The 66,273-nt window shown below is 35.3% G+C and overlaps 4 protein-coding genes across 4 annotated transcripts; 1 reads left to right on the top strand and 3 right to left on the bottom strand.

The window, feature by feature from the left end:
- Window positions 1-5,669: 5,669 nt before the first annotated feature.
- LOC130799359 (uncharacterized) lies at window positions 5,670-9,344 on the bottom strand. Its single transcript, XM_057662460.1, has 3 exons — window positions 8,945-9,344; window positions 7,889-8,121; window positions 5,670-5,676 (listed from the first exon to the last, which is right to left on the bottom strand). The coding sequence occupies exons 1-3, from the start codon at window positions 9,329-9,331 to the stop codon at window positions 5,670-5,672; spliced, it is 627 nt and encodes a 208-aa protein (XP_057518443.1). The 5' UTR covers window positions 9,332-9,344.
- A 24,130-nt stretch (window positions 9,345-33,474) lies between these two features.
- LOC130799358 (uncharacterized mitochondrial protein AtMg00810-like) lies at window positions 33,475-35,671 on the bottom strand. The gene is made up of 2 exons (XM_057662458.1): window positions 35,162-35,671; window positions 33,475-34,278 (listed from the first exon to the last, which is right to left on the bottom strand). Exons 1-2 carry the CDS (start codon window positions 35,669-35,671, stop codon window positions 34,252-34,254), a joined length of 537 nt encoding a protein of 178 aa, XP_057518441.1. The 3' UTR covers window positions 33,475-34,251.
- A 1,501-nt stretch (window positions 35,672-37,172) lies between these two features.
- Window positions 37,173-39,964, top strand: LOC130799357 (endoglucanase 6-like). The gene is made up of 6 exons (XM_057662457.1): window positions 37,173-37,282; window positions 38,070-38,240; window positions 38,493-38,842; window positions 38,961-39,047; window positions 39,200-39,515; window positions 39,955-39,964. The coding sequence occupies exons 1-6, from the start codon at window positions 37,173-37,175 to the stop codon at window positions 39,962-39,964; spliced, it is 1,044 nt and encodes a 347-aa protein (XP_057518440.1).
- A 6,546-nt stretch (window positions 39,965-46,510) lies between these two features.
- LOC130799457 (probable protein phosphatase 2C 8) lies at window positions 46,511-49,863 on the bottom strand. The gene is made up of 3 exons (XM_057662549.1): window positions 49,253-49,863; window positions 48,367-48,418; window positions 46,511-47,410 (listed from the first exon to the last, which is right to left on the bottom strand). Exons 1-3 carry the CDS (start codon window positions 49,832-49,834, stop codon window positions 47,085-47,087), a joined length of 960 nt encoding a protein of 319 aa, XP_057518532.1. The 5' UTR covers window positions 49,835-49,863; the 3' UTR covers window positions 46,511-47,084.
- Between the last annotated feature and the right edge of the window lie 16,410 nt (window positions 49,864-66,273).

Below are 66,273 nucleotides of genomic sequence, written 5' to 3'. Positions count from 1 at the left end.
TTTTGCTTGTTTCTTAAAGATCGTCTCTTTAAGTGACGGCCGGCCTAGCCCATTAGTGTTTAATTAAAAAGATATGTTTGTAAATGAAAGCTAATCTCGACGTTTAAGAAAATCGTTTTTCTTCCTCCCTCATGCAAATTATGTAAAAAAAACAACATTCTTGAGTTATTCAACAAGAAAAATTAACCAAATCGTTAAAATTCCTTCGCTTAACATTCCTTTCCCTTCTCTCTAAACCTTTCCCCTTCCTCTCCATTCGTTAGCCCTATCAAGCCTTCAGCACCGTCCCCCTCCCTCTCCACCATCCCCTTTTGTAGCAGCCCATCAGCTACACTATCAACTCTTTCGTCTGAGTTTATAGTGTGAGACTCTCCTTGGATTTTGATTTTCTTCACCCTTGAAGGGCCTCACGGTGGCGTCTCAAAAGCTTCTGGCAGATTTGGCATTTTGCTACTCTTGGTCTCTCCTCTCTCCTAGGGTTTTCTAGATAGTCTGGTTTTTATCTAGGTTCTTGGTGTTTCTATTGGTCGATCTAGTCAGGCGAGGAAAGCTTTTTTGTATTTTTCAAATGGGTGTTTAGGTGAGCAGCCACAAAAGGGGGTCAAGGCTGCGGGTGTGGCTGCGGGGGTTAAGCCATAAATATATACACATAGTCAATCCAAATATACAAAAACGAAACGCTAACGCTCATGACCCTCATCTACCCTATCCAATTGAGGTTGTCTCCTAGCCTCTTACGGTATTAAGAGACGTTCGTATGTCGCTATGGCAGAGGAGGGGACTGGTACTGTGATGGCTGGGATGACCCAGCCTGCGAGGTCCCCGCAACGTCAACGGGGTATGAAAGGTCCATCTCCTCCAAATGATAGTCATAAGCAGGAGATGAGACATGTGCATCGACTTCCGGTATGAAGTGCTGGAACTGCGTGCCGACGAGCATGCCTTGTGCAATCTCCCTCACTGGCTCCTCATGGCTGTACCGCATCACTGCTGCCGAACCTTGTGCCTGCAATTAATATTTAGTTAATATAATATTATATTATGTAATATGCAACTTAATCATTTAAATTCAAATGAAAACTTACAAATTGGGTCATCTTAGGAGAATATGCTCCCACACCCACAGTTGAAGATTGCAAATGTAATTAGTATTTAATTCACCAAATGTGGATTAGAATTAAAAGTTATTGTTATTACCTGTAATATGACCAGTTGTCCTTCAATCTCCTTGACGTTCTTATGGGTAGGTGAATTCAACAAAATAATCGTTTACCCGATAGAAGCTGAATTCAACAAGTGTTGTCAAAGGTAAGAAACGTACTCAGCTAAGTTCGTGTTAGTAACGCCATACCTATGACCTCCATCATGACACAATGACCACTTAGACATCTCACCCACGTCATCAATCCAGATAATTGCCTCTCGTTTTGCAGTCCCGATTGCCTTTAAGCCATTCATTACCTTAATTTGTTGTCTTTGCTCAGTAGTTTTACCAAACAACTTCTTCAGCTTAACATTACCCATAGCACGATTAAAGTTGCCAAAAAAATGACGTAATCAAAACCTATGATCACTAGTGGAAAAAACCTTGTTTGCTGCGGTTTTTTTGCCATTATTTGCTGCGGTTTTGGCCCCCAGCAATAGTGATAGCAGCAAATGTCCTAATTTAAATGCTGCGGTTAAAAACCGCAGCAATAAGTGGTGTTATTTGCTGCGGTTATGGGCAAAAACTGCAACAAAAAGTGAAGCATTATTTGCTGCGGTCAGGGGGTAAAACCGCAGCAATAAGGGAAGGATTATTTGCTGCGGTCAGGTCTAAAACCGCAGCAATAAGTCTCTTTTTTTTTTTTTTCTTTTTCCGTTTAATCCTTATAATAATGCAATAATATTACAATGTAATAACAGTGATTAATCCAATGATAATCACAGATAATCAACATTAATCTCTTTGTAATAATAAACTCTCGCTCGTATATATATATAATATAATATGTACGTACATATATATATATATACATTAAATAAACTATAAAAAATAATCAATATATATACTAATTACAATTTATCAAGGACAAATATTAGCAAGATACACGGCAATCTTGTCTTTTAATTCGCGCATCTCTTCACTTCTCAAAGCACGTGTTTCCCTCGGAATGTCGTTTAAAACCTATATTATAATATTAAAATAAAAGCTATTAATATAGAAACATTTAGATTTTACCAATAATATATTTAATTAAGAACGTAACAAATACTTACGGCATCTATATTTTCGACTCCAAATTCCTTCACGGAATTTATAATATCGTCCATAAACTTCAGCGCGTAGTAGCCGCAGTCAACGGAAGAAGGAGGTTGTTGAAAGCACTAAGAGAAAATAGAAGTTAGTGTCAAAACGGTTAAAAACGCATAAAATCGCAACTTAACACATAAATTCTAGAATATGACTATGATTTTCAATTCTAACAACTTCTACACAATAATATATACCAAATAGTGTTGTGTGCCAAGTTTCGTGCAAAACAAACAAAGTTTGAGCTACTTTACGTGCGGAATTGACAAAAACGCTTAAAAACGGATAAAATCGCAACTTAACTTCTAATTTCTAGCATATGACTATTATTATCAATTCTAACCATTTCAACACAATAATATATGCCAAATAGTGTTGTGTGCCAAGTTTCGTTCATAAGAAACCATGTTTGACTTACTTTACGCGTGAAATTCATAAAAACGCATAAAATCGCAACTTAACTTCTAATTTCTAGCATATGACTATTATTATCAAGTATAACCATTTCAACACAATAATATATGCCAAATAGTGTTGTGTACCAAGTTTCGTGCATAACAAACCATGTTTGACCTACTTTACGCGCGAAATGGACAAAAACGCTTAAAAACGCATAAAATCGCAACTTAACTTCTAATTTCTGGCATATGACTATTATTATCAAGTCTAACCATTTCAACACAATAATATATGCCAAATAGTGTTGTGTGCCAAGTTTCGTGCATAACAAACCATGTTTGACCTACTTTACGCGCGAAATTGACAAGTAAAAACGCGAAATTGACAGCATCAAACTAGTGACCAGACCACCTTGCACGACACGTGGAGACCAAACCTATGCATCCAGGACCTAGGCTAAAGTGGAAATGGAATCTTGGTACTTGGATCTAGCTATCAAGGTCCTAAAACCATTCTAACAATCCCCGTGGACTCCTAGAAGCTGAGCCGAAGGAGGGCTGGTCGACAGTTTGCTAGATCAGAATTATGTTTAAGTGTTTGTGGTTGTTTCGTGTTCTTTTCATGATCATTTGTAGTTTTTGACTGTGTCATTAATCAAAGCTTACGCACAACATTAATCCTTGCATAACCAAGGCCTTAATCAGCCCCGGTTTCGCATCAAAACCAAGTTTGAGTACTTTACGCGCGAAATTCACAAAAACGCTTAAAAACGCATAAAATCGCAACTTAACTTCTAATTTCTAGTATATGACTATTATTATCAAGTATAACCATTTCAACACAATAATATATGCCAAATAGTGTTGTGTACCAAGTTTCGTGCATAACAAACCATGTTTGACCTACTTTACGCGTGAAATGGACAAAAACGCTTAAAAACGCATAAAATCGCAACTTAACTTCTAATTTCTAGCATATGACTATTATTATCAATTCTAACCATTTCAACACAATAATATATGCCAAATAGTGTTGTGTGCCAAGTTTCGTGCATAACAAACCATGTTTGACCTACTTTACGCGCGAAATTGACAAATAAAAACGCGAAATTGACAGCATCAAACTAGTGACCAGACCACCTTGCACGACACGTGGAGACCAAACCTATGCATCCAGGACCTAGGCTAAAGTGGAAATGGAATCTTGGTACTTGGATCTAGCTATCAAGGTCCTAAAACCATTCTAACAATCCCCGTGGACTCCTAGAAGCTGAGCCGAAGGAGGGCTGGTCGACAGTTTGCTAGATCAGAATTATGTTTAAGTGTTTGTGGTTGTTTCGTGTTCTTTTCATGATCATTTGTAGTTTTTGACTGTGTCATTAATCAAAGTTTACGCACAACATTAATCCTTGCATAACCAAGGCCTTAATCAGCCCCGGTTTCGCATCAAAACCATGTTTGAGTACTTTACGCGCGAAATTCACAAAAACGCTTAAAAACGCATAAAATCGCAACTTAACTTCTAATTTCTAGCATATGACTATTATTATCAAGTATAACCATTTCAACACAATAATATATGCCAAATAGTGTTGTGTACCAAGTTTCGTGCATAACAAACCATGTTTGACCTACTTTACGCGCGAAATGGACAAAAACGCTTAAAAACGCATAAAATCGCAACTTAACTTCTAATTTCTAGCATATGACTATTATTATCAATTCTAACCATTTCAACACAATAATATATGCCAAATAGTGTTGTGTGCCAAGTTTCGTGCATAACAAACCATGTTTGACCTACTTTACGCGCGAAATTGACAAATAAAAACGCGAAATTGACAGCATCAAACTAGTGACCAGACCACCTTGCACGACACGTGGAGACCAAACCTATGCATCCAGGACCTAGGCTAAAGTGGAAATGGAATCTTGGTACTTGGATCTAGCTATCAAGGTCCTAAAACCATTCTAACAATCCCCGTGGACTCCTAGAAGCTGAGCCGAAGGAGGGCTGGTCGACAGTTTGCTAGATCAGAATTATGTTTAAGTGTTTGTGGTTGTTTCGTGTTCTTTTCATGATCATTTGTAGTTTTTGACTGTGTCATTAATCAAAGTTTACGCACAACATTAATCCTTGCATAACCAAGGCCTTAATCAGCCCCGGTTTCGCATCAAAACCATGTTTGAGTACTTTACGCGCGAAATTCACAAAAACGCTTAAAAACGCATAAAATCGCAACTTAACTTCTAATTTCTAGCATATGACTATTATTATCAAGTATAACCATTTCAACACAATAATATATGCCAAATAGTATTGTGTACCAAGTTTCGTGCATAACAAACCATGTTTGACCTACTTTACGCGCGAAATGGACAAAAACGCTTAAAAACGCATAAAATCGCAACTTAACTTCTAATTTCTAGCATATGACTATTATTATCAATTCTAACCATTTCAACACAATAATATATGCCAAATAGTGTTGTGTGCCAAGTTTCGTGCATAACAAACCATGTTTGACCTACTTTACGCGCGAAATTGACAAATAAAAACGCGAAATTGACAGCATCAAACTAGTGACCAGACCACCTTGCACGACACGTGGAGACCAAACCTATGCATCCAGGACCTAGGCTAAAGTGGAAATGGAATCTTGGTACTTGGATCTAGCTATCAAGGTCCTAAAACCATTCTAACAATCCCCGTGGACTCCTAGAAGCTGAGCCGAAGGAGGGCTGGTCGACAGTTTGCTAGATCAGAATTATGTTTAAGTGTTTGTGGTTGTTTCGTGTTCTTTTCATGATCATTTGTAGTTTTTGACTGTGTCATTAATCAAAGTTTACGCACAACATTAATCCTTGCATAACCAAGGCCTTAATCAGCCCCGGTTTCGCATCAAAACCATGTTTGAGTACTTTACGCGCGAAATTCACAAAAACGCTTAAAAACGCATAAAATCGCAACTTAACTTCTAATTTCTAGCATATGACTATTATTATCAAGTATAACCATTTCAACACAATAATATATGCCAAATAGTATTGTGTACCAAGTTTCGTGCATAACAAACCATGTTTGACCTACTTTACGCGCGAAATGGACAAAAACGCTTAAAAACGCATAAAATCGCAACTTAACTTCTAATTTCTAGCATATGACTATTATTATCAATTCTAACCATTTCAACACAATAATATATGCCAAATAGTGTTGTGTGCCAAGTTTCGTGCATAACAAACCATGTTTGACCTACTTTACGCGCGAAATTGACAAATAAAAACGCGAAATTGACAGCATCAAACTAGTGACCAGACCACCTTGCACGACACGTGGAGACCAAACCTATGCATCCAGGACCTAGGCTAAAGTGGAAATGGAATCTTGGTACTTAGATCTAGCTATCAAGGTCCTAAAACCATTCTAACAATCCCCGTGGACTCCTAGAAGCTGAGCCGAAGGAGGGCTGGTCGACAGTTTGCTAGATCAGAATTATGTTTAAGTGTTTGTGGTTGTTTCGTGTTCTTTTCATGATCATTTGACCAAACCTATACAAAACCCATAAAATCGAATTTGTGTACCTTTCTTGCTATCCATTTTGGAAATGTGGCTCTGGATGTAGATCCCATTTGTCCACGCACTCTTTTCATTGCGCTGAAACGCATGGGAAAAGTAATACCATTTATATATATATATAACACTTAATTAAATCAAATTGGTAAAATAATTAATATTACGTACGCATTCAACAATGCTTTGAATCTTGTGTTGCGAGGTAGGCTGTTAGGTTTTTGTAATGAGTCGAAGACGTGCACGGTGTTCGTTAAAGGACATATGATCAGAAGTATCCAATGCAAACTACAAACACAAATTTAAAATCAACAAATTAGAGATTAGGTGACTTTAAAAATCAAAAGATAAGTTCAATTTCAAAAATAAAACTTACTCTTCCCAATATGGAGCCAGAATGAATGTGTGTTTACATGCAAGGGAATTAGTCAAAGCAGTCTCAATGTATGCTCTGACGACATCTGGATCATTTCTACATTTACTACCCGAAATCGTCTCCGGACAAAACCATCCAATTTTTATTGGAGGTTCGCAAGAATTTACCTCCTCGTAAACCGCACTAAACTCACAAATAAGAGAATTTTGTTAGTAATTCGGTCATTAAAACAATTAAACAACAATGCCTAACTTGTAAGATAATGAACATCACCTCATGTAGACATGGAAAAGAGCTACGTTCAGCATCTCTCCTCTCAAAAATTGCCCGATGTCACTAGGACCAATAATTACATACGGGTCTTCTGAAAAGCAGTATTGCTCCTTCAGCAGGGGCAACATGATTGGGTCCTCCTCACTTATGCGAGATGCACAATAATGCAGCCATTTGCAATCTTGAGAGAGATCTTTTAGCTCCTCATCAGTCAAAATTGGAGTGCTTGGCATCGACTTTGACCCAGTCGACACCTTTGCTGAGGAACCGACCTCTCTACAAGATCCCTTTGGACTCTTTTGCTATTTCAATTTATAAATAAAAATTAAATTAGTGTGAGCATGCAATTAAAAAATAAAAATAAATAAGGTACAAATGATTCTTACCGTGTTAGTGAATCGGACCCAAGCATATGGCCATGTGACGAAACTACCTAGGGCGTCTGATAGTTTCTCAAGGCTCCATGCTGGCATTGGAATTGGGAGTGAGAAATCTTCAAACCCCTTTACAATAGTCTCCACGGCCACACTGATGTGGCCACTTGTAACAGGCACTGAATGCACTGTTTGGCCCTCTTTATTTGGCTGTGCCATACCATATGCAACCTCAGTTAAGTCGCCATCACTAGCAACACCTAACTGAGGCAGCAAAAGAGAACAAGGAGTCGCCTCCTGAAAATTGTGTCGTTTAGTATAATAAGCATCATAATAAAATTTTAATTACGCGTTGCAATTTAAATTAATAAGTGCTTATATATTTAAATACTATGTACCTGTAGCACTGGCACCGGAGTTGGCTCCGGATTTTGAGCAACGGGGGTATTAGTAAAGAGCTGGGGTGCTACGGGGGTAATGGGCTCGGGTGTTGGCTCGACCAAAGCGTCAGAATCCCCATGTTGACTTCCCTGATCCTCGACAATCAGGTTTGCCAAGTCCACAATGGGTGCACCCATCTTTTGCAACACGGTGGCCAACTTCGCGAGAACGTCCTTCGTAATCTCCGCTCGGAGGGTTGCTGCTTCTTCCCGCAGTGCCGTTCGGGATTGAGTAGCAACACACTCTTTGCCGAATGCCTTCTGTAACCCCACGCGGACGCCTCCTTTTCCGACTACCCGCCCACTGTGGTCTTTCCCTAAGACCATATGCAATGCGTCAACATTGCCTTTTGGGGTAAACTCCCCCGTAGCTTCTTTTTCCTTCCAGCCCATCTGTTCAAATAAAAAGTGACATATATAGTAATTAGTATAAGTACATCAAAGCCAAAGAATACAAAACAAATGAAGAATATACTTAATAATTTCAAAACTCACCACAGCATCAGCAACCTTCTTCGTTCCCGGATCATTAATGGTAAATTTACCACTTGCATCTCGGGAATGAAGCCCGCAATACCAATCACGCACCCGATCTCCAGCAAGAGTATTTACGGATGCGGAGGTAGTCGTAGATGAGGGTGTGGATGAATATTGATTGGGGTATAAACCCGCATCCACCCACTCTTTTCGGACCTCATCGTACGTTTTCTGGCCTAAGCGATGGTAAAACTTCCTTTTGCTTGCAGAATCTGAAGCTTTACCACGCTTTTCCTAATTAATCAATAGAAATCGAATGTCATGTATTAGTTTAATGACTGAATCAAAAGAATTAAATTCAAATTGGTAAACTATAATATAATATGAAATACTTACAACTTCTATGGGAGTTGTTCTTTTGGCAACAAAGGCCTCCCAATCCCTCTTCGATATGTGACCCCATATTTCGTAGGGCATCTTCGAAGGTGCTTGCTCTCCACCTTCGTTTCCCGTTTTGACCTTTTTGGTCGTACGGGCACGGGTCTTCGTAATCCAGCCAGTTACTAGCTTGGATTTGAAATCTCTGAATCTTTCAGCAACAGCAGAAAGAAACACATTCTTCTTGTCCTCATCGCTCTCGATGTGGAAAAGATTCTACAAAAAAAATTTATATTTGTTACTGTCAATTAAATTAATTTTAAAATGAAACTAAATGAGTAAAAATAGTAAAGTTGCTTACCACAGTATCATTCCATAGAGAGTTTTTCAAACCCTCTGGAACCTCGTTCCATGCGTGCAATATGGAAATCTTGCGGATACATAGGCCCACTTGTTTTCCATATTGCCTACGCCATTTTCCGCAGGGTTGACCCAATGCATTGTATTCCAAATGCATTGGTTCCGTGACTTTGAGGTTTTTCGTAGGACCTCGCCCTTTTCTTTTCTTACTGGTAGTGGGAGCATCCATTGGTGGGGCGTCTTCAGTCTCAAAATCATTGTCTAGAGGTGGAGCGTCTTCAGCCATACGCTCGAATCTCACAATTTGGTCCTCTTCACTGTCGTAACTACGATGCTCATTATCCGAGGTCTCAATCTCGGGGACAATTTCGTCTCTGAATAGATGCATTATATATCAGTACCTGAAAGAGTATGAAAAGAAATATTTTAGAACATAAGCTAAGTAATATTAAGAATATGACTATGATTTACAATTCTAATAAGTAATATTAAGAATATTAAGAATATGACTATGAATAGAAATATATAATATTAAGCATTATATATTAGAACATATATACTTATTTATAATAAACATATTTACTAAATATGCTAATAATTAATTAACAAACCACAAACCACAATATAAATAATAAACAACAAACCACATTCCTAAAAACATATTTACTCTAACTTTTCCAAGTGAAAATCAAGATGGTGAGAAGCTCACTAACTTAACCTTAAACAAATCACAATACATTTCATAGTCTACTTATCATTAACAAAGTTCAAGTTGCACTAATATATCGTTCATTCCCTCGACCCTTTTAATTCTACGATGATCACAAGTGGGTAGTTCTCTAACACAACTATAACCAATTCACAATACATGCCATAGTCTATCTAGTAAGTAGTATCTATCATCTAAACGTAATTCACAATACATGCCATATATATATATATATATATATATATATATATATATATATATATATATATATATATATATATATATATATATATATATTATATATATATATATAGATATATATATATATATATATATATATATATATATATATATATATATATATATATATATATATATATACATACAGATCATTTAGCCCATATCATACATATCATACAGACCATACCTATCTCTAAACGATATTTTCATTTCTTTGTTTTGATCATAATCTACATTAGAACAAAGCAACAAGAACAGAAGGGTTTTGACATTAAATGCGACCAGCAACAAGAACAAAGCAATGCGACCAGCAACAAGAACAAAGCAATGCGACCAGCAACGAGAACAAAGCAATGCGACCAGCAACAAGAACAGTAAGCAACAATGAGATATTTCAATGCTTATTGAAATTAAAAAGAGAAATACTACCTTAATTCGTGAGTTTTGAAGATGAACAAGCAAATGCCTTTGGTTTCAAACGCTTTTGAAGAATGCACACACACGCAGATGAACAAGCAAATGCACGAATGAAACAGCAAGCAAACGTTTGTGAAGATTATGTGTTCGAAGATTATGAAGAACAAGTTTGAAGAAACACTTAATCACTCAGTTTTTTCGAGTGTTTTTCAATAATGGTGGGTTTGAAATGATTTTATGTTTTTTAGAAGAAGATGAAGATGAAGAATGAAATGTTGAATGGCGAAAATGGTGCGTTTATTGCTTGAGTCGAGGATTTTCAATGGGTTTGTGAGAAGAGAATGGCGAAATGAAAAGTTCAGAATGGCGGGCTTTATTTGAGAAGTTGAAGAAGCGTGCAGTACAATGCGGTTTATTGCTGCGGTCACAAGCCAACCGCAGCAAATAAGGCTTTCGTTTTTAATTTTTGCTGAATTTAACGGTTGCATTACGTTATTTGCTGCGGGCCCTAGCCAACTGCAGCAATTAAGGCTTTTTTTTTTAATTTTGATGAAATTTAACGGCTATTTAAGGTTATTTGCTGCGGGCCCTTGCCAACCGCAGCAATAAATGCTTTTTTTTTTTAATTTTGCTATTGTCAACGGTAGAATGGGGTATTTGCTGCGGTCAATAAACAAAAACCGCAGCAATTAGTGTTTTTTTTTTTTTTTTTCAAATCTTTTTCCCATTTATTGCTGCGAATATACAAAAACCGCAGCAAATGTTGAGCAGCAAATACGTTTTTTTCCACTAGTGGATAGGCATTAGTTGGTTGCCACTCCGGCTCTTCCATAGTTGTTAAAATACCCGCGTGTCTATCAGAAATAACGCATAAACCCATCCTCTATGTGACATGCTTACGAATACAAGCCATGTACTACGACCATGCACCTATACACTCCTTCTCTACCAAGGAAAATGCTAATGGAAAGATTCCCTTATCACCATCTTGGGCAATGGCAGTTAATACGGTATGACGATACTTACCATACAAGTGCGTGCCGTTAATGGCGATAAGAGGTTTACAATGATTGAAGCCTTCAATGCAAGGTTTAAAGGCACAAAAGACCCGTTGGAAGGTCCTAATATTAGGTCGCACAAATACACCCATGTCATTGTCTACCTTAAAAAACCACTAAAGTACTAAGCCCGGGTTGGAATGTTGCAAAGCTTCTAAAACACGTGAAAGAAGTGAGTAAGAACCTTCCCAAGTTCCATATATGGACAACAAGGCATGTTGCTTAGCACCACCATGCTCGCTTATAATTCACTTGAGCGTGTAGTAGCCGCAATCAACGGAAGAAGAAGCTTGTTCAAAGCACTAAGAGAAAATAGATGTTAGTTTGTGCCAAAAAAATTAAAAACGCATAAAATTGCAACTTAACACGTAATTTCTAGCATCTGACTATGATTTTCAGTTCAAACCACTTCAACACAATAATATATACCAAATAGTATTGTGTGCCATGTTTCGTACAAAACAAACCAAGTTTGAGCTACTTTATGCGCAAACGGCCAAAAACGGTTAAAAACCCTTAAAATCGCAACTTAACACGTCATTTCTAACATATGACAATGATTTTCAATTCAAACTACTTCAACACAATAATATATACCAAATAGTTTAGTGTGCCAAGTTTCGTGCAAAACAAACCAAGTTTGAGCTACTTTATGCGCAAACGTGCCAAAAATGCTTAAAAAACCATTAAAATCGCAACTTAACACGTAATTTCAAGCATATGACTATTATTTTCAATTCTAACCACTTCAGCACAATAATATATACCAAATATTATTGTGTGCCAAGTTTCGCACAAAACAAATCAAGTTTGAGCTACTTTATGCGCAAACGGCCAAAAACGGTTATAAACCCTTTAAATCGCAACTTAACACGTAATTTCTAGCATATGACAACGATTTTCAATTCTAACCACTTCAACACAGTAATATATAGCAAATAGTGTAGCGTGCCAAGTTTCGTGCAAACTAATCAAGTTTGAGCTACTTTATGCGCAAAAGTGCCAAAAATGCTTAAAAACCCTTAAAATCGCAACTTAACACGTAATTTCTAACATATGACTATGATTTTAAATTCTAACCACTTCCACACAATAATATATACCAAATAGTGTTGTGTGCCAAGTTTCGTACAAAACAAACCAAGTTTGAGCTACTTTATGCGCAAACGGCCAAAAACGGTTAAAAACCCTTAAAATCGCAACTTAACACGTAATTTCAAGCATATGACAATGATTTCAATTCTAACCACTTCAACAGAATAATATATACCAAATAGTGTTGTGTTCCATGTTTCGTGCAAAAAACAAACCAAGTTTGAGCTACTTTATGCGCAAAAGTTCCAAAAACGCTTAAAAACCCTTAAAATCGCAACTTAACACGTAATTTCTAGCATATGACTATGATTTTCAATTCTAACCACTTCAACACAATAATATATACCATATAGTGTTGTGTGCCAAGTTTCGTGCAAAACAAACCAAGTTTGAGCTACTTTGTGCGCAAATGTGGCAAAAGCGCTTAAAATGCATAATATCGCTACTTAACACGTTTTTTCTAGCATATGACTATGATTTTCAATTCTAACCACTTCAACACAATAATATATACCAAATAGTGTTGTGTGCCAAGTTTTGTGCAAAACAAACCAAGTTTCAGCTACTTTAAGTGCAAAAGTCCCAAAAACGCTTAAAAACGCATAAAATCGCAACTTAACACGTAATTTCTAGCATATGACTATGATTTTCAATTCTAACCACTTGAACACAATAATATATACCAAATAATGTTGTGTGCTTTGTTTCGTGCAAATCTGATACAAATGTGGTCATGCCTTCAAAACAGCGCAGCAGAAAACTAGCGAGCAGACCACATTGCACGACACGTGGAAACCAAACCTATGCATCCAGGTCCTAGGCTAAAGTGGAAATGGAATCTTGGTACTTGGATCTAGCTATCAAGGTCCTAAAACCATTCTAACAATCCCCGTGGACTCCTAGAAGCTGAGCTGAAGGAGGGCTGCTCTACAGTTTGCTAATTCAGAATTGTCTTAATGTTTTTTTGTTTTTTGTTTTTGTTTTAAGTGCCCATGTAATAGCACGTGCGTTTTAATCGTAAATTAAAACGTAATTTCTAGCATATGACAATGATATTCAATTCTAACCACTTCAACACAATAATATATACCAAATAGTGTTATGTGCCAAGTTTCGTGCAAAACAAACCAAGTTTGAGTTAATTTATGCGCAAAAGTGGCAAAAACGCTTAAAAACTGATAAAATCGCAACTTCACACGTAATTTCTAGCATATGACTATGATTTTCAATTCTAACCACTTCAACACAATAATATATACCAAATGGTGTTGTGTGCCAAGTTTCGTGCTAAACAAACCAAGTTTGAGCTACTTTATGCACAAAAGTGGCAAAAACGCTTAAAAACACATAAAATCGCAACTTAACACGTAATTTCTAGCATATGACTATGATTTTTAATTCTAACCTCTTCAACACAATAACATATACTAAATAGTGTTGTGTGCCAAGTTTCGTGCAAAACAAACCAAGTTTGAGCTACTTTATGTGCAAAAGTGGCAAAAACGCTTAAAAACGCATAAAATCGCAACTTAACACGTAATTTCTAGCATATGACTATGATTTTAAATTCTAACCAATTCAACGCAATAATGTATACCAAATAGTGTTGTGTGCCAAGTTTGGTGCAAAACAAACCAAGTTTGAGCTACTTTATGCGCGAAAGTGCCAAAAAAGCTTAAAAACTCATAAAATCAAAACTTTGCACGTAATTTCTAGAATATGACTATGATTTTCAATTATAACCACTTCAACACAATAATATATAGAAAAAAGTTTTGTGCTCCAAGTTTCGTGCAAAACAAACCAAGTTTGAGCTACTTTATGCGCGAAAGTGCCATAAATGCTTAAAAACCCATAAAATCAAAACTTAACACGTAATTTCTAGCATATGACTATAATTTTCAATTCTAACCACTTCAACACAATAATATATACCAAATAGTGTTGTGTGCCAAGTTTCGTGCAAAACAAACCAAGGTTGAGCTACTTTATGCGCAAAAGTGCCAAAAAAGCTTTAAAACGGATAAAATCAAATTTGTATACCTTTATTGCTGTCCATTTTGGAAATGTGGCTCTGGATGTAGATCCTATTTGTCCATGCACTTTTTTCATTGTGTTGAAACGCAGGGGAAAAGTAATACTCCCTCGAACCAATTTAGATGTCCCATTTACTTGGGCACGGTTATTATGGATGGTGTGAGGTCCATTAAAAAGGGTAAGTAGTAAAGGGTAAGTAAAGTATATGGGGGTATAGTCGTAATTACTTGTTTGAACTAAGGATATTTAGGTAAAAAAAGATTGACAAAAATAGAAATAGGACAACTAAAAAGACTTTACCAAATAAGGAAATGGGACAACTAAATTGGTTCGGAGGGAGTACTATTTATATATATATATATATATATATATATATATATATATATATATATATATGTGTGTGTGTGTGTGTGTGTGTGTGTGTGTGTCTATATATATATATATATATATATATATATATATATATATATATATATATATATATATATATATATATATATATATATATATATATATATATATATATATATATATATAACACTTAATTAAATCAAATTGGTAAAATAATTAATGTTACGTACGCATTTAACAACGCTTTGAATTTTGTGTTGCGAGGCGGGCTTTGAGGTTTTTGTAATGAGTCGAAGACGTGCACAGTGTTCATTAAAGGAAATATGACCAAAAGTATGCAATGCAAACTACAAACGCAAATTTAAAATCAACAAATTAGAGATTATGTGACTTTAAAAATCAAAAGATAAGTTCAATTTCAAAAATAAAATTTACTATTCCGTATATGGAGCTAGAATGAACGTGTGTTTAGATGTAAGGGAATTAGTCAAAGCAGTCTTAATGGATGCTCTGACGTCATCTGGATCATTTACACATTTACTACCCGAAATCGACTCAGGACAAAACCATCCAATTTTTATTGGAGGTTTGCAAGAATTTAGCCCCTCGTAAGCCGCACTAAACTCACGAATAAGAAAATTTTGTTAGTAATTTGGTTATTAAAACAATTAAACAACAATGCCTAACTTGTAAGATAATGAGCATTACCTCATGTAGAAATGGAAAAGAGCTACGTTCAGCATCTCTCCTCTCAAAAATTGTCCAATGTGACTAGGACCAATAATTACAAACGGGCTCTCTAAAAAACAGTATTGGTCCTTCTGCAGGTATAGAATGATTGAGTCCTCCTCACGCAGGCGAGATGCACAAGTGTGCAGCCATTTGCAATCTTGAGAGAGATCTTTTAGCTCCGTATCAGTCAATATTGGAGTGCTTGGCATCAACTTTGAACCAGTCGAGACCTTTGCTGAGGAACCGATCTCTCTTAAAGATCCCTTTGGACTCTTTTGCTATTTCAATTTATACGATTAAATTAGTGTAAGCATGCAATTAAAAAAATAAAAATAAACAAGTTACAAATGATTTTTACCATGTTAGTGAATTGGACTCAAGCATATGGCCATGTGACGAAACTATCTAGGGCGTCTGATAGTTTCTCAAGGCTCCATTCTAGCATTGGAACCGGGAGTGAGAAATCTTCAAACCCCTTTACAATAGCTTCCACGGTCATACTGATGTGGCCACTTGTAACAGGCATCGAATGCACTGTTTGGCCCTCTTTGGTTGGCTGGGCCACACCATATGCAACCTCAGTTAAGTCGCCATCACTAGCAACACCTAACTGAGGCAGCAAAAGAGAACAAGGAGTCGCTTCCTGAAAATTGTGTCGTTTAGTATAATAAGCATCATAATAAAATATTAAAACGCACTGCAATTTAAATTAATAAGTGCTTATATATTTAAAAACTATGTACCTGTAGCAGTGGCTCCGGATTTTGAGCAACGGAGTTTATGGTCTCCGGTGTAGGGTTTTCCCCTTCAGGGAAAGTAATGGGCAGAGGTGCTACGGGGGTAATGAGCTCGGGTGTTGTCTCGACCAAAGCATTAAGATCCCCATGCTGACTTTCCTGATCCTCAACTATCAGGCTTGCCAAGTCAACAACGGGTGCTCCCATCTTCTGCAACACGACAGCCAGTTTGGCGAGAACGTCCTTCGTGATCTTTGCTCAGAGGGTTGCTACTTCATCCCGCAGCGTCGTTCAAGATTGAGTAGCAACACACTCTTTGCCGAATGCCTTCTGTAACCCCATGCGGACGCCTCCTTTTCCGTCTACCTGCCCACTGTGGTCTTTCCCTAAGACCATATGCAATGCGTCAACATTGCCTCTTGGGGTGAACTCCCCCGTAGCTTCTTTTTCCTTCCAGCCCATCTGTTCAAATAAAAAGTGACATATATAGCAATTAGTATAAGTAAATCAAAGCCAAAGAATACAAAACAAATCAAGAATATACTTAATAATTTCAAAACTCACCACAGCATCAACAACCTTCTTCATTCCCGGATCATTAATGGTAAATTTACCACTTGCATCTCGGGAATGAAGCCCACAATACCAATCACGCACCCGATCTCCAGCAGGAGTATTCACGGATGCGGAGGTAGTCGTAGATGAGGGCGTAGATGAACTTTGATTGGGGTATAAACCCGCATCCACCCATTCTTTCGGACCTCATCGTACGTTTTCTAGCCCAAGCGATGGTAAAACTTCCTTTTGCTTGCAGAATCAGAAGCTTTACCGCGCTTTTCCTAATTAATCAATAGAAATGAAATGTCATGTATTAGTTTAATGACTGAATCAAAAGAAGTAAATTCAAATCAAAAACTATAATATAATATGAAATACTTACAACTTCTATGGGAGTTGTTCTTTTGGCAAAAAAGGCCTCCCAATCCCTCTTCGATATGTGACCCCATATTTTATAGGGCATCTTTGAAGGTGCTTGCTCTCCACCTTCGTTTCCCGTTTTGACCTTTTTGGTCGTACGGGCACGCCTCTTCGTAATCCAGCCAGTTACTAGCTTGGATTTGAAATCTCTGAATCTTTCAGCAACAACTGAAAGAAACACATTCTTCTTGTCCTCATCGCTCTCGATGTGGAAAAGATTCTACAAAAAAATTTATATTTATTACTGTCGATTAAATTACTTTTAAAATAAAACTAAATGAGTAAAAATGGTAAAGTTGCTTACAACAGTATCATTCCATAGAGAGTTCTTCAAACCCTCTGGAACCTCGTTCCATGCAAGCAATATGGAAATCTTGCGGATACATAGGCCCACTTGTTTTCCATATTGCCTACGCCATTATCCGCAGGGTTAACCCAATGCATTTTATTCCAAATGCATGGGTTCTGTGACTTTGAGATTTTTCGTAGGACCTCGCCCTTTTCTTTTCTTACTGGTAGTGGGAGCATTCATTGGTGGGGCGTCTTCAGTCTCAAAATCATTGTCAATTGGTGGAGCGTCTTCAGCCATACGCTCGTATCTCACAATTTGGTCCTCTTCACTGTCGTAACTACGATGCTCATTATCCGAGGTCTCAATCTCGGGGACAATTTCGTCTCTGAATAGATGCATTGTATATCAGTACCTGAAAGAGTATGAATAAAAATATATTAGAACATAAGCTAAGTAATATTAAGAATATGACTATAATACAATTCTAATACGTTCAACACAATAATATATAACAAATAGTGTTCTGTGCAAAGTTTCATGCAAAACAAATCAAGTGCCAAAAAAAACTTTAAAAAGCTTTAAATTCATACCTTGTGAATCACTTAATTTAAATGTATTTCTTCTGTGTGACCTACACGCATATAACCAACATCTACATAATCTACATCATCTTGATCCACTGATTTTGGATTGATAAAGGGAGGGGAGTCTTCAAAAGCTTCATATTCTTCCTCATCCTCAACATCACCTATACCAAGGATGCTTCTTTTTCCCGGTACAACAATAGACCATTTTTTATCAGACGGGTCTACTATGTAGAATACTTGCTTGGCTTGTGTGGCTAGTATGAATGGCTCCTCACTATCACGCAAACGAGCTAAGTCTACAAGAGTGAATCCACAAGGGTCGTCATTTTTTATGCATCGTTGATTATTATCTACCCACTTACATTTGAAAAGACCAATATTGAAAGTAGAGTAGTCAAGCTCCCATATTTCATGTACCCGCCCGTAGTATACCACTTTAGCGTCAACCGACGCTTGATCCTTCACACTCGCGTAAAATGTAGATGACGCCAAAATAGAAACTCCACTATTCTGTAGATAAGATGACTTCTTGTCTTGACCCTCAGTCCAAAATGTGAAGCCATTGACATCGTAACCCTCATATTTGTTGACATCATCACGCGGACTAAAAGCTAACCACTTAACAATTTCGGATACACCCTTGAGTTCTTCGCATGTTACTCAATTAGGAAACCAATTACAACTTCTTTACCAAATACAATCTCAACTCCCTTAACCTGTTCATAAACCTCATAACCGGTCAACGGTCGACGAGCTACACGGTCCTCAACCTCCCCGTTGAACAACTTCTTCTTCTTACGATATTGGTGGTCTCGTGGGAGGAACTTTCGATGGTGCATGAATACGTGTTTGCACTTAGGAATCCACGTGGATTCCATGTCATCGATACAAATTGGGCATTAGGGATGCAAACGGGGCGGGGCGGGGCGGGTATTGGAATTACCATCCCCATCCCCATCTGTTAATGCAATCCCCATCCCCATCCCCGCGGCGGGTATAATTTTTTTTCCCCGTCCTCGCCCCAATGGGTTTGTATCTAAAACCATCCCTGCCCTACCACCCATCTAGGTATCCATCCCCGTGTAATACCCATTTTACCCGCCCCACCACCTGTCAAATTCGCGCTTAATACCCATTTGTGCCACATATTTATATTCAATCATTTTATAAAACTAATAACATTATTACATAAATATCAATAACTAGTTAAATACCAATCGACTCATCATTAACAACTTTGAACTCTTTTAACTATTTTTATGAAGACAAATGCGAGTCCAAACGAAGAAGATATCGCATTTACAAAACGGGAAAGAAAACGAAAACTAGCAAAAGACTTAAAAATATTTTGAGGCGGGTATCTTGAGGCGGGGCGGGTATGGGGCAGGGTAGGGCGGGGATGGAGCGGGTATCACCTAAAACCCATCCTCATCCCTATCCCCGCGGTGGGTATGAATTTTATACCCGTACCCGCCCCATGACCCATCAAACCGGGACCCATCCCCTCCCCGATGGGGCAGGGATGGGGCGGTTCTCCTATTAGACCCGCCCCGCCTGCATCCCTATTGGGCATGCTTTCATCCCTTTGTTCTTATACCCCGATAAGTTGCCATATGCCGAAAAATCATTAACGGTGGCATAAAAGCATTGCACGCAAGGTGAACTCCTCATTAGCATAAGCATCAAACACTGAAACGCCTTCATCCCACATCTTTCTCAAATCCTCAACGAGAGGTGCAAGATATACATCTATGTCATTACCAGGTTGTTTAGGACCCGAGATAAGAACTAAGATTGTCGAATGGGTTCATTCCATCCGTACATAGTCCAAGCCTTAAATTACGAACCTCATCCCCAAAAGTCTTATGCAACCTATCAATACTCTTCCACTCCGGAGAATCAAATCGATGTGTGAGCAAGATACCTTTCTTCACCCTATCTGCATGCCACCTCAAATTTAACGCATCTTTCTTTGTAGAAAACAAGCGCTTGAATCTAGGTATTATTGGAAGATACCACAATACCTTAGCCGGGGGCCCTTTAGCATCCCGAGCCCCTTTACGCTTCTAGCGCGATAACCCACACCTAGAACACTCTTCTAAGTTCTCGTTTTCATTCCGATACAACACACAATCATTCGGACATGCATGAATCTTCTAGTACTCTAAGCCGAAAGGACACATGAGCTTTTTGGCATAATATGTCGACTTTGGAAGTTTATTTCCCTCAGGAAGCATCTCACCTAACGCTTCTAATAACATTGTGAAACTAGCGTCACTCCAATTGAACTTTGACTTAATGTTGAAAATTGTCAACCCTGGTGTTAGTTTGGTGAACTTTGTACATCCAGGGTACAAAGGCTTTTGAGAAGCCTCTGTCAACAAGTCAAAAACACGAGGACGTTTTCCTTACTCATCCTCGACACCCTCCATCATCTCATCAACACGATCCACATCCTCATTGACATTCTCTTCATCTGTCTCATACCCATCAACATGATCTACTACATCCTCGTTGACATCGGCCACATTATTGATGTCCTCAACAACACTTTTCTCTTTGTAAACTCCCTCCTTACCATGCCAAACTCAAACATGATATTGAGGCCTAAACCCATGTCGAAGTATGTGCTCCCTAACGATATCAACACTATCTACCTTTGATACATTGCCACAACTGACACATGGGCAATAAAAACCAACTCCCCCCATCCTAACTTGATGTTCAACCGCATTACTACAAAATTCTAATACGCCATCAATAAATTCCAACGATTCAATGCTTTCATACATCCAAGAACGATCTTTTGTCATCCTAATTAGTGTGATTAATTAATTCAAAATAAAATTAATACACAACTTTTAAACATATATACTTATTTATAACAAACATATTTAATCCTAAAAATATATACTTTGAATAATTAACATTGTATAACCTTAATATAACATTCAAAATATAAATAATAAAATTAAATCATTTAACGTTAGAAATATAAGTATTATAATTCTAATAATTAAACACAAGTATAACAACAAACCATATTTTTAACAAAATATGCAAATAATTAACTAACCTCACAAACCACATTCACAAATAATTACTAAATATGCAAATAATTAATTAACAAACCACATTTTTAACTAAATTACTAAATTACAAGTGAAACAATAAAAATATAAACTTGAAAATTTACAAAACAAATAGAAATTACCTTGATTTCGTGGGTTATGTAATAATCTACAAAGAAAAAAAAATTAGCACTAATTGTCGTACTATTGAACTTGCAAACCACATTAAAAAGAGAAATATAATAATACCCTATAATTGTATGCAGTAATTTAACAAATAAACCACATTTTAAAGGTTTTTCTTATGTATTGAAATTAAAAAGAGAAAATAATACCTTAGTTCGTGAGTTTTGCAGATGAACAACACCAAAAATGCGTTGTACTGTATAGAACAGTATAGAACTTTGAAATTTGAAGTTTAAAGTTTGATGATGAACAAGAACAGTATAGAACTTTGAAGTTTGATGAAAATTCGAAGTTTGAAGTTTGATGATGAACAAGAACAGTATAGAACTTTGAAGTTTGAAGTCTAGAACGAAGGAGAAGAAAAGCGTTGTACTGTATATGTTTGTTTGTGCGTGCAGTATAATGAAATCGAAGGGTTTCTCATGAAAATATAAACGTTATAATTTAAAAGGCGCCATTTTAATACACTTAATTGTTGCGGTCAAAGCAAGAACTGCAGTAGTTAACATTCTTCATGGACTATTTACTGTGGGCACACCACCAACCGCAGCATTTACGTGTATTATTTGCTTCGGGCACAACACCAACCGCAGCATTTGAGTGTGCTACTGAGTATTTGCTGCGGTCAAGGGCTAAAACTGCAGCAATTATTGGTTTTTTTTTCTTAATCTTATTCCTATTTATTGCTGCTTATATACAAAAACCGCAGCAAATGATAAGCAACAAATACGTTTTTTTCCACTAGTGTACCTTAATGGATGGGTCTTTAGCAACACAATTTCTAATGACATTGTTAATGAAAGAAGATGTCAAGTGAATGTGTCCAGCCGAAACAGTGTCATTACCCAAAATACAAGACCTATGCTTACCCTTATACGAAACAATACGCCATGAAGATAAATATGAATCGAGCGTAGCCCTAAGTCTCCTTGAACAGCCCCGCTTACACTTCAAGGTAAGGACAATTTGGTTTGAGGTCTCCGTTGTATACTCCACATTTATACGAATATGATACACTCTGATAGCTTTCAATAACGCTTCCTTACTATCAAACATCATACCCTTCTCCAACTCCCCTTCTTCGGTGTAAGTGGTATCATAAGCCCAAGTCCTCTACGAGTTGTTCTCCTCATACTCGTCTAGTGGTGGACATAGGGCATAAGGTGTAGGAGGAATGATTGTAGGAACGTTGCCTAAGGTCATGTCATTTGCTAGCGCATCCTCATCGACATCCACATTATCCTCAAAAGGATCTTCAATGAGCTCATTACTCTCATTTCCATCATCCCAAGGTCCCATCTCATCACTTTCTCCTTAATTAACCATTGAATCAATTGGAACTTGATTCGTAGGGGGTTGAGAAAAAGTAAAAGACGTAGAAAGAACGAAAGGATTTACAGTTTCCTGAGTTGATATAGGCATAGGGGTAGGGGTAGGATTAGAAGCATCTACATTCCCTAAGGGTACTTCTTCTACGTATAACTCCAAAGAGGGAATTTGGGTGGACTTTGAATGCTCCCACATAGCATCTATAGCCTTATCATCCTCAATAGGAAAGGCTAGCAATTCTCCACTCATGTCATATTTAAAGCTTATATTTACGGTACTTCTAGTGGGGTCCAATCCAATCTTAGAACATATAAAATGTTTAAACTGATTCAAATCCATGTTCGAGTTGCATGCTAACAACCTACGTTTTCTTCCAACATAATGAACTTTGCCACTACATTCTCGAATACAACCATTCCAAAAACATACTATAGTGACGTGAAATGATGTCATTTCTACATGAATACAAACAAAATCAACCTCATCATCAACTTCATGCCCATACAAGTACATTATATTCATTTGATTATAATCTTTTTGGTCTACAAATTAATAAAGTCCATAATGTAACTAAGTTAATACATATATAATGCTCATAAAATTCAAATAATAAATCAATTAATAAGTTCATGAATGATATTTCTAATACCAACATCAACATTTCTAATAATATATAATGTACATCAAATTCAAGTAATTCAATATGCTCATCAACAACAATACTTCAAAAAAAACAACATAAAGCTATGAAAACAATTAAACATTACCATGAATAGTTATAGATGATTAATAAGAGTGTTGATTTAAGAACTAGTAACTTACATTTAAGAAAATAACCAAACTTCATCAAAACCCTAAAAATAATACATATACTAAAAAAAACGCATAAAAGATTACCTTTGTGCAAGCTAGAGTATCCCAGACTAATTTTGAAGTGCCAAATTGAAAGAGAAATGCATGAATCGATGGATTGAAGCTAGTCTAATATTGGTTTTGTAAGGAGAAAGTCAAGTAGTAAAAGATAGGGTTTTGAGAATTAGGGAAAATGAGAACGAAGAAGGCTGCTGTGCGTATTTGTGGAGTTAGTTGTTCGCAATTACTAACTGCGAACAGGTTAAAAAAGTCAAACATTTGTTTTTTTGACCTGTTTTGCGAACAGCCCCAAACCACAGGTTTGGGAATTTCACGCTTATTTTTGGAAATAAGTTGAAACTTATCTTATTTCGTTCATTTTGTTGTTAATTTTCTTAATCATTTCCAATTTTCATGATTGTGGATCAATGTTGAATGTCGGTTTGGGCCGATATTCACGTGCACCTAAAGTGGGCCTCTGTTATACCATAACTTATATCATTCGCTGGACGTGGCCTGTTGACAACTTCAGTTGAAGGGAATCACGTTAAAGAAATAAGATTAGATTTAGTTGGACCCACTTATGATGTTTTATCTTTTTCAAGTGTACTATTTCTACTGTGAGCTAGTCTTTTGAGAGACTGTCTTTTTGAAAGACGTATGTTAAGCCCAACTCATTAAAGATTAATACCTACTTACCGTATTCTTAATGTCTATTTACATTATCCTTAATGTTTACTTACCGTATCTTTAATGCCTACTTTCAACATTTTAAATGTCAACTTACATTATTCTTAATGTCTACTTATAATATTTAAAAAATATTTAATGGGCCAACAAAATTAGAAATGGTCTCTCACAAGAATTTGTGTACTACTGTTTAAACTTTATATCCATACTAGTTTAAAAGCTCGTGTAATGCGCGAAGTTTAGTATAGATATACATAAACAAAATTTTCATAAAATATTGCAAGCCTCTATGAAGTTGTCATTTGCTATTTTCCAACTCTTTTCATTAATATTCATGATTATGATGATTATTTAAATAATTATATTTTTCAAAAATAATGTCTGACTTACGCATAAAATATTTTTTTGAAATAATTAAGGGATATTATCAATGCTACCCCTGTACTATAGCAAAATAACAATGGTACCCCAGTTAATTTCAATGGTACCCCCCCAAGTATATGCTAATTACAACCGTGACACTATTAATCAATTTTCCGTTAAGTTGCCGTTAAATGACCTAACCATGATTAGTTTCCCTCTCCTCTTCCTTCTCTCCTTCCATGGCTGCTTCACCTCAATACCATATTGTTTACTAGCAACAATTATCGACAGTCTTGCCACTCCACGCCCACCTGAAGACCAATGCGTCCCACTGTAGCCCAGCCATTGAAGCAACACCTTCCTCCCCTTTTGTTTCTTAGAAAATTCGAACGGAAATAAAAAAATTCAAAAAATGGGAATAAATTCGACCAAATTGAGTTCGAATTATAGGTCTATATTAGGAAGGAAAACATTCAATTATCATATAATTGTGTTTTGATGATGATTAATTGTAAAATTTGATAAGTTTAAGCAAATTAATCAACTTGGGGAAAACATATTAGGGTTCTTCATTTCGAATTTAAATTTGGGGAAAATAGACTTTCTTTAGAACATACAAATGATTCTGTTCCTTATATTGGTCGAGTTGTTCGAGAGCTTGAAATAGTAAACAATATGGTATTGAGGTGAAGCAGCCATGGAAGGAGAGAAGGAAGAGGAGAGGGAAATCAACCATGGTTAGGTCATTCGAGATTTAACGGCAACTTAACGGAAAATTGATTAATAGTGTCACGGTTGTAATTAGCATATAGTTGGGGGGTACCATTGAAATTAACTGGGGTACCATTGTTATTTTGCTATAGTACAGGGGTACCATTGATAATATCCCAATAATTAATCTCCTTAGGATTCTTATTTAGATATAAAGAGTTAATGTTAAATATATTTTAAAGACTTAATTACTTAATTGAACATTAAATTCTTTAGGAAAATAAATTATATTGCCATGCACACAATCAATTTTAGTCCTATTAAATTAATACTTCTATATTTGGAAATACTCTAAAAAAGCAATGTGTTGTTTTCCAGTTCTTTTATTAGTATTTATATTCTATATTTGGGAAAACTCTAAAAAAAGCCATGTGTTATTTTCCAGTTCTTTTATTAGTATTTATATTTAAGATAATTCTATATTTGGGAAAACTCTAAAAACATCATATGTTATTTTCCAGTTTGGTTTTAGTATTTATGATTCGAGATAATTTTATTTCCATAAATTAGAAATATTTTGAAAAAAGTTGATGAATATGTTAAAGTTACTTTTTACACACAAGGAAGGATACATCTTGAGAAATCTGAACTGAGAGATGAAATATCAAAAATAACGTTGCAAATAGAGAAATGAATTCTTTTTATATACAACTTTTGAACCTGATGACAAACTGGCTACGACTTGTCAACCGCACCAAAAATAGTGACGGCCAGACGAGTGCACTAAAGACGGCGACAACCTGGCTACGACCCTAGGTCGTCGCTATTTTGTAAAAAAAAATTCAAAAATAAAAATTGTAAATGGTGATGGCCTGACTGAGGTCGTGGCCGGATCGTCGCTATTTTAATAAAAAAAAGTTTCATGTTGTCGCCATTTTGACTTCTAGAACTACGAAATGTTCGGTTGTTGCGAGACTATAACCATTCTGGCTTCCACAACTACAAAATGTTTAACGGTCGCCAGTCTCCAAAATGTTAATGAATTTTTTGTTGCCTTTACCTTGCTATTTTAACATTTTTTTTTTGGTGCCTACCAATAATTAAAAATATTATTGCCTAATTGTAGCTAATAATGGTATTTCATTTGTTCAAATCATAAAAAGCTATTGGAGGATTAGGATCTTGAAATCTTTCCTTAGATTCATATCTTTTGTATATTTAGGCCTAGTCTATATATCAATTACAACATTATTATAAGTGATCGTGACTACAAACTTGTGGACGTTAATGCTTCTTTATATAATTATTATACATGCAGGTAATCTTGTGATGCATGTTGTTAATCAAAGGTGCACCAAAATAATACATTGAGTAGCTTCCCCACTAGTTTTGCCAATCTTACGACAAACAAAAAAAATGGACACTAAAATGTCATCATCATGTCATAGCTAAATTAATGCACTATAGAATCATTTTTAATTAAGTTAGATTTATTCCTTTCTTGACAAGGTATTGAAAATCTAAAACATAATCGTAACATTTTTTCTTAGTAAGATGTGAGGAAATTTTGAAAATGAAACATGAACATGTGACATCTAAGTTTGAGAGGTAGAATGCTTACTAGGTTACCATTGGGCTTCTTCTCTGACTAGGTTTGATTTCAAGGGTTGGTTTGACTTACGATGGATAGATAAAAATGATACCAAAGTATGAGAAAATCATTTTATAGAAAATAGTTTTTTAATTTGATTAATGAATTTCATTACATAATAAATGATTTATTATGATCAAATAATATGTAAGTTTATTAATTTCTATGTATTATTTAGTTTGGTGTCCAATAAAAAATAAAAAGCAAGAATGATATTGAGAACTAGAAAATATGAATTAATTTTAAGCTACTAGTATGAATCATAAAGTATGTGTTTGAAATGTTCAATTTCAAAAATCAAGTGAATATTTTATAAGTCTTTTAACGTAATTAAGTAAGTGTACAACGAGATATTAATTAGTTAATATTGAATAACGTTTATGTTTTACTAGAGACCAATAAATTCATAGGAATGCTATTTGATAATTTTCCTAACTTAATGTCACTAAACTTATTGGGTTCCACTGTATCAATATATGAGACTATTTTGTGTGTTTAAACCTACATAAGTCTCGGTTCATGTGACTAATTTAGTTGGACTAGATATTAGCTAGTCATAATCCCTTATTTAGTATGATGATTAAATTAAATATTAATTTAATTGTGTACCTCCCTAAACATTATATATTTTATACTCTCTCCGAACCAATTTAGATGTCCCATTTGCTTGGGCACGGTTATTAAGGATGGTGTGGGGTCCATTAAAAAGGGTAAGTATTAAAGGGTAAGTAGTGAAGGGTAAATAATGAAGGGTAGTTGGGTAAGTAAGGTATATGAGGGTATATTCGTAATTACTTGTGTGAACTAAAGATATTTAGGTAAAAAAAATCTTGCATGGAGATAGGGGTTTAAGATTTGTTAATTTTTCCTCATTTTGGACAAGTTTGATCACTCTTTGTGTAAGTTGTTGAATGGCAAGGGCCATTTCAGCAAATATCTCATCCGTGTTCATGATGTTCTCAATACCACAATGCAAGAAATCTTTTAAACAACAAAATTTTCAGAAACAAGGATGAATGCACAACACCATAGATGGTTTTAATGTCTTTTGACAGCAGCAAGAGGAAAACACCCAGAAACTTAGAGTTTAGATTCTTTGAAATTTTTACACCAAAATTTCTTGATTAGAATCAATTTTATCTAAACATACAGAAAGTAGAACAAATTTGTTACAAACGAAAGATTTCTGGTCAAAGGAAAAGGAATGACTGATTTTTGTTCTTCAATCTTTTGTTTTCTGAATTACTTTATGCAATGATTATTCAAGAATGTAATATGATGTTAGGCAATGTAAAATTAAGATCTAAACAATGATTAAACAATCGAATGCGTTCAATTAACTACAGTAAATCAAATGCAACAATCAATAAAGAAGAAATTCAGATGCGCACTAACAAACCCTAATTTTCCAGAAAAATTTTCGCAAATCAGATTGTTATTATCAATTTTTGATAGAAAAACGTAATACTCAATGATTCCCAACAAGTTCCTCCCAATTCCTATCAGATATTACATTAACAACAATCAGAAAATCAAATTCAAGAAGCAGAAATCGCAATTATCAGTTTTCGCAGCAAAGACTATTGTTCGAACGTTTAGAATGCAATTGTCATCAAATTTCAATGAGTATGCATTCAGGACATTCAAGAATTGAATTCAAATGGATTAATGGACACAATTTGATATGTATAATGACTCCGAAACAAATTTTTCAGAAATCAAAGTGATACACATTCATTCATTCAACAATCAGTTTTCCAGATTTTTTCTTTCACAATCAAATTCGTATTATAATCAAATATTTTCTATAATCCTTGATTAGAAATGAATGATTAACAAAGAAAACTGAATTTAAGAGCTTATGAGATTGAATTCGTACCTGAATTTGTAAAATTGAAACGAAATTGCACAGTACCTGATTCTGTTGATCACCCTTACCAGAACGTGAGGATTGCCCTCTATTACCTGATTTTCTCGACTCCTCTTGATCGTGTCCCTCTCTACAGCCTTGCTTTGATACCAATTGATGCGAGTATGGGGATGGTCGATCCAAGAACCCGCTTAACACCTTCAAGATTGATGCCACGACCCCTCGTGACACACAAAGAACAGATAAAACCTTCTGTTTTGTATGAAAACAGAAGGGTGACAAGAACAATTTGGATGAATGGTTCTATGTCGTGGATGGAGACAATGAATCTTCACTCGATCCCTGGCCTCCTCCTCACACTAGAGTCGAGATTCACTCTCTCAACCTTCGTGGAAATGACTGAATACTTCCTTGCTTCACTCACAAAGATGATACTCAGGATTGTAATTGCACCAATTACTTGAATGAAAATTTCATTAAAAAACCAAATCTGAATTCTGTTACAATGAGCATGCCCTTTATATAGAGCTATAATGGCTATAATGGGGTGTCTAACAATCATACTAACCCCGTGCCTTATTATTAAAAACACGTGCAAAACAAGAACTAAAAACAGAAACATAAAAATAACTCTAACACATTGAATCAGCCATTTTCAAACAACTGGCGAACAAGCGACCTTGGAGCTGTTCTCGTGGGTTCTATGAGGGCTAGCTCCATCATCCTTGGGTCTTGGCTTCTTATTTCATGTCCAAAGATGACAACCCTTGGATTTCCTCGCTCATACGTGCACCAGGTTGGGCGTTCCATGGTTCGCAAGGTAGGCTGCCCGGCAGATTGATACTCTGCTTGTTCTGTTGCTGGCATGCTTCTTTGTATGCTTCTGTTCTGTTTGCGTGCTGCTGGAAGCTCTTCTTTTGGTACCTAATAATCTTTCCATGCTTCCATGTTGATGTTTAATCCAATTTTAAGATGATCCTCCTTAGTCTTCAAGCAAAAATCAGCAAGTTCCACATGTTCAATGGGCTGAGCAAGTGCAATGATGCAATTATGCTTTTCTTCCTTTGCTTTGGGCTGTGGGCTATCCATAATTGCATCATAAATCCTAACCCAATTTTCTTCTCTTATTTCTGTAGCTTATTTTGGTTTTAATGTAGTTTGGATTTGTTCTCAATTGCTTATTTTTTTTAATGTAGTTTTGATTTTCTTTAGCTGAATCAATTTGAGGGAAGAAAGCAAATGAATCGTCACTCCAAAGGTAAGATACTTGATTTTGATGATGCACATTGATGTTTTTGTTTTAAATTTGATTGTTGGGATGAAAAACTAGGGTTTTCATTCAGTTACCATTTGGCTTTTGGAATGAAAAATAACCCAGTTTATTATCAACTATTTGTGAAACATGAGGGTTTTCATCTTAAAAATTTCATGGATGTTGCTAATTGTGATAAGTTATAAAAATTTTCACAACTTTTTAAATTTGGTTGTTGGGATGAAAAATTCGGGGTTCTCATTTGGTTTCCATTTGACGTTTGGGATGAAAACTTCCAGATTTTTATCAACTTTTTTGTGAAAAATTAGCGTTTACCTTCTTCCTTTTTTCTTCTTCCCTTCCCCCTCTGCTTCTTCACTTTCTTCTCTTCTTTCTAATTGCAATCCTAACCCATTTTTCTTCTCTTATTTATGTAGCTTAAGCTTTAATGTAAGGAAAAATTTGTAAAGAAACACCTTTTAAAACCCCTTTTTTGTAAAGAAACACCTTTTATAATTTTTTTTTGTAAAAAAACACCTTTTAAGAGACTTTTTTTAAAAAAAACACCTTAAATCAGTTTCCGGTGACTTTTGTCAACTTTCCGGCGTTGACTATGCCATTTGTCAACTTTCCGGCGTTGACTTTTAATTTTATTTTTATTTTTATTTTTATTTTTATTTTTATTATTAATATTATTTTCTTATAAAATTTTTATTTTTATTATTATTTAAAACAAATTTAAAATAATAATAATAATAATAATAATAATAATAAAAACAAAAATAAAAAAAATAATAAGTTTTTTTAAAATTTTTAAATTTTTTTTTTAATTATTTTTTTAATTATTTTTTATTTTTCCTTTTGTTTTTAATTTTATTTTATTTTGAATTATTATTATTATTATTATTATTTTTTTAATTTTAATTTTATTATTATTATTATTATTATTATTATTATTATTATTTTTTTTTTTTTTTTTTATTATTATTATTGTTATTTTTTATTTTTTGTACTTTTTATTTTTATTATTATTATTTTTTTTTTTATTTTTTTTTATTTTTGTTTTTATTTTTATTTTTTTTTATTATTAATATTAATTTTTTTTATTTTAATTTTTATTATTATTTAAAAAAAAAATTTTAAAAAAAATTAATAATAATAATAATAATAATAATAATAATAATAATAATAATAATAATAATAATAATAAAAATAATAATAAAAACAAAAATAACAAAATAATAATAAAAAAAATTAAAAATTAAATAAAAACAAAAACAAAAGGAAAAATAAAAAAATAATAATAAAAAAAATAATAAAAAATTTTTTTTAAAAAATTTTAAAAAAAATTATTATTTTTTTTATGTTTGTTTTTATTATTATTATTATTATTATTATTATTATTATTATTTATTTTTTATTTTTTTTAAATAATAATAAAAATAAAAATTTAAATAAAAAATAATATTAATAATAAAAATAAAAATAAAAATAAAAATAAAAGTCAACGTCGAAAAGTTGACAAATAGAATAGTCAACGCCGGAAAGTTGACAAAAGTCACCGGAAACTGATTTAAGGTGTTTTTTTTTAAAAAAAAGTCTCTTGTGTTTTTTTACAAAAAAAAAAAATTATAAAAGGTGTTTTTTTACAAAAAAGGGGTTTTAAAAGGTGTTTTTTTACAAATTTCCCTTAATGTAATTTTGATTTCTTGTCGATTGCTTTTTTTTTTTTTTTTTAATTATAGTTTTGATTTGCTTTAGCTGAATCAATTCGAGCGAAGAAAGCTGAAGAATCATCACTCCAAAGGTAAGATACTTGATTTGATGATGCACATTGTTTTTTTTTTTCTTATAATTTTGATTATATTGTTGGGATGAAAAATTAGGGATTTTCATTCAGTTTCCATTTGGCTTTTAGGGTGAAAAACTACCTAGCTTTTTATCATCTTTTTGTGAAAAATGAGGGTTTTCGTCTTAAAAATTTAATGGATGTTGCTAATTGTGATCAGTTAGAAAAATTTTCACAAGTTTTAAATCTGGTTGTTGGGATGAAAAATTACTCATATTTTATCAACTTTTTTGTGAAAAAATTTGGGTTTATCTATTTGCAAGATGCTATAATTTCTTGCAAAAGGTATAAAGTACTTCCTCCGTTCCATAATTGTTGCTACATTTGCATTGGCACGAAAATTAAGAAAAGTGATTGACTTACACTGTAGTTGATTATTTACTTTATAGAATATTGTATTTTATTATTGTTAATTGAAAAAGAAAAAGGAAAAATAAATTGTTAGGTTACTTTATAGAGTATAGTATAGTATTTTATTATAGAATATAGAGTATAGAGTAGGATAAAAATAGGGGTAGGTGGAACTTTAAATGATTGTTTTATTACTAAAAACGGAGATGTAGCAAGTAATATGAAATTACCAAAAATAGAAAATGTAGCAAGTATTATGGAACGGAGGAAGTATGTAAAACTGAATAGGACAAAATATCACCTCCCAGGTTTGATAAATCTGTTGTTAAATCAGTAAGGCTGAAATTTTAGTAATTTGAAAAAATACAGATCCCATATTTAATGTCGCAGTCGAATTAAAATGTGGAAGTCGAATAAAAAATGTGAAAACATACAGATTAAAAGATAGACAAAGAATTTGAGCTCAGAGTTTTTTTAATGATTAATTGCATAATTGATTGATTAATGATTAATTGCATAATCGATTGATGGGTTATTAAGGTTTGGTGATTTTAGCTCTTTGATGGGTTATTAATTGCATAAAGTGTATTTTATGATTGATTGCTGAGGGTTTTTTATGGTGACATATAAGCTGAAGATTCTGGGTCTTGGCCCAGTACGTGTTAAGAGTTTAGGATTAGATTATATTGAATTTTGTAGGTGTATAATATGCTCAATGCTTAAACCATTGAAATGACTTGTCAATTGTTCTCCAATTGAAAGGGTGGTGTTAAGAGTTATGCAGAGATTAGCTCAATTGCATCTCTGTTTGCCCATGCCAAGTTTGTTCATAAGTCATTTTCTTTTAAATGTAAGAAGTACATAAAGGTGGTTTAGCACTTGAATACCATTGACAGTGAGTAATTCCTTTCAATAATGAAACTTGTCTTAAATTTTTTTTAAACGGGTTTTCTTTTAAATCTTAATCACACTTAAATAGGTTACTAATTTAGTTGGTACATTTTATAATCAATTTAAAGGAGTAAATAAATGTGTTAGGCACAAAGGATTGATAGCAACTCCAACAACACCCACACCAAGATCAATTTAAGCAAAACAATCAAACTGACTTCAATCACCCGTAATAACCAACAATGAGCATCAAAAGACAAAGAAAACCCCTTCGGTGTGAAGGATAAAAACCACGGGACTAGTCAAGGGAGTCCACCCAAGTCACTCTTATTCTGATAAAATGAGAGTAAAAGCACCAATAGCAATCCAACAAAGTGCACTATCCACCATCAACCATCGACACCAAGAGAAATACAATAAAAGAAGAAAAATGAAGAGAATTTCACCAAAACAAGACAGCCACTGTCCTGGTGCGATTTCCGGCACACCAAACCATGAAACCCGGTCACCATCGTTCAGATTGAAACCTTATATGTCCCCTACAACATAATCAAAAATGAGCCAAATCGGACCACGTTTTCCCCTTCATCGGATGTGTTGATCGAAACTGTGCAAATTAATTTTTTTGAATGAACAACCTCCTCTCTCTCTCTTATTCTACTGTTTTTGCATTCTGATTTTTAGCCTACTGCTGCCCACTTTTGTAGCTGTAAGAAGAGGCTAAAATAAAACCGTGAAAGCTTCTAAGAGAAGCTAACCAAAGTCATAATAGGTAGGTCCAAATATTCAAAGACCAAAAAAATATTATAACTCCCAAAGTGGGCTGGACATCCAACAATCTCCCCCTCCAGCCCCATTACGGAGAAGATAACAATGCTTAACTGATCACTTGAAGCTCAACCCAGCAAGCTTGCTACAAAGCTCAACCTTGCTTCTGGGAACAATCTTTGTCAACAGATCTGCACCATTCTTGTGCGTATGAATTTTCTTCAATATCATTTGATTATCCTCAATCACATCTCGCAACCAGTGGTATCTAACATCAATGTGTTTGGTACGAATTTATATTATAATTTATATATATATACACACATACATAACACACACACTCAAAGATTAAAGTAACACATTTATAATCTAAGGTTAAGGGATCAACCCCTATTTTAAACTATTATTTTTTTATATATTAATAAATTTATATTATAATTTCATTACTCTATCTTTCATAATTTCACATTCATCCTTTTTAGCGTGTTTTTTTTTTATTTTTGCTATATTAATTTTAATAGTGTTTTTGAAGACTTACTAGGAAAATATATAAAGTCAAAAACACTAAATTTTTTTTTCAAAAGGGATAATAATAAAGAAGCATAACTTCAATTGTTGAATATAATTTTTGCTATAATTCAAGTTCTTTTTAGTCTACACAATTTTAAAATTTACAAAGTTTGATAAGTTAAAATAAAATTGTAAAGAATTTGCAAGTATATCGCAATTTGGGCTTCCTAATTCAAAATTTTGGCGTCACCCTTGAATACATACATGGGCTTTTGGCTTTTTAAAGTATTCATTGAATCATTTCTATTAATGTATATAATAGCCGCAATATATAAAATACCAAAGATGATAAACAATGCATAAATTATTTATGTGCAAGTAAAAAAACGGAGGAAAGATTATCTAGTATTATGGATTTAAATGTTCTTGGTGACTTTAAATCCAACTTAATAACTCGCAAAATAGTTAATTCTATATATGTTTATCTTCTCTAAATTATACTAATACTAATTACATACTCATATGGCTGCTGTTAACGCTATCTTTTTTATTTTACTTTGTTTGGTTCTGATTTCTAAATAAAATTTGTTGTGCAACTATTTAAGTTTGTAGACAAGTACAGGGAAGATAAAGAAACACACCTGTTGAACAACATAAGAAATATTCGGATGAGCGAAGGTAAGATACTGAAGAGCACCAGCTGAACAGCGATATAATGTGGGATTTTCATGAGGAGGTCCAAAGTGCGCACTTAATTTCCCAGAGGTATCAGCAGGAGTGGGAGCAAGTTTGCAATCAGACATACCAGCTTGTTCAAGAATATCAACTGCATACTTCTTTTGAGACAAGAAAATACACGAAGAAATATGAGAAACAGCAATGCACAAAAAATAATGAAGAGGACCAAGATCCTTCATAGCAAATTCAGAGCTTACGCGAGACTTGATAGACTTGCGAAGAGGCTCAGAAGAAGCTGTGTGTATAATATCGTCAAAATATAGCAAAAGATAAGCCACTTCAGAACTAAGACGATAAATAAACAAAGAGGTGTTAGATGCGGCTGACGCAGTAAGGGGATAGGATGAAATAGGCGGCTGGGAAGGCTGGGTGGGTGTTGCTGGTGGATTGGATGGAGTCAAGAGGTGGGTCATTTAAGGTTGGCCTAGTGATAGATGGTGATGCAGGAGTTGAGGGGACTCAAAAATTTGGGCCCATGAGTAGTTGAAGATGGACTTGGTTGACTATGGCGAAGGATAGACAAAGGGAGATGGTCATCTAAAAATTGTACTCGTGAGGAGAATTAGAAGTTCAAGAGAAGGGAAAATTCGATTCATAAAAATAACATGATGAGGTATGAGAATCTTATCAGAAGAGAGGTCATAGCACTAGTAACCTCGATGCGAAGATGAATAACCCAAAAAGACATGAAGAGGAACGAGGTTGTAATTTATGAATTTTTGTGGAAGGAATTAAAGGAAAGTATAAGCACCCAAAAACCTAAAGATGTTTATAGGTTGGAGATTTATGATAGAGAAGATGAGTAGGAGTCAGATTATCAAGCAATTTAGATGGAAGAATGTCGAGGCCAAAATTTAGGAGGAAGAGAAGCATGACATAATAGAGTGCGGACAATATTATTAATTGAACGAATTTTTCTTTTAGACTTGTCATTTTGAGATGATGTTTGAGGACAAGAAAAACGAAGAGTAATACCCCGAGTACCCCGAGTAATGCAAAAGTGATGAAATAACTTATTATCAAATTCACCCCAAGATCACATTGAAAAGATTGGATTGGAAGCCTAAATTGAGTATGGACAAAAGCATGAAAATTCACAAAAATATCATAGACTTGAGATTTATGAAATAAAGGAAAAGTCCACAAGAAATTAGTATAGTGATCAAGAAACAGAACATAAAATTTGTAATCGGAAATACTTGAAACATGAGATGTCCATAAATCAATATGAATAATCTCAAAAGGTCTAGTACTTATAGATTTTGAGCTAACAAAAGGTAATCGAACATGTTTACCCAAAGGACAAGAATGACAAACAAAAGAGGCATTTTTAATACATTCAATGGATTATAGGAATACATGAAATCTAAAATTGCATTTCCAGGATGACCTAAACAAGAAGGCCAAATACTAGAAAATATAGTAGAAAACGCCAAAGATCATGATGATGAGAGAGTAGATCCATGTGTCGATTGGAAAGGATAAAGATCACCAGTGCTATTAGACCGCAGGAGGATATTCCTCGTGCCAATTTTTTCACAGAAAAACCAAAAGGATTAAATTCAGCAGAAACTTTATTATCACGAGTAAACTTACGAACAAAGATAAAATTTTTAATGAGTTTAGGGGCATGTAAGACATTTTTGAGAGTGATGGAAGGATTAAAGGGAGATATTGGTAAATCACCATGACCTTGAAGTGGAATCATATTACCATTACCAACAATTATGTGATTATTATGATGATGCTTCAGTGGAAAATACTTGAGAAAATTACCTTATGAGTCATGTGGGAAATAGCACCGGTATCCATGTAGATTTGTTCATCTGGAGAAGACAAAGAGAGAGTATGCATAGCCTGATTGATATTCGTCGGAAAGTAGTTTGGCGAGGAAGATGACTCGGTAAAGAAATTATGGGTTGGATAAGGCCCAAGGATACCCGGAAAGGAGTTGGTGGCGGGATGAATTTTAGGAGAAGCCATGGAAGAAGCAAGAAAGAGGGGAGCGATCAGGGTGGGGGACTGTTGTCATGGGGAGCAAGGAAGAAAGTAAAAAGGGTTGAGGAGAGGAACTTAAGCTCTTGATACCATGATAGAATCAGTAGAATGATTGATTGCCTTTCTCATTCATGGAATAGAGTAAAATACCATGACAACAGATATTGCATAATATTTACACAATCATCTAATATTCTACAAGATTATAATATTTACTAGAATAATGCAAATATGAAAATATTCTATTCTATGGAAATATTTTATTCTATTAGAGTGATGTTAACCCAATAACATGGTACAATTTGCAAAACCAAATTATCCTTTAGAAGTTGATTTTTAAAGAATTTGGGAAATTAAATGGAAGATTTATGTCATTTTCTCATAATTGCTAACAAAATGCAACTGAAACTTTGAGGTCTTGTAGGCTGTAGCAGATCACATGGTAGTGTTTATACTCATTTGTCAAACACTATTAAAGGTTTTAATTCTTTTTGGTCTAAAAACTTGCTTTTTCAAATAGTTCATATTTATTTTATATATTGCGATTGATGTTTAAGATAAAATATAGTTAAATAGGATCTTATTTGAATCGTCTAATTGCATATTTTCATGATATTTACTTTTTATTATTTTTAGTTAAGTATAATTCAGTATATAAATGATCAAACTAATGGATTAGATTGTGTAAAAAGTCAAATTTAGCAAATATAATGAAACGAAAGAACTAATAAATGTAAAGTATGCACCATTTTAAAGGCTTAATATGATTTTATTAAATAATGTTAACTTTTGATGTTTTGGCATATTGTTTAGAATGAGCTCCGGTGGTCTGATCTTCCGTCAGAGGTGGAACAATATGCAATTTGTCACCAGTGCTTCCTTTCTTCTTACTGTTTATTCTGATTACCTTACCTCTGCTCGTTCGAGTATGCAATGTTCTTCAGGTCGTGTTGCTCTATCTGAGCTCTTTTCCACGGTCAAGTCTCATGTATTATAGTTGGCTTCTTATGTAACTATTTTAGTGCTAACGGCCATGTACCAGTGTCACATGGTTCACCAATCTCTATGCTAATCTCAAATCAAAAAAGCGAGTTATGTGCGGTTTTGGACTATTTTGGGCCATTTTGAACTAATTGCGAATTCAATAGGCAAATTATGTTACACGACTAAGTACACAAAGTATTATTAGTATGTTTCTTGTTGCTGCTGCTGCTAAGCAGGGAAAGTATAAAACTTTCAAATTGACTACATTCTTGGAGACAACCCGAGAGCGACAAGCTACATGGTGGGATACAGAAACAACTACCCACAACATGTTCACCATCGAGGTTCTTCCATCGTATCCTACAAGGTGAACCCCACATTTGTTACATGCAGGGGAGGATATGCTACCTGTTATAGCAAGAAATCAAGCGATCCCAATGTTCTCACTGGTGCTATCGTTGGTGGGCCTGATGCGTACGACAACTTTGCTGATGAAAGAGACAAATATGAGAAAACTGAGCCTGCCACCTACAACAATGCACCTCTCATTGGCGTTCTCACTAGGTTAACTGGTCACAGTGGTTACAGCCAGGTACTTCCAGGTTAGACCCATGTCTGCAATTTGTAACTGAAAATTGTCAAATTCAATATGATATCAAATGGATTATTTTTATAATTTTATAAGCAGAGTTTCGATTACATATTGGAACTGTCTTGCAGTTGAGATACCAGACGTTCATCCTACTCTTGCACCAAAGGCTTTAAAGCCTACTCCCTCGCCAGAGACCAAACCAGTTCATGCTTCAAGTACTGATTTTGCTACATATTTTCGGTCTCCTTAATCTTTGTGTCATACCCGTTCATACCCGTTTCTAGCAAACTCAAAGAGACAAATGATGATTTCTTAAACGTGGAAATAACCATAATGCTTATGACTTGGGATTGTTTTTTCGTTGCAGCTTCATCATCTGATCATATTGGCATAAATCAGAAGGCCACCTCGTGGGTTAACCAAGGACGAACATACAACAGATACTCGACAACTTTGACTAACATGTCTAACAAGACTCTCAAGGACTTGAAGCTGTCTATTAGCAAGCTTTACGGTCCAATTTGGGGTCTTACTAAAATCCGGAAAATTCTTACAGCTTCCCAGCTTGGCTCGATGTCGTACCAGCTGGAAAGAGCCTCGAATTTGTTTACGTTCATGCTTCAACTCCTGCCAGTGTTTCAGTCTCAAGTTACAGACTCTCCTAAGGAAAAACCGGCTTACAGGTTCGTTTTTCTTGAACTTTGGGGTTGTGGATGTAACAAACTGTGCAGCTTCTAGTAGAAACTATCCTTTTTCTTCCTTTTTTTTTCCTTTTGATTTTATCAAGTTCTACATATTTCTATGGAAGCTTGAAGAAGAAAAGGCATTAGGGTAAATAATAGTGTAGTATGATCAAGGAAAGGTGTGAAGAGACGAATCGAAATATGAGTGCTCATCCTCTTTCTCTTCTATTGCATTGCTTATGTATACATATAGATTTTGCAAGAGTAAGATGTTTTAAGGAGAAGTAATGATGAAAATAATTTGCTTCTCTATAAAAAATTTGTTAAGGACTGTTTTCAGTTTCCTTTTAATGTAGTAAATTGGGTGCTTATGGGGTTTCTATATATATATTTTTAGTGTTTCATATAGTAAATTCTGCAACATTTATTTCCTTTTCAGGTATGAATGAATGAATATGATTTTTGACTTGTTTAATCTGATTCTATTCTCATTTTCTAGCTCAAATATGTTATTTTCCCCTAATTTGAAACACAAGTTTGAAAATGAGAAGTCGCTCTACTGTCACCAACTGGAAATTTATCAGTAGATTATTTGGCTTGATGACATATATCACAATATTTAGTGGAAATTTTACTACTGGATTTAACCATAGAAGGGAATGAAATCATCACTTTGTCTGAAAGATACCCAAGACGTTGATGACATAACACCGTAAATGATGCTCTATCAGTATTGACTGCACTAATCCTTGGAAAGCAACAAAAGAAGTACAATCCGTCCGTCTCTCTATTCACCCATTCAATCAGATTCATCAAATGTAGATCCTGTATAACACAAATTGTTTTGACGAAATGCAGTGTACAACTCTGATTATTTGTTAATTCAATTACAAAAATTAAATTGCATTGTAAATTGGGGACGTAGAACACATTTCGAAGAATAACATTTGAACATAATGTCATATCGCCCAGCATGGTGGAAACAATTTTCTTACCATTCGAAAGCCTAATCGGACAGTCAGACACATTATGAATGACACATTATAAACATTACGTAACAAATCAAAAGTAACCAGTAACATAGTGGGAAGCATCCGAATCAATAAGGCAACAAGAAGCATTTCTACCAAGGGAGTAATTATTTGAAGAGTTACCAAGTAAATTGAGAAGTCATTGCCGTTGAGCATCTGTCAAACCGGGTTGTAGGTGATTAAAAAACTGGCAATCAACCACCTTGTGACTATGAAATCCTAATATTGAAGCTGCAACTATAGGTGTTGCATGTACTCTATAACCATTGATTTAGAAAACATAGAAAATGAGACTAATAGGGTGACTTAACCTTATTTAGAAATGAGACTAACAAGGAGATAGGAGGGAGTAATACAAATACAATTGAACTTCTAGTAAAAACAATGTTGTCCTAAATTAATAAAAATGAAAAGTCAGAAATTCTCAATTGGAAGTATGTAAACATATCGACAGAATGTAGCAAGGGGCGCGTCGAACATCAATTTGAAGAACATCCAACCCAAATTAATTGAAGAATACCATTCATGCAAAGACTTTCTCAACAATGGAGGTGTAGTTGATTTATTTTGGAGATTAAAAAATGTCAAAGGGCATGAAAAATCGAAAAAAATAACCTAAACCTAAAACCATGTGGAGAAATAAAACCCCTTGCTTTGTATTATTCATAAGTATGGTATATGTTTAAGAAAGAAGGTAAACCCTTATACGCAGAGCCCATTAAAAACATACACAATAGGCCCAAAATACATAATAAACCCTAACACAAAGTAACAGAAGACTTTCGGTTAGAAGTGTTTCACGTGGAGCAATAACGAAATTTGCTTGGGCTTTCAAAGTAAAATAAACTAAATTGTATTGAATAAAACTAAATTGAATAAAGACCGTTCACACTAAACAAATTATAATAAAGAACCATCCTTATTTCATCTCATATTCTATACACTTGGGAGACCGCACACTAGTTTTTGACGAAAACAAAGACATCCCTATCGTGCGACAGCAGAAGCAAGTTCGTTGAACAATAATGAAACAATAAGAAAATTCAATGCAAAATAAGAAATTGACACGAGAGATTTAACGTGATTCACTATAAATGTGATAGCTACATCCACCGGCACCAAGATCAAATAATTTCCCTATGATCGCAAAGAATTACAAGATAAATCTCAATCACACTCACAAATTAATGGCTCTCTAGTGATCTCTCTTAATTTTTGTGAATCATCATGTATTAATCCTAAAATGAGAGTTTATATACTAATGCCCAATAAAAGGAAGTTATTACATAATAAACACAAAGTAACCGTCCCAACAGACACCTTCCATGAAAAGAAACTGCCATTTCGAGAGTCGTGTACAACTACGCGAGCCGCAAAATGGAGACAGAACGCACTCTGCGCCCCGCGGACCTCCTCTTTGACCCATACTCATCTTCTTCAATGGTGCTTGCTAGTTTGAGTCACCATTAACAACAATGTCCACCTTGACGAAAACTCGTATTCAGCAAACGATCTCATCAACAGAAAGTGAACATATCTCAAGCCAAAACCCGATGTAAAGCTCATGCATAAGCCGTACATCCCGATAAGTCTTCAACCAAGACTCATCCGGAAAAGTCTCCAACCAAGACCTATCACATGTCACCAAGTTTAACAACTCATAATGCTCCACCTGCATCACATGCCCCAGGCAAGCTCCACCTTAAGGCCAACATGCCTACAACAGGAGCTCCCCAACACTGCCCCTAAGGGCCTACTACATCACATAGTAATCAATATTTAGCAAATCTAAGCAATGTTTAAACTTAATAAATGGAATAGACTTAGTAAAGAAATCAGTTGGGTTGTCAGCGGTCTCGATCTTCTTTACCTTTACCCTCTTGTCAATACGCAAGAAATGATACCTGACATCAATTTGCTTGGTCCGATCATGGTGTACTTAGTCTTTAGCTAAGCAAATGGCACTTAGACTATCACAATACACCGTAGCAAAATCTTGTGCGATACCCAGTTCACCTACAAGGCCTTTGAGCCATATGGACTCCTTAGCTGCAGAAGTTAAAGCCATGTACTCAGCTTCAGTAGTAGACAACGTAACCGAAGACTGCAATGTAGACTTCCAACTAACCACGGAACCACCCAAAGTACACACATACCCGGTCACCGACCTCGTGGTATCCACATCAGCTGCATAATCAGAATCACTATATCCAGTTACCAAACACTCCTTACCATTCCCATACACAAGACCAATATCACTTGTCCCTCTTAAATAACGAAAAATCCGTTTCACCCTACCAATGCTCTCTCCCAGGTCGAGCCATGAACCTACTCACAACACTAACAGCGTGCGCAATATCAGGCCTAGTACAGACCATAACATACATCAAACAATCAACAGCCTTGGCATAAGGGACTCTAGACATATACGCCAACTCCTCCTCAGTTTGAGGTGACATAGACAAAGACAATTTGCAGCTCACAGATGTTGGTGTACTTATAGGCTTCGACTTCTCCATCCCAAAACGAGATAAAATCTTTTCGATGTAACTTTTCAGATTCAAGAAAAGCTTACCTCTAGCTCAATCCCTATAGATCTCCATACCCAAAATCTTCTCAGTTGGACCCAAATCTTTCATGTCAAATTCCGAGCTAAGCAACTCTTTAAGTTTAGCAACATCCGATTTATTCTTTGTGGCAACAAGCATGTTATCAACATATAACAACAAATAAATCCTGGAACCGTCATCCAACTTACTATGATACACACAGCAATCATACGAGTTCCTATCAAAACCATGAAAAACCATAAAAGAATCAAACCTCTTGTACCACTGCCGAGGGGATTGCTTAAGTCCATACAACGACTTTAGCAATCTGCATGCATAGTGCTCTTTCCTTAAGATCTCGAATCCCTCGGGCTGCTTCATCAAAATCTCCTCCTCCAAATCGCCATGAAGGAAAGCCGTCTTAACATCCAGCTGCTCCAGCTCAAGGTCAAAATGTGCTACAATCGACAATAGCACACGAATAGAAGTATGTCGAACCACTTTTGAGAATATCTCCACGAAGTCAACCCCTTCTACTTGACTGAACCCCTTTGCAACTAGCCTAGCCTTAAAACGAACTTTCTCAGATTTAGATGATCCTTCTTTCTTCTTCAAAATCCACTTACACCCTACATGCTTTCTCCCGTTTGTTACCTTCATAAGTTCCCACACTCTGTTCTTGTAAAGAGACTACATCTCTTCACTCATTGCAGCAAGCCATTGCGCTGACTCACTACAACTAATTGCTAGTTTGTACGTGGCAGGTTCATATAACTCTACATCATCAGCTACACTCAATGCATAACCTGTCAAATTCTCAACAAAGCAATTTCTTCCTTCCATTTCTTCAATCAATCTAACAGGCTTCTTGATGACTCGTCTAGGTTTCTTAAGAATAGTGTTAGATTGGCTAGATGACCCCTGATTAGACTGTTCCACCTCCTCCCAAGAGTTAGGAGGAGATGGAACAACCTCAGGTTCAGGAGTATTCGGCACTGGAACCTCAGCATCATCATCAATAAATTGCACTCGAGGTAAATCAACAATGGATAACTGATGTACCTCAAGTACTCCATCTGTCTGTAGCAAGTTCTCCCCTTCCTTTCCCAGATTAGAAGACTCCGAGATCTTCTTGGAATACATGATGCTCTCATCAAAAGTGACATCCCTACGAAGAAGGACTCGACCCTCCGAAGGTGAATAGATCCTAAACCCCTTCACACCATCACCGTACCCAACAAAACACCCCGTCTTGGCTCGTGGATCCAGCTTATCCTCACTCACATGATAATAAGTAACACAACCAAAAATCTTCAAATCAGAGAAATTAGGCAACTTACCACTCCAGATCTCAAACGGAATTTTGAAGTCAATTCCCGAATGAGGACCCCTATTGACGATATAACAAGCTGTCATCAAAGCTTCACTCCAATACCTTCTCCTAAGCCCTGCATTAGAGAGCATGCATCGAACTCTCTCAAGCAGTGTCTGATTAACCCGTTCTGCAACACCGTTCTGCTGTGGTGTCATCTTGACGGTATGATGCCGACCAATACCCTCATCTTCACAGAAATCATTAAACTCCTCTTTGCAAAACTCAAGCCTATTGTCTGTTCGTAGCTTCTTGATCTTCCTACCTTGTCGATTCTCCACCAATGTTTTCCATTGCTTAAAAGCTTTGAAGGCCTCATCCTTTGACTTAAGCAACCTAAGCCATGTGTATCGAGATTTGTCATCTACAAATGACACAAAATAGCGGAAACCTCTCATACCTTCAACCCTAGATGGACCCCAAACACACTTCATCAGTAATGTGAGCACCCTTGCTGAACTTTGACCTGTGTTTCTTCCCAAACACACAATGCTCACAAAATTCAAGGTTGGCAACCTTGATTCCGGATAGTAGACCCCTCTTAGACAATAATTGCATCCCCTTCTCGCCTATATGACCAAGCCTCATGTGCCAAATCTTGGTCATCTCCTGGTGAGGCGCCGATGCGCAAACCGCAGAACTAGACAGTGTAACACTCTTAAAGACATAGAGGGTGTTCCTCTTGATACCCTTAAGTACCAACTCCGAACCTCGGTAAATGGACAACATCCCCATCCGAAAACACTTCGTTGTACCCCAAATTATCCAAGGTACCTAATGAAATTAGATTCTTCCCCAAAGCAGGGACATGACGCACTCTAGTCAATGTCATGGACCCAATACTCGTAATCTTACAAGGTGCGTTGTTACCTACAATAACTTTACCCCTATTGCAAGACTCATACGTGTCAAACCAATCTCGATGCGGACTCCTATGGAACGAACACCCCGAATCTAGAACCCAATCATCAAAAAGATCCCCAGACTTAGCAAAACTCCCTAACGCCAAGTCTTCCTCCGAATTATAGTTCTCCTTCGGTTTTTCCTCAACTACAGCAGCTTGGAACTTGCTTTTCCTGACCGGACAATTAGCCCTAAAGTGACCCGGTTCCTTGCAGTAATAGTTTTCCACAGTCTTACAAAATCCCTCATTGTCGTTTCCAGCACCCGACCTAGTATTGTTGCCCTTGTTAACCCCTTTTTTTTTAGACTTCCCGGACTTAACAAACAACTCACTGCCACTCTCCCCGTTATCACCTATAACTTTCTGATGAAGTTCCTTGGTATGAAGTGCTGCCTTCACTTCTTCTAAGGTTAGTGAGTCTTTACAAACAACAAAAGACTCAACAAAATTCTCACAGCTAGACGGTAGAGACTCTAGTAAAATAGAGTTAAGTTTTTCAAGATGTTCCCGTAAGGGAGTACCTGACTGCATTCGGAGGTTGAACAACCGCTGCTTTAGCAATAATTTGTTGGTCAGCGACTTAGTCATATACAATGACTCCAATTTCATCCATAGTTCCGCCGCTGTAGCTTGATCATCGACCTCTTTGATGATATATATGATCATCCAAACTCAGCAAAATGGTAGAATGAGATTTTTCCTCCATTACTGCTAATTGCCCGTCAGTTAACCCGTCTTCCGACCCCGCAGTAGTACTCTTCGAAGCCAACGGACGCCAGATTAGCTGCTGTTTCAACAGAGCCTTCATCTTTATTTGCCATAGCCCGAAGCTATTAGTCCCGGTAAATTTCTCAATTCTTATTGTAGAATCTCCAGCCATTATTCCACTCAAAAACTCTCCAAGGACTTAAACCTGAGCTCTTGATGCCAATTGTTGTGCGACAGCGGAAGTAAGTTCGTTGAACAATAATGAAACAATAAGAAAATTCAATGCAAAATAAGAAATTGACACGAGAGATTTAACGTGGTTCACTATCAATGTGATAGCTACATCCACCGGCACCAAGATCAAATAATTTTACTTTGATTGCAAAAAATTACAAGATGAATTTCAATCACACTTACAAATTAATGGCTCTCTTATGATCTCTCTCAATTTTTGTGAATCATCATGTATTATTCCCAAAATGGGAGTTTATATACTAATGCCCAATAAAAGGAAGTTATTACATAATAAACATAAAGTAACCGTTCCAAAAGACACCTCCCGTGAAAAGAAACCGTCATTTCGCATGCTGTGTACAACTACGCGAGCCGCGAAATGGAGACATAACACACTCCGCGCCCCGCGGACTGAGGCAGCAGCTTCTCCGCGCCCCGCGGACTGAGGCAGCAGCTTCTCCGCGCCCCGCGGACTGAAGCAGCAGCTTCTCCGCGCCTCGCGGACCTCCTCTTTGACCCATACTCATCTTCTTAAATGGTTCTTGCTAGTTTGAGTCACCATTAACAACAATCCCTATAAGAAGACACTAAAACAAACTATGTTGCACACTAATGCATCTAGACCAAAAACAACTAAATCACTACATCTGATACAGATCTTACTGAAACTAGCAAGGATAGGATTTTGATTTTGAGGCAAAATTCAAGCTCATACTCGATTGCACGATGGAAAATTGTTTTTGAGCTCGTAAAGCAACACCAAAATTGTAGTCAAGTACATTGCGTGCTAGTATTAGCATTGTTAACATGTTGCAGTTCGACAACAATGACACTGATGTTATCTTTGCTTTTGCGAGCAAGCGCTAACTCCACCAGCATGGCCGCAGAAGCGGCTGCACAGTTTCCTATTACGCCTACCCTTTTACTTAAAACTTCACCTGAACAACACTTCCTTACAATATCACAAGCAGTCTCAACGCCGACTACGTCCCATAACCCATCGCTACCAATCACTAGAAAATTGTCTGTTTTGGTGCGCTTGTGCACTCTTACTTCTGGTGTTGAAATCACATTTGGCTTCACATTTTTTGTATCTCCTGTATTACTAGTAACTATTAGTGCCCCTTTCAAGACAGAAATTGATTCAAAATATAACATATGCTACGTAAATGTCTTTATCCAAAAATTTTATACAAATTTTCAAATAAGATCTTACAGTCAGATCATTTCTAATAAGCTGACTCAATTTACACTTATTGTCTTAAAATGATTATTTATAACTTTGCAATAATTGCTTACAGTTAAAGTAAACTTTTTATAGTCTTAGAGTGATCATTAATCACGTTAAAGTCTTTTAGTAATGAATTAGAGAAATTGGTTTTTTATATGGATCGTCTCATAATATGACAATCTCATACAAGATATACCGAAAAGTTTACGCTTATGGTTGAAAGGATGGAGAAGCGTATAAGGCTGAACCCAAATTATGATGGACCCTACTTCAAAGTATATTTTTCGATTAAGTTTTGTGTTTGAGAGTACACCAATAGATAAATAAAGATTCAAGTATAACTGGATTTGATCCTTATAACTCATTTTCAGAAAAAAAAATATATAATTGTTACTCTATTTTATTTTGATTTTTAGATCCTAGACCTTAACAATTAAGATTAGGGTCTAAGTTGAAATTCACTTATAAAAATGTTTTTTTTTGACCTTAAACCAATTTGGTTGAATCATAAGAGTAAAGGGGACTAGGTGAGCAAATACATTATAATTGACCCAAATCCAAATATAGTTTGAACATAAGAATAAAAAAGAAAGTACACACAAAATTTGGAAATGACTCCACATCAGTCATCAGTCATCAGTCAACGCCCATATTAGCAATTAGGGGATCGTAAATTAAAAAAAGTCAAAAAAATAAAAGTAAAGAGGTCGGAAAAGTATGAAGCAATAATATTAGCTTTATGTAAATGAAAAATTAGTGGAGCAGATCAACTAGAAGAACCACAAAAGTAGGCAGATGGGATGGGGTTGGACCCCTGCATACCTGATACAGCGGTTGATTCCAAATTCCTTACATTTTCAGCTTGTCTTGTGAGCTGCATTGGCCAGAACCAAGATATATTTATACTCAGAAAACATAATGAATGAAATTTATATGCAGACTGCATTGCACTAATTAAAATTATGAGTTCTCACCAAGTCTGCAAAGATTTTTACCCATTTAAGGCCTTCTTAGTTTTACTATCATATAATGGTTATCTAGAATACTAATTAATATATAATTTGGGTCAAACACTCGTCTCTACATGCATAAGCATAAGGGTAAAACTAAATCAATTGTTATTGTTAAATGATATAGATCACATAACTCAATTAGCAAAAATTTTTTTACATATTACATAGGCCATGATCTAGAAAGGCTTTGCATCCAAAACTTCTTTGGTCATATCATATGTTAAGCTAGAAATCATTTTTAATTCTTGAAACTCCAATAGCATTATGTTAAGCCTCCTTAAAATTTACCCTCACGTTTTAGTGAGGGTTAAAGATTAATATTTAATATTAGGCTTTTTTAGCCTTATTTTATTGCAGGGTTTTAAAAACTAATAATGGAAAATAAAATAATGGCTTAATTTTCTCAAAAAATAAATAAAATTATGGTTTAATACTATTAATAACCATTACATCATTAATTAATACTTCAACCTTTAGCTGTCAAAATTTAATCAATTCGAAATTCAATGCAAAAAATTGTTTGGAATATTAATTATCAAATTTGCTTTTAGAAAAAAAAATTAAATATTGTAAAATTACAAAGACTACGAGTCTACGACTGAAATTTGGTACTACTTAAAAATCAAATTAAGAGTTTTACGTAATCGTATTATTAGCTAGCAAATTAAAAAAGAAAAAAAAAAGTAGAACCATACCTTAGTGTCACTTGATAAAGTGAGGACGTTGCCGTCACAAGACAAAACCGCCTTCGAATCTCCACAATTCGCCACCACAATTTCCTGTGAGCCCACCAAAACAACCAATGCAGTGGACCCTACCAACTCATCTAACACAATAGTGGGCCCTCTTACACCAATACTACACTCATCCCGGGCAATCTCTTCATCCATCCTAGCAAAGCTAGTAGCCATCACATTCTCCCACTGCTCAGCCCCCAAAACTGCAAATTGCTCCGCCACCACGTGGTGAAGTCTCTCCTTACACTTCTGAGTCACCCTGTAAGCCACCCCGTTTCCGTCATACACACCAAAAAAATCGTAATTGAGATGTTGATCAAGGTCATGGTCATTAGCCGGAACCACCGTCACTGCATCCTCCATGGATCTCCTACGTCCGATCACCGAAACCGCGCCATGAGAGAGAGACACAGTTGATGGTTTCTCCATTGTCTTCCCCTCTGAGCTTACTACACCAAAAGCTTCTGCTGGTATTACTCCTTGTAGAGTGTTAGTACTAATATCTTGTACCTCTGCATTGTTAAGAATATTCCTAAGCATATATGTAGTGTAATAAAATATCAATGGTGGACCTATAAAGCGGTATGAGTTATCATACAATTCATTTTTCTTGAAATTCTCAACAAAAATGAACCAACCATGTAAATTAACTATTTTATAGTCTTCTATACCTACAACATAAATTTTTGTGTAGAATGATATCAAAATAAAACTATTTCTAGTTCATTTATATTAGTTTCTTAAATCTTTAAAAGTCATCATTTATAATTTTAAAATGATTACTAAAAATTGAACTAATTATGTGGGGTAAAAATAACATAATAAGAAAAATATAAAAAATAACACTAGTCATACAAACTAATAAAAATGTTGAAAAATGACAAATGTCATTCTAATTAAGAAGCCTTGACAAATTATACATACATACATACTAATAAAAATGTTGGAAAATGACAAATATTTTTTTTACGGAGCCTTGACAAATAGAATTATTTTAGTGGATGATAGTTGATTGCTTTCCTAATTTATTTGATATTTTTTTAATTTGAGCTAAATTAGGTAAAATATTTATACAATTTATCATAACAATTCTATATGCGTAACCTATAATTTGTTACGTTTAATTGAATGAAAAAACATTATATTCTATGAATAAATACTAATAAAAAGATTGGAAAATAACAAATATTATACTTAGAGAGTCTTGGACAAATAAAATTATTTTATTGAATAATAGCTCACTACATGACAATATTAACCTAATTTAGAATTGATTTTTTTAAAAATCTAAAGCTAAATTAGGTAAAGTATATTTATAATTTACTATATCAATTCTATATGCCTAACCTGAAATTTGTTAAGATTAATTGAATGAAAAAGTGATGTCTTCTATAAATATTTTGAACAAAATTAGTATTTGATTTTTGCTTTAAAAAAATCATGTTGGATAAATATAATTACGATAATATATAATTGTATTATTCTTTCAAATAATATTTTTATACATTTCATACTAAGAAATTGGTGTATTGTAGGAGGTTTTTATACTAATTATTATTAATTGAAAACATAGTCATTATTATTATACTACAATTTGTACACTTGTTGATTGTATTCTTTTTAGTGATTTATGGAAAGTAACGCATCTGATCCCTTCATGCTCACCACAAATTCTAGAGTTATGTATTTGTTTATGAAATATGAAGAACTGCATGCATGTGAATGAAGAATTGAATATTCTGATTTAATCCACTTATTGGCCTAAATTTGTTCCACATTTCAGACAAAAAAATGAATTATTTGGAAAGCTGCATCCCTGCATGTGTAACATACTGGTATAGATTAATGCCTCAAAATAAGGAAAAAGATAACAAGGTTATTAATTATCATCACAACTAAAATACTACCTCAGTTTTGGAATACTTGCTATACAAGTATTTTTGGTACTGTTAGTTATTCAAGCTTATTTTATATATTGTAGTTAATATGTTTGAAAAATATAATTAAAATGATGTTTTGTTTGAATTGTCAAATTGTGTATTTTTAAAATATTAAATTTTAAAAAATTTTACTTGCGCATCACCCAAAATATAAATAATCAAAATAATACATTAAATTGTGTAACAAAGTGAACTAATTTAGAAACCCGTACGATGCACGTATTTATAATAATCGACATATGTAAATTTTGATTTATAAATAAAGGTTAAATTATATATTCGTTATCAGATTTCAAATTTCAGTATTTAACAATTTGATAATAGACATTTAGATGTAGATAATGATGCAACTATATATATATATATATATATATATATATATATATATATATATATACATATATATATATATACATATATATATATATATATATATATATACATATATATATATATATATACATATATATATATATATATACATATATATATATATATACATATATATATATATATACATATATATATATATATATACATATATATATATATATATACATATATATATATATATACATATATATATATATATATATATATATATATATATATATATATATATATATGTGTGTGTGTGTGTGTATGTATATATATATATATATGTATGTATGTATGTATATATATATATTACCAAATTTAGATTTATAAATAAATTATTGTTTGTTAATTTCTCATAACAATTATTTATAAGGCTGTAAGATTTAACTTTAAAATAATGTCAAATTCGCAATATAATGTAAAAAATGCCAAATTACATTAGAAACACTTTAAATTCAAAACTCTTTTAGTATGTAATTTTTCTTTTTATAAAAAATTTCATTATTTTATCCAACTTTTATTTGGTTTACATCTAAGTAGTTTTTGGCCCACTTAAATCTTGACAATTGTTTGGGTAATAAAAAGAGTGTCACGTGAAATTTGGCAACTCTTTAATTTGTTGTATGATTATAACAATTACAATGAAATCGAGGAAGTATATTCTAATAATCATATAGACATATTGTTCGACACATCAGACTTGTTTGTCAGATATTGTAATTTTTTTTTTTTTTTGAAAAGTACCTATTAAGATTAAATAGATCAAGAGTAGATAAGGTTACAAGACTTTGGGGAAAGGGGTGCATATAGATAGTATCTCCTATAGAACTCATGTTCCATCTAGCTACCATATGGGCCACGGTGTTGCCACTATGACGGACTACACTACGCCTAACACCCCTAAAGGAGATTAGCATAGAGCGAATACGATCAAGAAGAATGTAAAAGGGGGAAAAGCCATGAGAAGAGCTGGTAAGCGCCTTGAAAACAGCAACATTATCACCCTTAAGTTGAATGTGAGAAAAACTCATTCTAATGGCTACTTCCACGCCAAATGCGGCAGCGACAAGCTCATTCACGGGAGTTGACCAAGTTGCGCATACTCGTCGAATGCCAACAACAATAAGATTACCATGTAAATCCCGACAAACAGCCCCCAAGCCCCTATCAGCCCTATTAGCCACATGAGCATTCACATTAATCTTCACCCAATTGGATTCTAGAAGAGACCATTAGGTAGGTAAAGCAATTGGATTCTAGGTGAAGCTAATGACTGTATCGAAAATGTTCTTTGGACAATCTACAAAGATAACTTTATTTCTCTTGAACCATATAGCTCACATAGCAGTAGCTATCAACACTAGTATAGTCTTTGAAGCATTCTCTACCAACCAGCCGTAAAGATCACTAAATGAGGTTCTAGGGGCCCTCGACAAGATCAATCCTCCTGGATGGTCATCCCATACTGGTTTGTTCAGATTGCAATCCACAAGAGCATGGCATGTTAATTCTACTTCATCCTGACAGCGGTCACAAAGTGGAGACGGAGCAATGTGTCTTCTAATACGTTCCTGATTTGTAGCCAAGCTTCCTTTGCAAGCTCTCCAGAGAAAATGGCACATCTTCAGTGGACACTCTAAGTTCCATAGTTTCGACCACAGTCTATCACCAACGCCCAACTGAGAATTTGATTGAGTAGTGATCACTCCAAGTCTGCCTAGCCAATAGCCTGATTTAATAGTATAGTGACCATCATTCGTGTGTAGCCAAAAGAGACTATTAACGGGCTAGCTGCAAGATAAAGGGATACTCAAGATAGCCTCGTGAGTGTCATCGTCGATGTTGTGCCCGAGCATGCTTAGGTTCCATTGACCAATGTTAAAATCAATTAAATCACTAACCCTCGTCAACTTAGCAGTCGCATTGTTGTAGTCCAAGCTACGAGCTGCCCCTTGCATGGGAATCCACTTGTCGACATAGGCATCAATAGAGAGCTCATTACCAACTTGCCAGCATAAGCCCTCCATAAGGAGAGATTTTTTTCCCCCCATAGACTTCGCCATGTGTAGCTAGGGCCATACCCTCCCATTGCATAAAGGACATCGAAATGTTTGTAGTACCGAGCTTTTAGAGTAGCCTCGAGAAGAGGGCATTCCCCTTAGTGGATACGCCAAATTTGTTTAGCAAGGAAAACAGAGTTAAAACAACCAATGTCTCCCATGCCTCCTATGTTCTTAGGGAGACAAAGGTTCTTCTAGCTATGCTAGTGCATTTTTGAATTGCCATTCCGCGACCCCACCAAAATCTCACCACCATGGAGTTGATATCGTCAATGATGTCGTCTAGTATACGGAAAATGCTCATGAGATAGGTGGGAATAGATTGGATCGCTGCCTTAATCAACACCTCTTTGCCAGGACGAGATAAAAACTTTTCTTTCCATCCTTGGAGCTTCTTCCAGATTCTTTCCTTGACGCTTGCAAAAATAGTATTCTTCGATCGACCCACAATGGTAGGAAGCCCAATATACTTATCATGGCGATTCACTTCAGTGACCCCCAGTCTTGATGCAATCTCAGCTTTCAAACTAGGTAGAGCATTCTTGCTAAAGGAGATTTGAGTCTTATCATAATTAACTTTTTGACTAGAAGCTCACTCATAGGTGCTAATGATGTTAGCTATATTGGAGCATTTTTGCAAGAACACGTTAGCAAAAATGATATTGTTATCAGTATAAAATAAGTGAGAAATAGCTGGGGCACCTCTACAGACACGGGTGCCATGAATGTCTTTCAACCGGACTACTCGAGAGAGCAGGGATGAGAAGGCATCAACATAGATAAGGAACAAGTATGGGGAGATAGGGACACCCTAACGTAGGCCCTTCGATGGAATCAGGTTGCTAAAGATACTCCCATTGAGCTTTAAACTGAATTGCACAATCGTTATGCAACTCATAATTCTCCGCACCCAAGCATCGCTAAAACCCATATTTAGTATCACCCATTCAAGGAAAACCCACTCCACACGGTCATAAGCTTTGCTCATGTCGAGCTTGATAACGAGAGAGCCCTTAGAGGAAGAAGATTTGTGCTTCATAGAATGAAAGACCTTAAGAGCAATGATGGCGCCTAAGAACGGTTTCTGCTTGTTCGTCATAACTTTCGAAAGGATATTGTGTATCACATTGCAGCAACTGATGGGTCGAAACTCAGTCATTGATTTTGGTGCTTTACACTTTGACATAAAGGTGATGCAAGTCTTATTGATGCCTTCCAAAGAGATCAAACCACGCCACCATTTAAGCACAAGATCAACAACTTTCAGTTCCACAATTGACCAAAAGTGCTGGTAGAAAAGGGCGTGAAAACCGTCGGGACCTGGAGCTTTTGTGGGGTGCATTTGGAATAAGGCTTCTTTGATTTCTGCAGCAGTAGGCTCACGGTTCAGGCTTGCCTTCATATCCTACGTCACCACCCGTGTAAAATCCAAGAGAGCATTATCCAAATCTTACGGATATCCTGATTGGAAGATCTGCGACAAGTAGTCTTCAATAATCGGCTTCATATCTTGAGGGTTCGTCATCCATGTACCATGATTATCCATTAAGTCTTTAATGGTGTTTCACCGTGGTCTCGAGCTGGCTTTATGGTGAAAATATTTAGTGTTCCTATCTCCATCTTTAACATCATTAGCACGAGCTCGCATGAACCAATAGGACTCCTTCAGACGGTGTAGATTGTCGAGTTCACTCAGAGATTTGCAAGTTTGGAGAATGTGGGCATCGGGTACACAATTTTGCGCTTTCAAGATTTTCTTTTTGAGCTCGCGAAGGTCTTTTTTGCCCAGGCACGTGTGTAGTTCTCAATCTTTGCTTGAACACTCCCACCATCCCATTCAGTCCACAGCTCTTCCACAATTTTCTTGCACTCATCATTTGAAAGCCATAGGGATTCGAACTTGAACGGTCTCAATGCCTCCTCATCATGAACAGAGTAGTCGGCTTCTAGAAGAATAGGAGCATGATCCGAGTTATAAATAGGGAGATGACTAACATGAAAGCACTAATAAATGTCGAGCCAGTCCGAAGATGCAAAGAATTTGTCGAGGCGTTCCTTAGTGTGAGACTCCGGGTTCTTCCCTCTGCACCAGGTGAAGGATCCTCCTTTTACCCCAAGTCTTTGAGTTCACACGCATCTACCCAGTTACGAAAAGCTAGCATGTCGCTTTCACATCTAACACCACCTCCTATCTTCTCCGTCGGATTCAAAATCTCATTGAAGTCTCCAAAAAATAAGCATGGTCCACGAGCAGCATTACGTAATGTACAGATAAGGTCCCATGTTTTGTACTTTTGTGGTCGATCCGCCCACCCATAGATACCACACATATACCATTTGTCAACCCCATTGGGGTCCGAAACCTCCACTATAATATGATTGGCCGAGTAGGACAACAAGGTGATGTCATACCCATTCCACCTTATTCCAAAGCCACCTAAATTACCAGTATTGCTCAAACAAAAACCCGCATCGAAACCACAACTGACTCTAACAATATCTAATCTTTCTTTTGAAATCATAGTCTCCATAACGAACACAACATTTGGCCTATCACGCCAGCACCAATTTTTGAGGGCTTTAACTATCAAGGGATTTGCTAACCCTTGACAGTTCCAACTTAAAAGTTTCATTGTAGTTCACGGGATTGGTCATCGCCAACTCCCGCTACTTGCCATTCAGGCATAATAACTCTCTCTCCCACCGTTTTGATCGTCTTCACCTCTACATCCACAACTTCCTCCATCGCTTTGCGTTTGCTGCGGCTGTCATCGTTGTGAGGATTAAGAGTAGGAGGTGCAACATCATCATTACTCGAGCCTACCTTCTTATTGATAACAACACGTCGACGTGGTCTTCCAGGTTTTTTGGTGCTGTGATGCAAAACGAAGGGCTAATTATGGCCTTTGTTATGTAATGATTCTCGTTGTTTAACAACCTTAATCAATAACGCATTTAGAAACCCGAAATACTTCACAAACAAACACACAGACACTCACAACAGACCAAGAAGGCACTTCTTAATTTTCCGATGTTGATGACTGAGGCACTTTGTCTGCCTTGTATGATTATTCTATGATGTTCACAATGCAAGGTTGTTTAAGCCTTGATTTTGTTGCTCCTTCGAGAATCCAAGTTGCTATGTAACTCTTCAAACTCTCCGGCCAAAGTTGCTCCACAACTTTGATGAAGTTTGCACAAAAACTTCAAAACAGAAAAATCCTTTTTCTGAAAAAAAAACCTCTCTATTACTTTGATTGATCCAAAATGTGAAAATGTATTACATGAGAACCTAAGTATATATAGAGTTTGGTATCTAAAACTATCCGTTACAAATGATTCACTTAATACACGTGGAGTTATTTAATCAAAACAGAATGCAAACAGAAGGCCAAATACTTAGGGAAAAACTGATCTTCAAGTCCTGTCTGACCAGCCCTCCTTCCACGTGTCTTCTAGTCTTCCCGGTGGATTATTAGTGTGACTCGAGGACCTCTATGTCTAGGTCCATGTAGGGAGATGTCGTTCCAGTCTTCCTCCTGGTCCAGGTGGTCCTGGTCTACGCTTTGAAGGGCCAGCAAGGACTGTTGGTCGTCAGGTTCCTCTGTTGTTCTGTTCTTGTTATCTGGGGGTTCTCTTGGGTCCCATGAGCTAGATTCTGTGGACGTTTGGCTTCCTTCAGCTTCCTTGAGTATTCCTAGGTTCCTTCTTGACAAGTAGGAGTTATCATTGCTGCTCCTTTGCTTTTCATGAGCAATTGGCGTAGATGTTAAGCCACCTGCACTGTTTTGTTCCTTGATGACCTTTGTGGGACTCTCGTTGCTTGATGCCTTTGCATCAACTCCTCCCTCTTGGGGATGAATTGTCCCCAATTCTTGATCTGGTTGATGCAATGTCAGATCTCCTATGTTAAAGATAGAAGAGATGTTGTACTATGTAGGCAGTTGGATCTCAAAAGCATTGTCTCTATATTTCTTCAGGACTGGATATGGGCCTATGGCTCTTAGTAGGAGTTTATTCTTCCTGAGCTGTGGAAATCTATTCTTCCTGAGGTACACCCATACATGATCACCTTCCTTTATTGGTGGCCTTGCCTTTAGGTGTCTATCATCTTGCATTTTATACTTTCTCTTAGTCTCCTCCAGATTGGTATGAACTTGCTTGTGAGTTGCTTCCATCTGTTTGATCAGCTCTTCTACTTCCACCTGTTTGCTGTCATATAAGGGTAAATCAATCAGAGATGTAGGAAGTAAATGGTTAGCACCGTACACACATTCAAAGGGAGTATGCTTAGTGGCACGATTAGGAGCCCTGTTATAAGCAAACTCAGCATAGCATAATTTCAAGTCCCATTCCCTAACATTCTTGGTCACTAAGGTCCTTAGTATGGTTCCTAATGTCCTGTTGGTCACTTCTGTCTGACCATCAGTTTGAGGATGGTAAGCTGTGCTAAACAATAGTTTAGTGCCTAGCATCTTCCATAAGGTTTTCCAGAAGTGGCTCAAAAACTTACTATCCCGGTCAGAGAAAATGGTCTTGGGTATACCATGCAGCCTAACAACTTCAGCAAAATATAACTTGGCTATGTGTTGTGCATCATCTATTTTAGTACATGCTATAAAATGTGACATTTTAGAGAATCTATCCACCACCACCATAATAGCATATTTCCCTCTCCTAGTCTTAGGTAGGGCTACCATGAAATCCATGCTTACATGCTTCCATGGTTTTTGAGCTATAGGTAAGGGTAGGTATTCTCCCTTGTGAAAGGTCACCTTTGCCTTAAGGCAAGTCTCACATCTCAGCACATGTTTTCCCACTGTGCCAAGCATTTTAGGCCAGAAGAAATGTTTAGCTAACATGTCAAGGGTTTTCTGAATCCCAAAATGCCCTGCTATGCTCCCCTCGTGCACTTCTTTCACTAAAATAGATCTAAGAGGCAGCTTAGGTATGCATAGCTTGTTTCCTTTAAACAAGTACCCTTGGTGGATGCTAAATAAACCCTATGGTGTGGTATTACATAGTCTATATATGTCAGCAAAATCAGAACATGTTTGATACTGATCTTTAATGAATTCAAACCCCAAAATCTTAGAGCCTAATATTCCAAGCATGCTATATTTTCTACTTAATGCATCAGCAATGACATTGGTCTTTCCCACCTTGTACCTAGCTGAGAAGTCAAAGGTCTGCATGAATTCTACCCACCTTGCATGGCTACTACTCAACTTATGCTGAATATTAATATATTTCAGGGACTCATGGTCTGTGTGAAGCACAAAGGGTTGGATTCTTAGGTAGTGAGACCAATGGTCAAAGGCCCTAATTATAGCATAAAATTATTTATCATAAGTGGAATAATTGAGCCTACTGTTATTCAGCTTTTCATTAAAAAAAGCTATGGGTCTACCCTCTTGAACTAACAGTGCCCCAATTCCCACTCTACTTGCATCACATTCTAATTCAAAGGGTTTGGTAAAATCGGGTTGTTTAAGGATGGGAGCCTTGCACATCATATTTTTAAGGGTTTCAAAAGCTTGTTGGGCTGCTGCAGCCCACTCAAATTTCCCTTGTTTTGTGCACTCTGTTACAGGGGCCATAACAGAACTGAAATCCTTGATGAATCTTCTGTAAAATGATGCCAACCTATGGAATGATCTTACTTGTGTTAGGGTAGTGGGTGTAGGCCATTCCTTTATTGCTTTCACCTTTTCAGGGTCTACTCTAACTCCTGTTTTGCCTATGATGTAGCCCAAAAAACTGACTTCAGGCAACAGAAAGTTACATTTCTCCAACTTAGCATACAGCCTCTGTTTTCTTAATACCTCAAATAACTGCTGGAGGTGTCTTAGGTGTTCTTCCTTTTCCTTACTATAAATGAGTATGTCATCCAAATAAACAACTGTGAATTTTCCCGAAAATGGCCTCAAGATTTCATTCATTAACCTCATGAAAGTGCTGGGTGCTCCAATTAAACCAAAAGACATCACAAGCCATTCATATAAACCATAATTTGTTTTAAAAGCAGTTTTCCATTCATCCCCTGCTTTCATCCTAATTTGGTGGTATCCATTCCTGAGGTCCACCTTGCTAAAGCATTGAGAACCACCCAATTCATCCAAGATATCATCAATCCTGGGTATAGGGAATCTATATTTGATAGTTATGTTGTTTACACTACGGCTGTCAATACACATTCTCCATGTACCATCCTTCTTTGGCACTAGCAGAGTAGAAACCCGAAATACTTCACAAACAAACACACAGACACTCACAACAGACCAAGAAGGCACTTCTTGTTTTTCCGATGTTGATGACTGAGGCACTTTGTCTGCCTTGTATGATTATTCTATGATGTTCACAATGCAAGGTTGTTTAAGCCTTGATGGTGTTGCTCCTTCGAGAATCCAAGTTGCTATGTAACTCTTCAAGCTCTCCGGCCAAAGTTGCTCCAATACTTTGATGAAGTTTGCACAAAAACTTCAAAACAGAAAAATCCTTTTTCTGAAAAAAACCTCTCTATTACTTTGATCGATCCAAAACGTGAAAATGTATTACATGAGAACCTAAGTATATATAGAGTTTGGTATCTAAAACTATCCGTTACAAATGATTCACTTAATACACGTAGAGTTAGTTAATCAAAACAGAATGCAAACAGAAGGCCAAATACTTAGGGAAAAACTGATCTTCAAGTCCTGTCTGACCAGCCCTCCTTCCACGTGTCTTCTAGTCTTCCCGGTGGATTATTAGTGTGACTCGAGGACCTCTATGTCTAGGTCCATGTAGGGAGATGTCGTTCCAGTCTTCCTCCTGGTCCAGGTGGTCCTGGTCTACGCTCAGAAGGGCCAGCAAGGACTGATGGTCGTCAGGTTTCTCTGTTGTTCTGTTCTTGCTATCTGGGGGTTCTCTTGGGTCCCATGAGCTAGATTCTATGGACTTTTGGCTTCCCTCAGCTTCCTTGAGTATTCCTAGGTTCCTTCTTGACAAGTAGGAGTTATCATTGCTGGTCCTTTGCTTGTCATGAGCAATTGGCGTAGATGTTAAGCCACCTGCACTGTTTTGTTCCTTGATGACCTTTGTGGGACTCTTGTTGCTTGATGCCTTTGCATCATGCTGCCCCAAGTGGACCCAATCACGAAAGGTGCCAAGACTCCATCCAACAGGTTGCAGCTAGGAGGCATAGGGGGAAGAACCATCTGTTAAAAGCCACTGAAGGTCATTTGATTCGTTGTTTAGTACTAGTTTGCCCTTCCTCCTCTTGAGAGGGTTCATTTGATTCGTTGCATGTTTCAGGGAGGACATGAGGAATCGTTGCACCAAGTGTGGTAGCAGCATTATTGGGTGGGAGGACAGGTTCATTAAAAACTCAAGTGATGATCCCATCAGAAGACAGAGACCTAATCAACCCCCCTCCATCTCCACTAGATCGTGGCATAACCGTCTTTGTATGAAGGTCAGGTTTAGGTGTAAAGAGACGACCACCCCTACCTTTCAAAGCTTCAACTTCTTTACTTTTGCTCAAGCCTTTACGTGGAGAGGCTTTGATGTCGAGCCCCCATTTATTGCCATTGTCCTTCTCTTTCTCCGTATCCTGTCTGCAACCTCTATCGGTGTGACTCATGAGACCACAGAGGAAACAAAAATGGGGTAACCGCTCGTATTTTAGGCCAATATTCACGATCAAGTCTCCCTTCAACAGTATCTTTTGAAACCGTTTTAGGGGTTGCGAAACATCAAGCGTTATTCTAACCTACAAAACGGTTCAATTTGCAGAATATCAGATATTGTAATTAATTCCTATAGCAATTTGTGTTGTTTGGTTGATATAGGAATTTTAAATTAACATACACAAAAATTTTTAAATACTTATATTTCCTTTTATTTTTTTAGCAGGATATTTCTTCAACCTACCTCAACCTAAATATTAAATGTTATACGTTATAACAAGGACGCAGCACAACTCTCATATGAAGGGCGTCAGACGTCACAATGTTATTTTATTTCTTGTTGATACATAGTAGGTCCATACCATTGAGTTTTAATACTAAACATATATTTTTAATTTATTTTAATTATTTATATTATGTATCTATTTTTAATATCTAATAAATGATTTGATTTCTTGACAATATTAATTTAGTCAATTCAGTTCAATTTAGTACCAAAATTTTTTTTAATTCCTTTTAATAATTACATTATGTACTTATTTTTAACACAAATAAATTTCGTTGAATCCAAAGTTGATAAATTCTCATATATGTTGTTATTTATTTAAATAATTTCTCTTCACCGCAATAAACAAAATATAATTATTTTTTTCAAATCATAGATACTCTTTCTTAGATATCTATTGTTTTCAAAATTTCTAATCAAAATTACTTAGCTTTGAAGATCCTTAACTTACACTTTTTATCATTTGTTAAGGCAGTAATACAATCTTGATATTTAGTACATATATAAAATTGACTACAATAAAAGATTTTCACATCACGCTAATATCCCTTTAATAATAATTTGTAGTTCAAGTAAACTACCATTTTTAAATGTAATTATTTAAAAACATTATTACGGAAAATAATTAAAATATCATTTATTTGTAGATAATAGGGAAATTCTACATGGTAACATCGAACTTTCATGAAACACGAGTGGTAGCATTTTTGTAAGATTTTTTCACATGGTAGCATCCAGTTAACACTAGTATTTGCCTTTAAATTCTTGGCAATTTCCGTTTAATTCACCATTTTGATGTTTCTATACTTATTAAGTGTTGGATGTGGTCTTTATAATTTGCCCTAAATCATTTTTATGCTCTCAAATATTTAATTCGTTATTTTGATGTTTAATTCACCATTTTATTCATCAACACTCTCAAATGTTGCAATAATTTTTTTTCATTCAAATTGTTGGCATTTTTGACAAAAAGTGCCTTAAGCACTACTGCATAAGCCATATTGTTCACTTAATGTACTTAACTAAGATTATAAGTTCAAACGGTGCATTTCAAGAACTAACACATATGTACTTAACTAGGGTAAATTATAAAGACAACAATTTGAATGAAAAAAATTGTTACAATATTTGAGAGCGTTGATAAATTAAACAGTGAATTAAACGTCAAAATGTTGAATTAAACATTTGTGAGCATAAAATGGATTGGGGCAAATTATAAAAACAACAACCAACAATTAATAATGGTAGAAACGTCAAAATGATGAATTAAACAGAAATTGCCAAGAATGTAAAGGAAAATGCCACAGCAGTTAGATGGTGCACAAATTGATGCTACCATGTGGAAAAATCTTACAACAATGCTACCATGTGAAATTTCCCTAGATAATATGTTGATGTAAAATTGTCATGTTGGAAACCTATAACTAATAATATTGCTCATTTAAGAAAAGTCCATAAGTCTGTCATTTATCATTTTTGCACTTAACCATTAAATGAAATCATACAATATTATAAAGGAACTGAAAAATTCCACATTGTGATTTTATAAAGTTTTGCCAAATGGAGCATTTTTACAAATTAAAATGTGATTGTGGGTGATTCAAAAGATTTTATTATATTAATTACAATTTCAAGTATTAAGGGTAAGTTTTCAAAAAGATTTTATTTGATCAAATCATACAATCATTCAGTCATACATACTATAAAGAACTGAAAAATCATACAATACTATAATAAAAATGAAAAATTCTAAATGGCGATTTTGTAGAATTTTGCCAAATGAAGCATTTTTACAAACTAAAATGTGATTGTGTGATATTCAAAAGATTTTATTACATGAATTATAATTTTTAAATATTAAAGGTAAGTTTTCAAAAAAAATTTATTAGATCAAATCATACAATCATACAAAACTATAAAAGAACAGAAAAATTGCAAACAAAGATTTTATAGAGCTTTGCTAAATGAAAGCATTTTTACATATTAAAATGTGATTATAGGACATTCAAAACTATTTTATTATTTTACTTATGATTTTAAGCATCATACAATGTTATAAAATAAGTACAAAATTTCAAATGGTTATTTTATATAGAGCTTTGCCAAATAGATCATTCCTACATATTAAAATTTAATTGTGTAAAATTCAAAAAGATATTATTAAATTAATTATATTTTTAAGTATCAAAGATAAGTTTTCATTAAAAATTTATTAAATCAAATCAATCAATTAAAATATTTTGAAAAACTTTACATAACGATTCTTGATTTGATTGCGGCTGTTTTGCAAGTAATATATATTCTGGTTGTAATATATAAACTATTTTATATATCAAGTGATGCATATCTTTTATAATATAAAATATTTCATTTAATTTAAAAATTTTCAACGTTATACACATTGTTACTTTTGTTGGAAAATGACAAATGACAAGTCTAAGAGTTTTGTCATATGTTTTAATTTTATTGAAAATTAGTAAATTATTGAATTATGTGGATTGTAAGTTTGCAAGCATGTCAATTTCGACACAATTTCTTAAAAAATCGTTTATTTCACTAAAATAGCTGCTTTTGGACATAATATATAATGATCAATAATTATTTATTCAATCATGCTATAATTATGTTGTGTAATAATTATCTTAATTTTTGCATAATTTTATTAATATTGTAGTTTGATAAATATAGTATGCAATTACATCTTAAATTAAAATGTATATTTATAAGTATTTCCATACTAACAAACTTCATGCGTTGCACGAGTTTGTATACTAGTAAGTGATAATCAGCATTGTTCATCAACTGAAAATAAAATCCATGTAAATTACAGTAAAACTTCTGTTATTTTCCCGACATCTTTTAAAAATTTAAAAATTAATAACAGTATGCAATAAAAATCAAGAACAACACGCAACGACATATTCCAATTATGTAAACCATACTCCGTATCATTTGTTGAAAACTCTACTCCCTCCGTGCCATTAAATTTGCATCATTTTCCCTTTAGGTTCATCCCACATAATTTGCATTACTTCTATTTTTTGATAATGGCACGACACTATCTTTAATCTCATCCATACATTTAAATTTTCTTTTAATTTTATCCATACAATTTATTCTCTCTCTTCATTTATTATCATTTTCTTAAAATTAGCCACTATCACTATGATGCAAATCAAAGGGGACTAAAGGAGTATCAAAGTAAAATTATGTAATAATTAGAGGTTTTGTCCAGATCCTTATTTTAGGTTCTTATTCGACCCGTTTTCAAAAGGATTTTGTAAGGTCCAGATTGAAAATGATTTGAGAGGGAAACAAGCTCTACTAAAATTAAGAACGAGCAGCTCTAAAAGTACTTAATATATAAGCGACATGTTTCTCTATCTTTGAAGACCTTTCTCGAGTCGAAGGACTCTTTGACCGTACTCTCCTCTATGGGTATGAGTTGCCGTCTTTCTTCCTTCCCTAGACCCTGACCACAGTTTTCCATGAGTGGGATACACTGGGTATGATGATGATGAATTAGAATAATTTGTGAATCACAGCCTCAAAGATTTTTTTTTGGCGAATTACGAAGCAAATTGACCGTTTACCAACTCGAATGACCTTTGACCAGCCTAAATGACCGTTGACCATTACTAATCATCTTTGACTTTTGTTGAGCATTGCTAATCATCTTTGACTTTCCTAATCATCAATAGTACCCATGTGTTTTAGCACTTTAACGCCGTTGACCATAACGATATTTTTTCATAAAACGCACGTCGCAATTACTTTGATAGGATAACTCTTTCAGAAATCCGGTCAAAACAAGTACTTATTTGCCTATTTTCTGACACATGGACCGAAAAAGATATTTAATGTCGTTTTTACCTATTATAATGATATTTTTTGAAAAATCAGCGACGCGACTATCCTTATGGGGTAGCTCTTTCGGAAATCCGGTAGAAACAAGTACTTATTCGATTTGAAAAATCAGTCACGTAGACCAAAAAAAATATTTCACGTCGTTTTGTGGCTAAAAATGACGTCAAATATCTTTTTCAATTAACGTGCCGAAAAATAGGCGAATAAGTACTTGTTTCTATCCCCATAAGAATAATCGCTATGTCCATTTTTTGAAAAGGATATCGTTATAATTGGTAAAATTAACGTTAAAGTGCTAAAACATAAGGGTACCATTGGCAATTAGGAAAGTAAAGGAAATTATGTTGATGGTCAACAAAAGTCAAATGTGATTAGTAATGGTCAGCGATCATTTAGGCTGATCAAAGGTCATTTTGACTTGTCAACGATCACTTGGCTTGAATGGCATTAGACTTAATACTTTGAATGGTATAATTCACAAAAAATAAACTTTGAGATTATAATTCGCAAAAGCCCTAAATTTAAAGGGCGTAATTTGCAAATTATTCATTTAATTATTATAAAAAACAATGTTAATGGAAACTTAACATTTTAACAATTTAATTATTATAAATAATAATTTAATCATTTTAAATTGATCATATAATAATTTCTTGTGATAAAAACGGGTCGTGCCAGACCAAACTTGAAAAACCTGGCCTATGTAATGCCTGTATTAAATTTGAAGGTACCTAATCCAGCCAAGCTCATATTTACTTAAGCTACCTCTCATCTGGTC

The sequence above is a fragment of the Amaranthus tricolor genome, chromosome 14 (genome assembly GCF_026212465.1).
Source record: "Amaranthus tricolor cultivar Red isolate AtriRed21 chromosome 14, ASM2621246v1, whole genome shotgun sequence".
Taxonomy (NCBI): domain Eukaryota; kingdom Viridiplantae; phylum Streptophyta; class Magnoliopsida; order Caryophyllales; family Amaranthaceae; genus Amaranthus; species Amaranthus tricolor.
The sequence above is the reverse complement of the archived record's forward strand: the minus strand, read 5'-3'. Positions and strand labels throughout refer to the sequence as shown.

Bases quoted from the DNA above. Each gene is read 5' to 3' on its own strand.
- LOC130799359 (XM_057662460.1), bottom strand. From the start codon at position 9,331: ATGCATCTATTCAGAGACGAAATTGTCCCCGAGATTGAGACCTCGGAT. The intron at 8,122-8,944 runs GTAAGCAACTTT...TTATTTGAACAG, and splicing joins CTCTATGGAATGATACTGTG to ATGGGCTGGAAGGAAAAAGA.
- LOC130799358 (XM_057662458.1), bottom strand. From the start codon at position 35,671: ATGACCCACCTCTTGACTCCATCCAATCCACCAGCAACACCCACCCAG. The intron at 34,279-35,161 runs GTGTGTTTCTTT...CATTGATGTTAG, and splicing joins TTTCTTATGTTGTTCAACAG to ATACCACTGGTTGCGAGATG.
- LOC130799357 (XM_057662457.1), top strand. From the start codon at position 37,173: ATGGGTTGGATAAGGCCCAAGGATACCCGGAAAGGAGTTGGTGGCGGG. The intron at 37,283-38,069 runs GTTGTCATGGGG...CATATTGTTTAG, and splicing joins AGCGATCAGGGTGGGGGACT to AATGAGCTCCGGTGGTCTGA. The intron at 38,843-38,960 runs GTTAGACCCATG...ACTGTCTTGCAG, and splicing joins TTACAGCCAGGTACTTCCAG to TTGAGATACCAGACGTTCAT.
- LOC130799457 (XM_057662549.1), bottom strand. From the start codon at position 49,834: ATGCTTAGGAATATTCTTAACAATGCAGAGGTACAAGATATTAGTACT. The intron at 48,419-49,252 runs GTATGGTTCTAC...TGGCCAATGCAG, and splicing joins CTTTATCAAGTGACACTAAG to CTCACAAGACAAGCTGAAAA. The intron at 47,411-48,366 runs GTATGCAGGGGT...CTAGTAATACAG, and splicing joins GGAATCAACCGCTGTATCAG to GAGATACAAAAAATGTGAAG.